Here is a 60,608-nt window from a genome sequence, read left to right as displayed (position 1 = left end):
ATGTAAACTTGTTTTTCTGTGGATCCCGAGCCATGTTGGCATCAAGAGAAATGAAAAAGTTGATAAAGCTGCAAAAAATGGCATTAAACCTAGATCGAACAGACATCAAGCTGCCGTATTCAGATATAAAGCCAATCATTCAGTCAGCCATTCGACACCAATGGCAACAACGATGGTGCACAGAGACAACAAATAAACTTTTTAAACTGCAACCGAAACTTAAGCCAAGTCTGCCCAGTCGGAGAGATCGCAGAGAGGAAGTTGTCCTCTCTCGCCTCCGAACTGGACATACCTACATCACACAAGTGCATCTACTGAAAAGGGGAGATCCGCCTATATGCCACGCATGCGACTCCCCTTTCACAGTGGAGCATTTTTTAATTAATTGCGTAGACTTTAAACATGTCCGGGATAAACATTTCGATGTTCCCGACATGAAAACACTCTTTGATATAGTAAGCGTAGATCGTATCTTTGAATATCTGAAAGAAAAAAATTTAACTCAAAATTTATCATGCTCATTCAACAATACCTCATCCGTTCTTATCGTTCCAAACCATTCATCATAGTTTGAATTTTCATCATTCGTTATCACTTTTAACATGAATTTTACTGAATTTCAGTTTCATTCCTCGATACCTTTTAAATGCATTTTGCTTGTTGATCATCTTTTTAAATAAACAAATCTCTGTTTTATCTGTCCACCTTTATTTCATGAAGTGACCGCTCCATCGTAGAAATAGCTAAACCGACTGGCCCTAAATGACCATAGTTGTCGATGGGCCGTTAAACTCAAACAAACAAACAAACATATATATCCTCCGCTATACAAGGGTCAGTATAGGTCAGCCATCTTTGGTTGAAATCATTATATCAGTAAACAAGATTCAGGAAGTAGGTGATGTACAGAGAAGTCATATATAATGCGTAATCCGTCGGAGTTTTTTAATGAATTCTTATTAACAGGATTAATTTCGGGTATCTCTGTTCAGATATTGCCGGAAAAATGCCCCGTATATCAGCTGATTGCTTGCTATCGGTCTTTGTATAGAGGAGAGAATCACTTTGCAGCGAGTAGCAAAACCGTGAAAAAGTCTAGTTCTGTGACGTCATTTTCTTAACTTTCAATGTAGAAAGTATGACGTCATCTGATGCAATCATATTAACTTCATTGTTTATATATCTTACTATGCGCAGTAACTATAATTAGTATAACGTCATCCAATTGTGTTTTTACAGTTCGTATGGTGACGTTATCCGATAAGATTTTACTGTAGGTATTGTGACGTCATCTTATAAGTTTTTATTGTGAGCATTGTGACGTCATTCTATACTTAACCGTACGTATACTTTGGCCTCATCCTATAAACTTTTATTGTATGCGTTGTGACTGCTCCCTATACTATTTTACTATTCGTATGCTGTGACGTATATTCTGTACACTAATTAACGTAGTGTTACGTAATGAATGTCTGTACACTTATGATGTTATTAAATAGGTGGTGAAGAAGCAAACATACTTGACAGACTACAGCTTTTACTAATGACATTACTATCAACCATTCTCTTTCCGTTTACAGTCTCTCCATCTCTGTAAAATCTTAAAATGTCTAGTATAAACAATATTTCACAATTCACCAGAGAAATGCTTGTTCGTGAGTTTTTCCATTATAGTGAGAATCTGTTGAGACTTCTACGTTAATTTACCGCCAATCTCTCTCATAATGGTCTAACTGTTGCCAGAGACATATATACATGTACATATCTGTATATACATACATAACTTTATATGTCTCTGCTGTTGCATTAAAAATTGGAGCTCTCCTCTCACGGATGCCAATAAAAACCTATACAGAAATGGAACTCTCTCCATTAAATTCTTTTTTACTAATTAAATGTCGATATGTAAGTTATTCCTGTTTTGTTTTTGTCACTAACATGATAACTAACAAAGCCCGCGTGATTCCAGCTGGATTAATCACAAGAAGAAACAGCTAGAAAACAATCCAGTATTTTTGATGGTCGATCGCGGTACCTGTACACGGTGAGGGGCATCACGTGACTTGGTGTTAAGACCACAATGCTTCCTGTAATCCTGAGTGGTCATCTGTTCATTGATCTTTTGGCCTGGCGGTCAGCGGAGACACGTCAAACGTCGTACTAATGAATTGACTGGAACTGCCTTGGATCGGGACGGCGAATTAACGTTGACCCCGCGTTCTTTAGGAATTTTGTGTTTTATAGATTCCAAGTCCGCATAAAAACAACCATGTCCAGAGGTCGTTCAAATGTGACATGTACATGACAGATTGTATCAAACCAAATATAGACGGCATGTCCTTGTGTAGCGGGAACCCGCCAGGTGACTACCGTTGACCAGGTAGCTCAATTCATTTTGGCGGATTGTTACATTCCACTCTTAAAAACTTACACAATTTCATTACTTCCAATCTTGTTTTTCAATTGAGTTTCATTCGGGCAATGCTCAACACGATTTTAGAAAAATCAAATTGAGAGAAAATTTCATCCAAATCTACGAAAGCCTATTAGTGTCAATAAGATAAGATATTACTAATTGATTCACGTTATAACGCGAACAAAAACACGTTATTACGGGAATAAAGCCGCTTAGTTGCGTATAACGCAAAAAAAACACTTAATAACGTAAATCAAAACACATAATAACGCGAAAAAACACGTAATGACGTTAATAGAAACACGTAATAACGCGAAATACACGTAATAATGCAAATCGAAAAACTAAGAAAGAAAAGAGATTTCTTCAATAACAATATCTTAAACACTTGTCATTCGTTTGATACATTGTCCATTGACACCCTGAATATTTCAAAATGATCTGTTTGATTTATGATGATCAACGAAGCTTTTTCTCTCTATTTTTTTAAAACACACACAATCTATCCCATATACATTATTACTCATATCTACCCACGTCAAAACACATACACAATCTACCTCATATTGTAGCGAATCAAAGCTATACATGTTAGAAGGCTCAGATAGCCTTACCTTTATTGCTGTAACTGTAAATACTTCCGTGTTTGTCAATGTCAATTCGGAGCTTGATTTACTGTGATTTTTGTACCCTATTGTTACAAACGCTATTGGAACCACGATGGCGATTAATTAGAACGAGGCGTCTCGTTTAGAGCGAGACTTCCTGTTCTGACAGGGTATAAAAGGCCGAAAAAATTCTCATTCACGAGCCAGTTCTGAAGACGTGTTCCATAAGACCGGTTGGTACTACTAACAGCGGAGGCTTGGAGTGATACGTGCTAGTATCAGTCTTGGCTCGTGCGTCGCTCTTTTCGACCTGTGCAGGGTTTGGCGAGTGGCGCATGAGCGTACACAAGACGTACGTGTAGTAGGCTATACACGTGTGTGTATCCGTAGGGGTCTTGGCTAGTTAACATCAGCGTACACAGGACGCGGTGCACAGTTACACAATTGTCTCCGGGGCAATTAGTACCACCTGCTCGTGCGTAGTTAGTGTTAGGGTACACACTACTGTGCGGAAAATAACGCACAAGCAATAAAGCATACTCTCTATATATGTTGTTAGGGCTCATGCGTCAGGCTAGACGCATGCATTGTATATAAACGAATCATATAAGCATTGTATATATTACTAATTAAGTATTGTAAATTGAGATAGTGTTGTCAGCTGCTAGGAAAGCAGCTCGCGCTCTATTTAGTTATTTGTTAACACGCCTTATCCCGGAATTAACCAGGTACGACACCCCGTAAACGTTACAATATACCAAGAGAGATTGTGTCGTTGGAGGTTTTGTACATGTCTTGTCTTTATTGACTAATTGACATTTTAACGTGGCGTGAACATTCACGTTGATATGAAATAAAATGTAAAACAGGGTGCTGCCAGTAGTTCGTCATCGTTTACCTGGACGGTAGGTGTGTCGGCGGGGATTGATTGCCGGGATTAGTGTATAGAGGTACTGACTTGGCCAGGGATTAGTAACTGTATTGGGGAGGGGTGAACTGTACTTAGTCTACCTGAGGAGACAAAGTAAGAGTTACCTCCTACATACTTACCTTGGAATTAAATAAAATTTAAGATATTCCAGTACTTTACATAAAAACCTCTTGAAACAAAATTAATATGTAAATGATTAGAATACCCGAAAACATTTTTTAATCAAATTTGTTGAACATGAAATATTTGCAGTGACATAAGACATGAGTGTAAGAAATATGCACACCTTGAAACATCAATTTTCTTTGGTATAAAATGGTAGGTTTATATACGTGCAATCAGAGCATATTAATTGACGTCACACTACGTGCAATGAGGGCGTACAGAGTGACGTCACACTACGTACAATCCGAGCGTATAGAGTGACGTCACACTATGTACAATCTACCTGATATACAGTATATAGAATATATTGAATGGTTCCCCGATTAATATAACATATATTTTACGAGTATGACAGAATATCGACATTTTCACGATTGCGACTGGACAAAGACAAATTTAATGAAGCGCGCTAGCGCTTCATTTTGAATTTGCCTTTGTCAAGTTGGCATTCATCAGCCCATAACTTCCAAATGAAAGCAGTTCAATGCTTATATTTACATTTGACAACGATTTTTAAAGACTATATTCAGGAATTTTGCTCCGACGATGAATGAACAAATTATTATCGTCAAAGACGGAACAGCCTTTTCTACAGCCATCTTTCGTTATCGTCGGCGTGACAATTATGACGTCACTATAATAATGACGTCATAATAAAGATTTGGAAGTTATGGACTCATAACTTCCAAGTGAGCTTGGTAAAGTTATATAGTGGGGCTGCAGTGTAAATGTAGATATTTTGAAATGACTGCGTTTTCTGCTGTTATCGGAGAATCTGTGCATGAATAGCTAACGTCAAGTGAGTTTTTAATTGATTTAAACATATTTTTATTTGTAACTGAACTTGACAATGGGATTGGGCACAAGTTATACAACTTATATAGATAAGAGCCAATCGTCACCGACGCCGACAACAGAAGTATACACAAAGCACATTCCAAAGCTATAATGGGTGTGGAAGAAAAATCAGACCTATTTGAGTTAGCGATGTATATCTGAGTGACTTGACAAATTCTTAAATTTCAATCTTGCAACAAATCATTTCCTCCATGTAAGTGAGTATTTTGTCAAAAACTAATCAGTATATTTCAGAAATACAGCAAAGTAACCAATTTATTTTTCTCCACTTCGACTGGAAAAATCAGTAATTTTCAACGAGGTGAATACAAAGGTCCGCTCTGATTGGTCAAAAACAGAAAAAACTTTAATTTTCACTGGAAACTATTATTTTCACTGCAAAATCTTATTTTTTAATGCAAAATCTTATATTTTCACTGCGCATAGCTGCAGTGAAAATATAAGTTTTATTAATTTGATCAATTTCTATATTTCACTGGCAAAAATGCATTAACGCTCTTATCCACCCATGTCAAAACACAAACACAATCAATCCCACATACAGTATAACTCATATCCACCCATGTCAAAACACATACACAATCTACCTCATATATATTATAACTCATATCACCCATGTCAAAACACATACACAATCTATCTCATATACATTATAACTCGTATCCACCCATGTCAAAACACATACACAATCTACCTCATATATATTATAGCTCATATCCACCCATGACAAAACACATGCACAATCTATCCCATATAATTTTATAATATATTAATTCGATTCATTCATATTCTTAATGCGAATACTTAGAGATAATAACAATTTGAACATTTGTATTTCTAGATCGTCCCGGTATTCAAATCAATTATCACTTATAGTATTACGATTAAATGATGTCAATATATTGATTAATGATGTCAATATTGTTTTTGTGATGGAAGCGGTCGCAAGGCCTCGACTAGTGACAAGACTTTGTTTTTAGAATAGAAAAGTAAAATGTTATTACCGTGTTTTACAACTTTTGTATTTGAAATGAGCATTGAACTGGTCCATTTAGTCCAGTTAAGATTCCGACGCAGTGGTAGGCTAAACAGCACTATGTAAAGTTTCACAATTGATCTTAAGATTTCCTCAATCTTCAGGAGGCAAATGGACACAAAATACATGTGAATAGAATGTTAACTTGAATTTGAATTAATACCTTAATTATAAAGCATTGTTGTTGAAATGAATCGGTTTTAAGGAGAAGTACTAAACATTGCCTTCTTAAACTTAGAGACATTTTATCAGATTTGTTGTGTAACCGAGCTCTGATTCAAATTCAATCAAATATATTTGTCTTGAAGCATATTCTTATGCATATCATTATAAAGATGTCATTTACTGTGTCTGATGTAGGAAATTGTCTCTGGTACTCCGGTCCCTTCCACGACTCAAACTGGTTCCTTGTTCCGTATAACTTGAACGGAACTGGAATTGGATGCTATTATAATACACTTTAAACGGAAGTCGGAACTACAAACAATATTTTCTTGAACTTATTTTAATCCAGACTCGGGGTTTATATAGAGATGACGTACATACAACATTTTCTTAAAAAGACTGGGAACGTTATCCTTATCCCTTGAAGCTTAAACGGAACAGGGAACTACATCCAATTCGTAAACGGACCTCGGAACTGATTCATAGATATGATGTTTTAAACGGACTTCGGAACTGATTCATGGCATGGCGATAATACATCACACACGCCTTTTAAGGCTTACGTCGATGTCATACTGTGATTACTGTGATTACTGTGAATGATAGAATATTTTAAATGATACTCGGTACTCGTTCTTAGTACCGTTTTTCTTAAACGGAATTCGGAACTTGGACAAAGTCTCGTAAAGCTTATACATAGAAATTCCGTTTTGTCTTAAACAGAATTAGGAACTGGTTACTAGTTTCGTTTTTCTTAAACGGAACCGAAAACTAGGACCAAGTCCCGTAAAATGTATACTGACTTTGCACCCATTGACACATATAGTTTTTCTTCTTCAGATTCGGGTCTCATATTGAGATAAAGTACATAGAATATTTTCTTAAACGGAACTCGGAACTGGGTCCCAGTTACTCGGAACTCGGAACCAATTCAGGCTCCCTGTTCGGGACTTTCGAAAAACTCCAAAGACAATAGGCGTAGTAATTTGTTTTCATGCTCTTTAAAGCATTATTAATTCAAATCAGATTTCTTATGATGTATCATTATCACCTGATTATCATTGTCACCTGATTATCATTGTCACCTGATCATCATTGTCACCTGGTCATTATTGTAACATGATTATCATTGTGACCTGATTATTATTGTCACCTGATCATTATTGTAACATGATTATCATTGTGACCTGATTATCATTGTGACCTGATTATCATTGTCACTTGATCATCATTGTGACCTGAGCATTATTGTAACATGATTATCATTGTGACCTGATTGTTATTGTCACCTGATCATCATTGTCACCTGATTATCATTGTAACCTGATCATTATTGTCAACTAATTATTGTCATCTGATTATTATCATGTATTATTTGTACAAAAACAAAAAAGATTTTTATAGATATGTATTTATTCTAATAAAATAATACATTATAAAACAATTTGTAAAGTAGTTCCTGTAATAAATTGTGGTTACCTCCCTTTGATTACCGTAGCCAGCTCCATTATTTTCGTATACAAAACATATTCTACATCTACCGCGGTGTCTCGGTAAGTCATTTTCATATATCAATAACATTTGCTTGAAGACACCGAATACGAAAAATAACGAATGCATCAGTACACATGCATTTATCTCGTGCCTGGCTCTTAAAAATATATTGATATCTATAGACACATATATACTTTCTTTTTACAATACATTGTAAATGGTCACTTTGTTAATTAGATAACGAAATATGATATATGTGGGTACTTTATGAGGCTCCGTGTCTCCATTCAGCTAAACTTGGCTTGAAAGAATATGTCAAATCACAATAGAGTTGTCGCCCCTGCTACTGAATGACTGTGTTTTGAATTCAGCTCAACTTCATTGTGTTTTTTTGGTGAGTTTCCTCTTAATTTACACTGATTTGAACAATTTGAACTGTTTCCGCAGTGATACTATTCTTGTGGTACATATTACCGCATCGAACTGCGTTTGTTATGGATCAACAGGTCAGTACAGACCCTTTGAACAACCAGGCTGCGGCAATGTATGTAAGTGAGGTAATGGCGGTCGGTAACATTACCCCTGTCGCTACGAATTCTGAGAATGTAACCACAGATACGAAGGGTTCAGAAACCCCTGACACAAGAAAACGTAAAGCCAGTGCCGATAACGGACACAATATTGACAATGAGAATAAAAAGCAAAAGAACTGTAATGACTCTGAGTGTTCCCTACCCACCCCCACACAACACTCGAACTCCGATATGGCCGAACTCAGGCACCTGATACAACAATTAACAACACGCCTCAACACCATTCATGGCAGCTTAAGTGATAGAATGGTAGCTTTAGAAGATAATTTGACTGATAAACTTTCACAAATTATTGACACCAAGATCGACAAAAAACTTCAAACAGCTAAACAGAATTTGACCTCCTATGTAAACACAGAAATAAACCAAGTGAAACAGGACATGAACGATAAAATAAAAGATCTACACACCGATGTCAATGGAGTTATCAACAACAGAATTAATTCATCAGGTGACACAGAAAATATCAATAGGAAAACCAACATAGTCATCAGAAACCTAAAGGAGCTCCAACAGGAAAAGGGTGAGGGAGGACCCGAGTTCACAAAACAAAAAGTGAATGCGATGATTAGAGATGGCCTCCGGCTACCAAACATAAACATTGTACAGGCTGAACGTAAACAACGTAGAGGTGACAAACCAGGGGTAGTAATTGCTACTATCGAGACATTAACTCAAAAACAAACAGTAATGAAGAAAAAGAACACTTTGAAACAATCTCGCGATTACTCAAGTGTATATATTGACAATGACATGTCTAAAAGTGAGTTGGATACCCAGCGCTCTTTACACACTGTTTTGCGCGAAATTGGTAAACAACACGACTACAAGGTGTATGGTAACAGACTAGTAAAGGTAAAGGAACCGGAGCGTGACGACACACGTAACATGCATAGCGAGTCGGATGGATGGAGGACCGTACGGCGCAGACACTCGCCCGCTCGTGACGTACCTCGCGATAATCGCAATCATGGTTTTTCTAATGACAGGCGTAATGACCAACGTCAAGGTCGACGTCATCATCAGCGTGATAATCACACTACGCAAGGTCAAAACCGCTTTGAGCGCCGTTAGGCCAGTCTTCGACTAGGTGGTTGGAACGTAAACGGTTGGTCCAGGCATGAAAATGATAACTCTCGGTTTAGAGGTACAGTTATTCAACACTTTAATCTCGACGTTATTGCATTGTGTGAAACGTTTTTAACGAACAACGAACAAATAGCCGTTGATGGGTATAGTTTCTTTGGTCACAACAGAGCTAACATTCATACGCGCGCCAAACGCGGTTCTGGAGGGGTAGGATTCCTTCTGAAAACATCTATACTGAACTATTTCGTTGTATCTGATCTAAATAAAGACAAAGACGATGTTTATTGGATAAAAATGAGATCTAAGTCTGACGATTTTACCATCTGCCTGTGTGTGTGTTACTTCCCCCCTGAAAACTCAACTCATTCACATGATCCCTGCATTGCCTATTCAGAACTTTTACATCAAGTACACATGTACCAAAATGAAGGTCACGTGTTTATTTTTGGAGATTTCAATGCTAGAACTGGTGACCTATCCGATTATATCGAAGGCGTTGACCGTGTTCAACACAGACATTCCATAGATACTACTTTAAACTCTTATGGTGATCATTTTGTTGACTTCTGTATTGATTCAAACATGTGTATTCTGAACGGCCGTTATAATGACGATGATAATAACTTCACATGTATATCCGCCAGGGGAAGATCGGTAGTCGATTATATGATTGTACCGCACGATCAGCTGCAATTCGTTACGGACTTTAAAGTCGGGACTATGTCTGCAGTGATTGAGAGCATTGACGGTATTCCAGCTATGTCATACCCGGATCACTCTCTATTGGAATGCGCTCTGCTACTTCCCGTGAATGTTAATATTTCCAATATGCAGTGTAATCACGAGATTGGTGGTAGCGTGACTTCTGGCACCCGATATAACGCCAAAAAAGGTTCCAAATGACTTCCTACTCGGACACCAATACCTACCCAATATAAACGCAACTATTGAACGCCTGGAAAACCATTTAAGCAATAGAGCAGATGTTAATTCTGCATATGACGATTTTGTTGACTTTTTACATCTTAATATGGACAATGCCGGTATGAGAGTCCACGCGAAAACCAACATCGACTCTTCCGTAAAACCGACTACAAAACCATATTGGAACGATGAGTTGAAGAGTAAATGGAACTCCGTTGCTACCAAGGAGCGTGCTTGGCTTAGATGTATAGATACTAATAAATCTCAAAAACGCCGTTTGAAGCAATTGTTTTGTACAGAACGGAAAGAATTCGATAAGTTACACAGGAAAGTCAAACGTCAGTTTCAGGCAAAACAAGTGAATGATCTACATGATAAATTAGAGCAACCGAACTCAAGGGATTTTTGGAAGGATATCGGGAATATAGGAATCGCTAATCACAGAACTTCACATATACCTCTATTTGTTAAAGATGACGACGGAAACATCATTAGTAACACACACGATGTTCTGGAACGTTGGCGAACAGACTACGAAAGTCTATACGCGCCAAACGACGTAGAAGCTACAACGTACGATGATGATCACCTTGAGATGGTGAAGGGTCGTGTTACAAATAATACAGTGCCATTAAACAACAACCAGGATGTATCAAACCTCAACGCACCTATACAACGACAGGAGGTGCTGGACGCAATTTGTCGTACCAAAGTAGGTAAGGCGGCTGGAGTCGACGGTATTCCGGCGGAAGTGTTAAAAAACGACGCCTGCGTGGATATCATGTTCTCATTGATCAGCTATTGTTTCGACCATGGAATCGTCCCTGATAAATGGAAGCAGGGTATCATCAACCCTCTTGTCAAACCAAATAGTACCGATCCTATGGACCCTTTGTCTTACCGAGGTATAACCCTATTGTCCGTTCCTTGTAAAGTTTATTGCGATATCCTCAACCGTCGTCTTTCTTCCTGGCTAGAGGAAAATAATATCCTACACGACGCGCAGAATGGTTTTAGGAAGGATAGAAGTTGTCAGGACCACGTGTATTCGCTATACAGCGTCGTGAAAAATCGCATCAACGCTAAACAGTCGACCTATTCATGCTTTATAGACCTACGCAAAGCCTTTGATACGGTCGTCAGAGACTGTTTATGGTATAAACTTCTACAGACTGGAATAAAAGGTGAGATTTTCAAGGCTGTTTTTGCTCTTTATGATGGTGTTTCTTGCTGCGTGCGCGTCAACAACCTACACACTGATTGGCTATCTGTGTCACGTGGGGTAAAACAAGGTTGTTTAGCCTCCCCAACACTCTTTGCAATTTACATTAATGACTTGATTGAGGAACTTAACGCTTCAGAATTTGGTATTGACATCGATGGTGTCTTGCTTAGCTGTCTCTTTTACGCCGACGACATTGTGTTAATGACGTCATCAGAAGAGGGTCTCCAATCCCTTCTGAACATTGTCTCATCTTGGTGTTCTCGATGGCGCCTTTCTGTTAACGCTGGAAAGACTAAAGTCATGCATTTTAGACATAAAAGTATACCTGCTACTCAGTTTTCGTTCACCTGTAATGGACACTCTCTTGAACGTAAAGACCGTTATAAATACTTAGGACTCTGGTTCGACGATTACGCCGATATGAACATCGCGGTGAAAGAACTGTCTAAATCCGCAAGCCGAGCCCTCGGTCTCCTCATCTCTAAGTTTTATAGTGCCGGTGGAATGACTTATTCAGTATTCACAAAGTTATATGAGAGTCTTGTTGAGCCTGTCCTTCTTTACTGTTCCGGTATTTGGGGACAGCCCCAAAGAAAAGAGATAAACAATGTCCAAAATCGCGCTATGAGAGTTTTTATGGGTGCATCCAAGAACACCTCTAACGTCGGCATGATTGGAGACATGGGATGGTTATCTACGCAAAGTAAGCAACACATCGAAGTATTTCGTCTATACTGTCGAGTTAACTCTGTTAATAGTGATCGTTTACTCAATAAAATTCATTTGTGGTCCAAGCGGAGAGGAACTTCCTGGGAGTCGCGGGCACTTCGGCTTAGCCGCAAATATGATTCCCAAGACATCGTAGGATCTGGAGCCAAACCCACGAAACAAATCATGAACATGATCAAATCTAAAATTAGACATAAAGACGAAAGTGAGTGGTTTGGCCAGATGTGGAATGACCGTGGCAACCCTAATGGAAATAAATTACGGACTTACAGGATTTATAAGAAAGACCGAATAACCGAGCAATATGTGAACATTTACATGCCTAGAGCTTACCGAAGCGCGCTAACCAAGGTGAGATGTGGTAGTGCACCATTAATGGTAGAGACTGGTCGCTACAATAGACCTCCTACTCCATTAAACGAGAGATATTGTCCGTTCTGTGAGGATGTAGTCGAAAACGAAATGCATTTTTTGTGTGTCTGTAATACATATAGTGACTTAAGAGTTAATCTTTTTAATCAAATGGAACATAGTGATGTAAATTTTAAAAATTGTGATCATATTGGAAAGTTTAATTTATTAATGACAAATTCAGATGTCCAATTTTTACTTGCCAAAACTGTATTTTTAATGTTACGTAGAAGAAGAACGCTTATGCAATTTATTTAATATCTGTTTCTTATTTTCCGTGTCTGTTAATAGCCTTTTAATTCATAAAATTGATATAGTTAAGACGCATTTTATAATTATTTTATGCTGTCTATGTTTTTTTAGTCATAATGATATCCACATATATCTTATGTATAAATTTATAAATTTTATGATGATAGTATTAGCATGTACATAAATGATAGAGATGTTGATATTTATACCATATCTAACCTGTCACTCTGAAAGAGTATTCAGTGATGGGATTTGTGCGACTTGTCGGTAGGGATAGGCTCAACCACTCTCGTGCTTCTCCCATCACTGGCTTTGGTACAAGTGTATTTTCAAACAAGTACTAGTCATAATATAGTTGCTATCATTTTTAATTATTTATACATTCCGTCCATATATGTGCGTATGCAGTTATATTTTAAACCCGATAATGACTCTTTTAAGAACTAGATCTTTGTACTTTTAGTTTGTCTATTATGATTTCTGATTCGTATTGATATATTGTATGATATTATATATTTATTTAATAGTGTATATAGATAATGTTCTAATAGTGTCTCATAAGCCAAAATTGGCTGGATGTCGATATCAATTTTATGCTAAGTCTCAAATGCTGTTTTATTATGATTGTATTGACATGTGACACTTTAATAAAAATATGATTGATTGATTGATTGAGTTACATCCACTTACAGACCCCCAGTTTGATCAAAAATAAACAAATATTCATATCATATTCCTTTATTATCTTTGATACATCTCTTTATGCAATGTAATACCATAGAGACAGTTATTGTAAGATTGATATAAGGAACATGAAATCAACATTCACTTCAATTTTCTGACAATTCTGTGCCTTTTATAGACGATAAAGGGCCGGCATATTGATGTTCAATGATTCACTGTAGCGTCTTATTTCACAGTCTTGTTATATTTATTTATAGTAAAGTCATTTGATATATGTTAAAATATAGTTTTATGTTTTACTCCAACAATATGAGTTGTATATCATATCTGAAAATAATCCGTCGTATTTTTTTTTTTTTTTTTTTTTCATTTCAGTGATGTCCACATTGATACCGCTGAAACACCGTCGGAAGTGGAGATGCTTCCATCCTGATTTAATTCACCATCATCTAAATGGAAATAAAACCTCGTTAGAGATAAGAATTAAAGAATTGAAAATGCCAAGTATTTCAAATTAAACATTAACACGCACACATCGATTTCTTATTTTTGACGTAACGTAACCATGATCCTATATCAAACATCCTAAACTGATATCTAAGACATGATTTAACTGGGGAAATGTCCACATTTATATCGCTGACTAGATTAATTGAATATCTACGAGAAGAATGGCCCATCAAACATTTCTGGAAATGTCATATTACCTAGTACATTGTGAACCAGTGTATTGATAACGTAATTTGTATGTATACCGTTTTTCATAGCATTTATTTACAGGAATAAATCTAATTAAATGACCAGGTCCCTACCAAGCTGGGTCGTGTTTCCTATAAAGAAACAAGGTTGTGACGCCCTCTAGTCCTTGTCCCTGAGAATTGCCCTTTCCTCTTCGTTTCATCGGGACGGGCCTCGTATATTTTCTTTTGTTAGGTAACTTCTTTATCTCAGAATACCCTGGAAACTGCAAGTAAACCGCTCGATAGGATAATTGAGATCTTGCAATGCCCGATCAGCTTCAAATATAAATATCACTCAGTGTTACACGTATTAGTTTAAGCATTTGGATTTTACTTTAAGTCTGACTGATCGCTATTTACTTAATGATATATACCAGAGAGATAAGACAAGATTTCACTTCACGTGTTTTAACATGATGTTGTTTATTCACAGTTAATTTCACATTTTGTTCAACACGTGATTGCGTTTATGGATTTTGTGGACGCTACTTTTTATCTGAAGTAAAGACCAATAAAAAAGCAATCTACGATAGTATTATTCACTCTAAAGAGTTCGTTATAACTAAACAGGGGACAGGGAAATTCTGACGCAAGTTAGTTAAGTATATTGGATATGATTCTGTAAAGATTGCCAATTTGGATGCGACACTTTCAGTTCCCTTTTTAATTTGCCTGCATACAAATAAGTTTCAGCAATCGGATAGTTTCTCAACTTTCTGCTTTTGAGGTGAATTTGGCAATTCTCCATCAATGTTTAAAGATATTTGTGACAAGTAACGAACCGGGTATTCTGTCAAAGCTCTCAGCTTATAAAGACTTCTAACGAGATAGCGATAGGGGAAATCACTCTGTACACATTAACTGGTTAATTTGGTATGCGGGTACTTTCCCTATAATACTAGACAAAGTCATCGTAATTATTAGTATACATGTTTCCCCAAGATCTCTAGAGACACTTCTTAATGGAATATTTAAACCCCTAAAATATACACACTATACATGTCATATACACAAAGCATTGAGCGTAAAACAAATATCCCTGCGATATACAGGTATTCAATTTTTTTTTACGTCAAAAAAAGTTTCCTGATATCTGCAGCGGAATAATAATTCACCTGTACACACAATACGGATAAAAATGCATACCAAATTGCATTGAATAAAGTCTTTTAGAGTGCAGTGTAAACACTTATATTTAAGGTAGGACAACTTTGTTTTGGACCAGCCTTAGCTGGCTTTTGGTTGATTTCCTGTATTTAGATGTTTGCCAAATACGCAAGATTCTTACCTCGTTGCTGTACGACCCGTGCTTGGTATTGTCATGACTTTTTTAATTGTGGTAGTCATCGCCATTCATTTGATCAGTTCTCCTAATCTTAGAAAAAACAAAAACAAAAACAAACCCCAACCCAACGCAGTTCATCAAATTCATATACACTCGCTCACCGTCCCACACTCTCACTAACACGAGACCAACGTTTCTGACACATTACACTGACGTTATGCTGTAAAATTGATGAAAGACAAAAAGCAAAAACAAAGACAAATATTGTACGATTTGGACAGAGACGACACAAAACGAGACAATGACAAAGGTAAACACACGAATGTGTCTGTATACATTTTGTTCTTTAAATAGATGTGTAAAATATGCTGCAAAGATTAATTGTAAATAAAAACACTAGTGCGATCTGAAATAAAACAATATGAATGTGATTATCGATTTCAATAAAATTTGTAATTTCATTATACGATTGCTTCATACGATGATGAAAGCTGTAATTTAAATGAAACAATACTTTGTATAAAAAATGCAGGTAAAATTAATGAAGATTTACCTTTACCTAATTGGTTAATATATTACCAAAATGTCAAATAGATTATAACAATGCTAATCATTATTTAAAGCTAAAGCATACAATCCATTACAATGCATATTTCTTTATATGCTTTTATATTAATACTTACATGTAACGTTGAAATAATACGTAGGTGAGATGAGTTGAATCCCTTTGATGTCCGTAAATTCATTCCTCACGTGACAAAAATACTCCTCTCCGTTGGCTGATTGACGAAGTGGCCAGAGTATAACCGCTGGTGTCGACACCCCGGTATCTACACCACGAGCGACCCATTCAACTCTTGCTGGAGCTGGGAAACCTTCGGTGAAACTACACAGCAGAACTGAGTATTCGTCGACTCCTAGTCGATAGCTGGCGGACAACGGAGTGATCAATGGCTGACTTGGAGGATCTAAAAAAAATGCAATGTTATAAAATATTCTCGGAAGATGAATTGATGGAACTTTAGCAATAACGCTGGATCTTAGTTTAATACGTTTGTTATATTGAATATTCACCATTAAACGATTTATGTCACATGTATATGAACCTAGAAACATATTATTTAGGGCTGTGGAAAACTGATAAGACAAAACAGAGTGTTATCATATTATCAGGCAATTCAATACAAAGGACTTAGCAACAGCATGTGTATCAATTAAACCAAAGCTTAATAAACATTAAACCGATACAACTGGTAACAAATATGTCACTCGACCCTCTACCGTCACAAGAAAAAGAGTTTAGAGGGTTGCTTTTATTAAAACAGTTGCGCCGGCAGTCTTTTGAAGCTGTACACAGATACGCCCAGGTAAATCGTTTCCAATGCCTTTCAGAATAACCAAACAAAATGCACCTTATAATTACAAGTATTCGATGTAATACACTAAGAATTTCTGAAGAGATAAAGTGTTATGGATTTGCTAACGTTATGTACAGACAATAACTGTGATAAACTCTGATGAGTTTGATGGAACTATGCATAGACAATATCCGTTATGATTCAGATTCAGATTTTTCAGATTCAGATATGTTTATTAAAGTGTCACGTATTGATACATAAAATATACATAAAATACAAGCATAATTTCATTAAAAACGTTAAAATGCATCAACACCCAGCCATATTTGGCTTATGAGACACTACTGCAGTAAAATCTTGAGTGTCAATTAATACTAAGACTTATTGATAAAAAGTTTTGTCTTCTTTGGTACATATCAAACAATAACCTGGCGACATCTTTTTGCAAATTATCTTCTTTCATAAGAAATATTAATTTATCTTTGCTGTTTAAAGCATTAAAATTCTGTAAATTAGCTTCTGCTTTATTAAAAACTAAAAGTCTCAAGTCAGAGTAAAAATCGCAATCAATAAAAAAGTGAGTTTCATCCTCAACATGATTTGATGTACAATATATACATTTCCTTTCTTGTAAAGGAATTATTGGCCTGGCGTATCTACCCGTTTCTATAGCTAATGGCAGAGAACCACTTCTAAAATTAGATAAAATTCTTCTGTGTGATCTATTTCTAATATTTTTAACATAAAAACTTGTACTAATTTCATTTTTATATAGGCGGTAGGTACGCAACTTATTACCATTTACACGGTTACTATCATTAAAAAGATCATTTCTCCAATCTATCTGGTCTCGATTATCCAATATCCGCTTAATATCACGAAGTTTACATTTAGTCGAGCGTTGACTGTTCATTACATCAGATAATCCAAAACTGTGTATAATAGTGTCACATTTTCTTCTCCAAGAGTTAGCAATATGTTCTGTAGCATTATATATAGTTTTAGTTAAACGGGGTTCTTCCGCACCGTGTAGTCTTAGACGTAGACGTAGTACTTCAATAATTTGCTTGTGGTGTGTCGACATGAATCCCATATCGCCTCGACTTGCTGTATTTGAAGAGTTTTTCGAAGATCCTAGAAATAATCTACACGCCTTATTCTGTATATTTTTCACATGTGTCCATTTCGATATTCCCCATATTCCAGCACCGTAGTAGAGTACAGGTTCCACGAGGTTACGATATAATTTTTCAAATACATCAAAGGAAAAACCTCCACTTGAAAGGAACTTAGTATATAAAGCAGATAGTGCCCTGCTCGCTGATTTAGTAATATTTTGTACTGTATATTTGAAGTCCATAAATTCATTAAACGTTAATCCTAGATAACGGTACGAGGTTTCGTAATCAATACGTTGATCTCCACACTTAAATATGCAGTTTGATCTGGGTGAATTTTTTCCCCTGAAGTGTAAAACTTTGGTTTTTTCAGTATTTATAGACATCCTCCACTTGCGACACCAGGAGTTAACAACATCCAACATTTTTTGTAGACTTATTTCATCTTCAGCAATTAATGCAATGTCATCTGCATATAGTAATATTGCTAGATTTTGTCCATTTATACTCGTTCCACAATTCAGAGAGTTGATTTCGTCGACAATGTCATTAACATATATAGAAAAAAGTGTTGGAGACAATTTACAGCCTTGTTTCGCTCCGAATTTAATATCGAAAAAGTCAGTTAAAGAATTTCCTAGCTTAATAGCGCTCCTCGTAGATGTATATAACGATTTAATAGCGTTTAAAAAAGGACCAGTAATTCCAAGCTTCATCAGTTTGTACCACAGTAAATCACGATGAATATTATCAAACGCCCGTTTTGCATCAATAAAACATACAAATGTGTCCTTTCTCTGAATTCTCCTGTTCTTAACAATAGAAGTCAATGTATACAAATGGTCCAAACAACTTCTTTTTTCCCTAAACCCGTTTTGTTCCTCAGCTAATATGTTGTTCCGTTCCAGCCATTTATAGAGCCGTTGATTTAAAATATCCGCGTATACCTTACACGGGATCGATATTAAGGAAATAGGTCTGTACGTTAATGGATCCAATTTATCAGTTTTAGGCTTGGGGATCGGTGCAATAATACTAGACTGCCACTCGTCGGGTACTTCACCTTCACTAAAGCAATATTTAATAATTTTATAAAGTAAGTCAATGCTAGTTTGGTTCCTTAAAATCTCACTTGGAAGTTCATCGACACCAACAGACTTATTTAAATTTGCCCTAAACACAGCATTTTTTACTTCCTCGATAGTGATTTCCTCATTCAACACCGAAATGTCAATATTGTTTTCCACCGAATCTTTTAAATACTCTGATTGTTCACGTGCATACACAAGAAATTCATCATCAAATCCATCCATTCCATTTACACCGTTGTATAATCCCTCGAAGTCCGTCTTCCATTTATCGAGTACTTTGGCCTTGTCCGATATTACATTATTATCGGAATCGCGAATCCGGAATGTAGGATCACTTTTACGGTCATTTGCCAATCCAAGAGTTCCAATAGATCTCCAAAATTCTCGAGTATTACCATGTTCACTTAAACTATGAATTTTATCCTGCTTGCTTCGTTGATGTATTCTTTTATACTTTCTATTAGTCCGGTCGAATTCTTTCCGGTTACGTAAAAACATCAAACGAAATATTGTTTTCTCTCGGTTCTTACACCTTTTCCATTTATGTTCCGCTTCACACACGCTATTCCATTTATTCTGTAGTTCCTCATTCCAGTAAGGTTTACGATTACGATTAGTTTGTTTACCATTTTTCGGTTTCATTTCTCTGTATTTTCTTTCCATCCCTTCTATAAGAAGATTTTTAAAATCACAATACGCTGTATTAACGTCTCTACGACTATTAACGATCGTCTCAATTCTATCTATTGCTTCTAAAAGTTTCTTATTCATGGTTTCATCGGCAAAGATATCATCTCTATTTGGCACTGTATCAATTTTAAAACGTCTGGGGGCTTTACTGCCAAAGGCGTTGTCCACTTCGAATTCGTTGGATAAAATTGAGCTAGTATTTGTTGATAAAAAGAATTCCAACAGGGAGTGGTCCGGAATAGATTTGTATCCTTGAAGTTTAAATTTTGACGCAAGATCTGTCATTGTGTGAACTTTAAAATTATTGATGTAACACAATTGTTCATGTGGCACAAGTACATAATCAACCACAGATCTGCCTTTTACAGAAATGTTCGTGAAATCTTGCGTACCTACTCGCCCATTTAACATACACATATTACAATCTATCAAAAATTCAATTAAAAAAGCACCATTCCTATTTGAATGCTCATCAATGATTTCTCTCAGAGGTATGTTATCTACACCCTCAATAAAATCCTGGACATCATTACAACGTGCATTAAAATCTCCAAATACGATAATTTTTCCATCATTTTGATACATATACACTTGTTCCAGTAATTTGGTGTAAAAAACATGCGTATCATGATAAACAGATGTTTCCGGTGGTAAATAGCATACACATAGACAAAATGTTTCTATATCATTACTTAACTTCAACCATAAAATGTCTTGTTGTGTATCATCTAGAATTTCAATATCAAAAATATTCGTTAAGCTAGATTTTACTAAAAAAGCTACACCACCTGATCCTCTTTTGGCATTTTTATGTATCTTATCTCTGTTCCTATAGTAACAATCATAACCATCAATATCTAAAGCATCATGTTCTTTCCAAAATGTTTCACATAAACCAATAACATCTAATTTTAAGGAATTGACAACAGTTTGTCTAAATTTGAAATTGTCCTCTGTTTGTCTGAGTGACCAGCCACTTACATTCCATACGCCAAGCGAGAGTTCCTACCTGAATCCCCTTTTGTCACTGCTTCGCGGTTTGTAGTAGTTTCTACCACAATGTTCTCTATTGTCACCTTGTTCTCTATTGTCACTTTGATCCCGCGGTCCGCGTACGTTTTCACGAAACATACCGCGATCCGTTCCATTTCGTGTCCTAAACTCACTATGCGTGTTCCGTACTCTACGGCTGTTGTCAATCCACTCACAGTCCCTGTCGTTCCGTACTACGCGATTGTCGACACTATAACGCGATCCGTTGTCCGCACTTTCGTCCCTTGTGTAATCTCGTTTGTCCCGCGTTCCGCGTCCGTTTTCATCTCGTAGCCTGTGATATTCATCAGTCCGCCCCCTGTGCTGTGCCGTCTTGTCATTCCGACTTCCGCGTTCCATGTTGTTCCCATAAGATCTGAAACCTCTGTCCTCCCTCGCGAATCTGCTATTCTTGTTTCCATGTGGACCACCAGACATAGAAATGTCCCGTTTATTATAGGACTGGTGTTCCGACGTGTTGCCTGTATTTTCTCTGCGTACAACAGTAGCCACTCCGTTCACGATCCGGGTACCAAGTCTCTCGGACATATCCATTTCTCGTATAAGAATTTGAAGATTATGGAGATGTTTCCTGGTTTCAGCATTGGATTCATCCTGTATAAAGACTTTGTTGTAGTCTCTTGAGTTCTTAAGTTCACGTTTATTTGACAGTACATCATGTTTCTGATCCGAACTACCAAGCGTTACAACAACTATACCTGGTCTATTTTTCACCGTGTCGTTTTGTCTAACCGGTTTCCGTTCCGCTTGCTTGATTTTGACATGCTTGAGGTCGAGTCCATTGCGAAATAGGGCATTAACACTGTTTACTAGATAACCCGAGTCCGATTGCTCCAATTCTGTGACAGGCATGTTTTTAATCACAATGTTCAAATTGTTAGTGTCCTTAGTAACAGGGGTTACTTTCACGGTTTTAACTGCATCTGCGAATGATTTTTTCAAATCTGTTACAGTAGTTTTTACTTTTTCTATTTCTTTGTCCATGTCATGTTTGATATCTTTTACACTTTCCTTTACTTTGGTTTGTACCATACCTGCTAGTTGCTGGGTTACTTTTTTGGTCACCTTATCCTCGAGATTTTTTTCTAGTTGATCCATTCGTTGTGTGATCTGGTGTCCCATAGTTTGAATTTGTGAAGATAGTTTTTTAAATGCCTCGTCGAAGAAGATAGATTTGTCAACAATCTCCGGGATATTAATGTCGTTTTTTTTTATTTTATTCACTTTTGAGTCTGATGTCTGTTCATCTACACATTGTTTACGCGTACTTGACCTCCTACCTTTTGGTTGAGCCTTTGTGAGCGACTTCAGCTTTTTCTTGTTTTGTCCTTGTTCATCTTTTGACTCGCGACGTTTCCTTTTCCCTACTGGAACTTCCTCTGTAGATTTAGGTGGGTCGGGTGACTGGGGGGTGAAATTCGTAGACCCAATGTCAACTATCTCATTTACGATATCCTCTCTATCCACATTTGTTTCATGTATTTCAACTTGTATGGTATTATTATGTGAGGTATCCTCGGTGGCAGTAGTAGCTTCAACATTTGAGTTACCTGTAGTTAACACATCGGCCACATAGGACGCCGCGCCCGCTTGTGACATTGGCTCAAGGTCACACGTAGCAGTACAAAACTCGAGACCCGAATATTTCATATTGGGCAAATGTTTCTCCACAATTTTTACACATCAATGTTCAGAATGTTCCAAAATCAACAATGTGCTATATTTAAATGTTCAAACAATCTCAAATGGCACAATAACTCACCAAATCAATCTTGTTTTCGGAGCAAGGTAGAAATGCGACATGTAAGATCCCACGCATGCGCACAGGTTATGAACTGTTTCTAGTGTGTTTACTTAAGTTATGTACTGACAATATCCGTTATGAACTGTTTTTAGTGTGTTTACTTAAGTTATGTACTGACAATATCCGTTATGAACTGTTTCTAGTGTGTTTACTTAAGTTATGTACAGACAATATCCGTTATGAACTGTTTTTAGTGTGTTTACTTAAGTTATGTACTGACAATATCCGTTATGAACTGTTTTTAGTGTGTTTACTTAAGTTATGTACTGGCAATATCCGTTATGAACTGTTATTAGTTTATTTACTTAAGTTATGTACAGACAATATCCGTGATAAACTGTTATTAGTCTGTTTACTTAAGTTATGTACAGACAATATCCGTGATAAACTGTTATTAGTCTGTTTACTTAAGTTATGTACTGACAATATCCGTGATAAACTGTTATTAGTTTGTTTACTTAAGTTATGTACAGACAATATCCGTGATAAACTGGTATTAGTTTGTTTACTTAAGTTATGTACAGACAATATCCGTTATGAACTGTTATTAGTTTGTTTACTTAAGTTATGTACAGACAATATCCGTTATGAACTGTTATTAGTCTGTTTACTTAAGTTATGTACAGACAATATCCGTTATGAACTGTTATTAGTCTGTTTACTTAAGTTATGTACAGACAATATCCGTTATGAACTGTTATTAGTTGATTTACCTAAGTTATGTACAGACAATATCCGTGATAAACTGTTATTAGTTTGTTTACTTAAGTTATGTACAGACAATATCCGTGATAAACTGTTATTAGTTTGTTTACTTAAGTTATGTACAGACAATATCCGTGATAAACTGTTATTAGTCTGTTAACTTAAGTTATGTACAGACAATATCCGTGATAAACTGTTATTAGTTTGTTTACTTAAGTTATGTACAGACAATATCCGTGATAAACTGTTATTAGTTTGTTTACTTAAGTTATGTACAGACAATATCCGTGATAAACTGTTATTAGTCTGTTTACTTAAGTTATGTACTGACAATATCCGTGATAAACTGTTATTAGTTTGTTTACTTAAGTTATGTACAGACAATATCCGTGATAAACTGTTATTAGTCTGTTTACTTAAGTTATGTACTGACAATATCCGTGATAAACTGTTATTAGTTTGTTTACTTAAGTTATGTACAGACAATATCCGTGATAAACTGGTATTAGTTTGTTTACTTAAGTTATGTACAGACAATATCCGTTATGAACTGTTATTAGTTTGTTTACTTAAGTTATGTACAGACAATATCCGTTATGAACTGTTATTAGTTTGTTTACTTAAGTTATGTACAGACAATATCCGTTATGAACTGTTATTAGTCTGTTTACTTAAGTTATGTACAGACAATATCCGTTATGAACTGTTATTAGTTTGTTTACTTAAGTTGTGTATAGACAATATCTGTGATAAACTTATCTGTTTGCTGAGGTTATACAAAGATAATATCCTTGGAAACTGTTATACAGTGTATATAGATTCTATCTGTGTTAAGCTTCGAGACCTTCCCGGGAGTAACACGTTTACTCTGTAAAAGTAGCAGTCACTTTGGCATGAACGGCATTCATAAATTGATATCCCGTGCTCTATATGTATATATATATAAGTTCTCACACCTCTTTGATATATATATACTAAGTATATCATATGTAAATGTTGTTCGTATACAGTTATCGTGATATTGTTACTGATGCAATCAAATACTTACTGGTCGGGAAAGAATTTTTTCGCGTATCTCAGTCTTAAATTACCTTACATATGCAGGTGTCGGTGATGTTTAACTATTCTGGTTATGCATTTAACCGTGACATGCCACATCTTCCAAACCAGGCATTTTACAATTGTTGTTGTCATCTTTATCGTTTTGGAGTAAATTAATAGAAAATATATGCATGTGCATATGTTGTTCAAATAACACTTCCGAGTGTTGATACAATTTGTTTAAAGTCCTTCAATATGAAAACGCGAGTTTATTCCTGCTCGGCTATTGTCTATTACAAGTTACACGTGTAGTTGGGATAAACAACCGTATGTGGCTATCTGAGAATGAAGATAGTAAAGTTTGTCGAAAATACTATGAGTAATAATGCATATTGTATTGATAACGGTATTAGTATGTAGTAATTGTATTGTAGCAATCCTGAATCGCGAAACACGTTTGTTTGGCGTGTTCTCCTTTCTCCAACAAACATATAGGGACAGGTATGTTGTGACAGTAATTATAGTCTGGTTCATATATACCTTACCTGGATCTTACCTGTTTTCTCCCACATTACCTGGAATTTACCTGTAATCTCCCACATTACATGTTTTTTACCTCTATTTTACACAAACTTTGAATTCATCTCAGTTCGTTACTATTGTATCAATTTTTACATACCATATACCATTTTCATCAACTAGATTTGCAGGAGACAGCTATAGTACAACGACTTTATATATTATAGATATTTCACTGTTTGAAATGATTAAAAATGCGAAACAAAATCACATGAGGCCATTTACTACTATCCGATAACCCTTATCAACAAGTATCGCTGAAATTTTTCTTGGTACTAATTAACTTTACTGATTGCAAATCATATAAACATATAGGATAGGAAAACAAAGCTAAAAGCTTATACTACTTCATTTCCTAAAATACGATCACGGCGTTAAATCATGGACTTTTACACACAATAATCAGATCGACAAGTTAACGTCTCAACAAAATACTTCACTTAATTACATAATTAATACTTAAAATTCTTGAAAAAATGATATAGCCTCAATGGTGTTTGAAAACTAATCAAGATGTGGACAATATTAAAATCTTTTACTGTTACAAATGAAATTATGAACAGAAATTAATATTTCTTCATTTTCCTTAGTATTTAGCAATTGATCACCCCATAAAAGAATAGTTTTTATTAATATCATACTTCGTCATTACATTTGATAAATCTTTTTGTTGGATTAAACTATTGAGATCAGTGTTTAAGCTGTGGGATTGGTAAGTATACATGCATAAATGCAGATTCAGATGAAATTTCTTGGCCTACAATGAATAATACAGAACCCCGGGGCAAAATAACTACTATTTCATAAGTTGTTTATGCATGTTTAAATTTTATGAATAATCTATCATTCATTCTCCATTGCTAAGTGTATATGCCAACTATTCCTCGTATGCATGTAAACAATTACTATTAACTGCTAATTGCTATTAGATAATTGTGTGTTTCATTTAATTTCTAATCAGCCAATGTCTAGTGTTAACTATTCTAAGTTTGCTTTTTAATTTAGCATCAATGATGTAAATGTTCTGTACTACTGTATTCTCCGTATACATGCAAGTATTGTAATGTACTATCTTTCTTTCTCCTAACATTAATTGCCACATGCTTCAGAATTTCTGTATTATGCATTATGCTCTGAAATTGAACTTGGTTAGTGGAATCTGTAAAATATCATAACTGCAAAAATAAATAAATAGAAAACAGAAATAATAAAAATAAATGATACAAATATAAAAAGTAAACTAAAAACTATACACAATTCCGAAACATTGACAGCCGCCTTTAATATAATAAATAGATATAATATCATTGTGATCTATAAAGTGCATGTAGTAAGACTTGATAATGTGACAATACAGGTAAATATCTACCTGTATATATGCACATTCCCAGAAAAGACTATAGTTGGCGTGCCTTTGTTCTCAATTGTTTATATAATTCTTTTGATCCCCAAAAAGTTGGAGAAAGGAGACCAAACCGTTTGTTTACCAAGCTATATTACCCCGGCCCCCACCCCTTGTACCCCCTTGTACCCCCTTTGCCCCCCCCCCCCCCCCCCCGCCCCCTTTACCAGATAAATTTATATTCCTAAAAATAACAGTTGTACTGTTTTAGCTCAATTGATTAAGAAAGAATACTTACAGCGTACATAGAGACTGTATGTTTTGTTTGACTCGCCAATATCATTTCGAGCAGTACAGACGTATGCTCCTCGTTCTGATCTGTCCAGTTGTCCAAGTGACAACACAGGTGAGACAGTAAAGTTGGTGTTGTCCGGTCGTGTCCAGACAAAGGTACAGTCAGGTCTACAGTCCGCTGTACAGGTGATGTCCGGTAACGTGTCCCCCTCATTTCCCGTGAAGGTATCCCCAGTCGCAGACAGAGACACGGATGTGGCAGGACCGTCTACAGAAAATGTATTGAAATAAATGCATAAAATTGTATGAATTATGAAGAAGTTTTTAAAGTGAACCTTTATTTAAGTCTCTTGTGTTGTAACATAAATCTAGCTGATGACGTATCGACTAATCCCATTATAAAATATTGAAATATCACCTACTCCTCGAAATTAGTTTTATTGATTTTTATTTGTATACAAAAATATCTGACCAGTTGGTTTATTGAACTATAGTTTTGTTACATTAATTATCATCCATGTACTTACACCGTACATCCAAGGCAGACTGCTGTGTGTCCGAGACAATGCTGGCATCCGTATTGTAAGCAGAACAAACAACATATTGTCCGTCCATAGCTCTGGTCAGTGTCAGGGTCAGCCTACTCACTGTTACGTAGGACAGGAACGCAGGAGATACAGAAGATGTACTGGATGATGTGAAGTTTACCCCTCCAACTGACCACACCACACTGGCGGCTGGTCGACATGGACTGGTTACACACACAAAGAGAACGGTCTGGTGTTCTGGTGTAGGTTGGGACTGGAGCTGGTGACTAATGCTGGTCACTTGTTCTGTGCAATTGTAATTAAGGAAAGATGTAGCTATGATGCTAATCAGAGAAACATGCTTTTTCAAGATCGACATATAATTGAAAATCATGTTTGATGATATAACATATTCAGATATATTTAATTATTTAGAACGCAGTGTTCTTTAATCGCATGTCAGTAGACTTTTTTCGATACGTCGTTGATATCAGCCACCATTCGTTTAAACAATCGACACAACAACGAAAGAATAATACCATTTTTACAAGAAATTTGACTGGTGGCGCTCAGGTAGCGTTATTTTATTTAGCACTCTTATGAACTTGTTTCGTGTATCATTTTCCTGTGGAATGTGTGATATATCACTTAAGAAAGATCTCATTATTGTAAGCTTTTTTTGACATATACATGTATTAATCATCTTGAAAACCCGCTGCTGCTATGGAATCGTGACAAAACAGACAACGGTCGTTCATTGTCTATGATAATCTGTTACAAGTGCGCCCACTACGACTAACATAGAAAGCAATGGATCGATCAACCCTGCCGAGACTAGTCTGTCTGTACTCTGATACAGTATTAGGTCGAGACCAATGGACTGGTCAGCCCTCCCAAGACTTTATTATGTCGAAAACAATGGATTGGTTATTACAGTGAGACTGTTGTTTGTGGAAAACAATGGATCACCAGTCCTTTTGAGGGGTCTCGTATGTCGAAACCATGGATTGGTCAGTACTACTTAAACTCTAGTATGTCTTAAACAATTGATTGGTCAGTCCCTCTGAGTCTCTGGTATGTCTAAAACAATGGATTGGTCAGTCCTTCTGAGTCTCTGGTATGTCTAAAACAATGGATTGGTCAGTCCCTCTGAGTATCTGGTATGTCTAAAACAATGGATTGGTCAGTCCTTCTGGGTCTCTGGTATGTCTAAAACAATGGATTGGTCAGTCCCTCTGAGTCTCTGGTATGTCTAAAACAATGGATTGGGCAGTCCTTCTGAGTCTCTGGTATGTCTAAAACAATGGATTGGTCAGTCCTTCTGAGTCTCTGGTATGTCTAAAACATTGGATTGGTCAGTCCCTCTGAGTTTCTGGTATGTCTAAAACAATAGATTGGTCAGTCCTTCTGAGTCTCTTGTATGTCTAAAAAAGTTGATTGGTCAGTCCCTCTGAGTCTCTGGTATGTCTTAAACAATGGATTGGTCAGTCCCTCTGAGTATCTGGTATGTCTAAAACAATGGATTGGTCAGTCCTTCTGGGTCTCTGGTATGTCTAAAACAATTGATTGGTCAGTCCCTCTGAGTCTCTGGTATGTCTAAAACAATGGATTGGTAAGTCCTTCTGAGTCTCTGGTATGTCTAAAACATTGGATTGGTCAGTCATTCTGAGTCTCTGGTATGTCTAAAACAATGGATTGGTCAGCCCTTCTGGGTCTCTGGTATGTCTAAAACAATGGATTGATCAGTCCTTCTGAGTCTCTGGTATGTCTAAAACAATAGATTGGTCAGTCCCTCTGAGTCTCTGGTATGTCTAAAACAATAGATTGTTCAGTCCTTCTGAGTGTCTGGTATGTCTAAAACATTGGATTGGTCAGTCCCTCTTAGTCTCCGGTATGTCTAAAACAATGGATTGGTCAGTCCTTCTGAGTATCTGGTATGTCTAAAACAATGGATTGGTCAGTCCCTCTGAGTCTCTGGTATGTCTTAAACAATGGATTGGTCAGTCCTTCTAAAACTCTAGTATGTTTAGTTTGTTTTTTTGATAGATATAAATTAGCTACATTCTCCAACGAGTACATTATTTCCCATACATTCCATGCTGACTGAATTCAACTGCAGAAGTATGGCATACTATAATCATCACTCACCTAAAACAAGCAGCTGATAGTCAGGACTGTCCTCAAATTCATTCGTCAGATTAGCATTCTGACGTCTACAGAACCAGATTGAGTGATGGTCTCCAGGGATAGGATTTATCACCAACCGAAAAACACTGGCGTACTGAAAGGATGACGATTGACACGAACATACATCCGGGGTACAGAGCACTGGATTTCCATTGACCGTTTTGTAACATTGATCTCCTATAACTTGTACTTCCTGTGGGGATTGAGTCTGCAAGGGACGGCGATAAAAACTGGCGCTGGTGGCCTCATCCGGTACGTCACACGTTAGGGTAAAATCTGTCCCAGGAATGGCGTATTTTGACGATCCATTCAGTGTTACCGCCTCTGGATTTTAATTTACAAATTTAAGTTAAATGATAATGTGCGTTGGAAACTCCACGCATCTTCACAAGTCTATCGTACTCAGCTGCTTGTTAGAAAGTAGAAATTGAAGATTTTTTTAATGTTCAGGCAAACCAATATACAGTAAATACAAATTGCTACAAATCTGTAAATTATGTCAAATACATGAAGCAGTTTTATTAGTATTGCTTAATTTCAAATATTTTGTTTCTAATTTTACTTAATTCTAAAAGAAATACAAAAAAATACTTACCAGTTGATATCATTATTTGGAAAAGTAGTATAAACAATTTAATCATGATTGACGCTGAGAGTTCCTCACTGCACGAAGTAGTGTTCTAGACGTTAATGCTTCAATAGTCGGCCTAGACAGCAGTTAAAACTACAGATTACTTCCTTGTTGAATCGACCTTCAGTGTCTTGCTTCACTTAAATAATTTTATCATGATTGACGCTCAGTGTTCCTCACTGCACGAAGTAGTGTTCTAGACGTTAATGCTACAATAGTCGGCCCAGACAGCAGTTAAAACTACAGATTACTTCCTTGTTGAATCGACCTTCAGTGTCTTGCTTCACATGAATAATAAGTCTGTATATAATCAAGATTTACATATGTGCAAAAAAGAAGCAACCATGTCCAGGTTGACATATCTCAGATCTTATTTTGCATGATTAGAGTATCATGATATAGCTTATTTGCGGTATGTAGGAAACTAAATATTGCAGTATTACTGTTGTACTTACCTCGCAAGTCAGACTGCCCAGGATATATATGTTACTCCCAACCCAATCATTATATAGTATTGTGTTAATAGATTAGTTTTATTCATTTGGTGTTATTGCTGACAAATCTCAGTTCACTGTGTATACTACGGATTCAAACAAAACAAACAGAACAATGCACATCTATACCCATTGTTTAAGGAGATAATATCATATATGTGGTACAGTATACATTTTAGCTATCCTAAATAGCTCGACAACCCGGTGTGTGTATTACGCACATATTATTCAGACCGGCTGGCCAGAATAATGTTTACATAGACGTATTTAATAACGAAAAAGCTGCTAAAATATTGCAAATAACATGACAACTTCAAGTGAATCTTATATCGCCATAAACAGCTATACATACAGTGTATAGCCAGACAAACTGATGATATGTGTTTTTACTGCTATTTATGGATTTACCTTAATCCTTTGTTACATAGATTGATATGCATACTACATGTATGTGTGTGTGTATAAACATGTGTCGACTTATCATGTTTGTAACATATTATCTTAACAAATTACACCACAATCTAGTGGGCTTACTAAACTAAAACTTATTTAGCAAGCCAGGTTGAAATTGAAAATGATATGATAACCATTTGTTCCGTGTGGAAACAAAAAGGACATTAAAGTTGACAGTGACAGTTAAAAGGTTTCCAGTTGAGATTTTTTTTTTAAAGTAAAATTTGTGCTCTGTTTGCCAAAATAAAATATTCCGGCGACGACCCTATTATATTTAATTTACAATATGCAAATTGCCGAATAAACATAGATAAAAATTTGAAAAGTCATTTTCGGGAAATGGTTGTAATATATAAAGAAAAAATATTTGAAAATTATAGCAAATACGACAAATGCTCCTGACTAGGTCTTTTAATCACTTAACCCGTGCGCAGCCGAGATACAATTGTATGTCTTCGTTCGGGAAAAGATACACTATATTAATGTATACATTATTTTCAGCTGCATTTTGGTCCAAAATTTATTTTGCGAGAAATTTGGTGGATAGAGAAGAGGTATTGACCAGATTAACTACTATTTTATGACTTTAGATAATTGACTAAATATATATATTTACGTAATCGATCGGGTTATACGACATAGAGTATTTATAACAGGTGTGTTTGTGTGGACGGTCGTTGTTGGAGAGCAAGCAAGTGTGACGATTTCAAAGGCTTTCATATAGGGTATGATCTGTGTAATCATCTCTAAGCAGAGCACACATTAAATGCTGGCACTTCCTAAAATAGGATAACTGGTCATTATATGTTTTGGTTAAAAAGCAAGAGGTCTGTGCCACTTCTTTATGTTATTGAAGTCGCATGAAAAATACTGACGGTAATATTACGCAAATAACCTTGAGATTGTTTGAAATGTCATATTTTAGTTATTTATCTCCAAGGTCAATGCTAGTAATCGGTGCAATTTACCAAACATTTGAGGATACTATGTACATAATAAGCGTCAATTATAAAGACCAATTTGACACGAGTTATGTTCCAGTGGTTAATGTGTGACGTAAATTGTATGTGTCGTAAATTTAAGACTTGCATCAAAAATTCATGCAAATGATACATGCATACCTTTTGACCATATTCCTTAACAAATGTTCAGTTGTCAGTAATTAAATTCAATTTCAGAATACCTGTTTATCACTGCTAATTTATGAACCGTACGTAATTGTCCTAATTTGATATGATAACAAATGTATCTTTCAAGGGTTGTACCATCGACGTAAGTTAAAGCCTTCAAAAATAATCATAAATAAAAATTGTGCCATATTGTCATCAAATAGAGCACTTTCGGAGAAGGTTGAATTCAAATAAAGAAGAAAGGTTTTACATATCACTTGTCTATCAGAGGGATAGATATATGCTATTGATGCATCTAGTGTTACCCCTGATAAACATTTGCCTTTCCACCATTAGAAAACAACATTTTCCCCGCTACATTTTGTTCCTCTATTCCCTTAAATCCTTTACTACTCTATGTCGAATCTTCAACATCCACGCATGAACCATCTTAACAGGAAGTGTTTAGTCTACCAGACGAGCAATTATTTATTGATTTTTTTGTGATTTTTTGCTTTTTTTTAGATGGTATATTTTGATAAAAAGGTATACTTATGGTTTTAATTCAACGTCCTTTTATTGCCAAATATGTGTTTTTGTATTCTTTTTAATGACAAATAACACACCTGCAGGTTGGACAAGCATACTGTATTTTTATAGAAAGCCTGTGATATTCTTATTTACCTGTACCTTATCGGTTTATTGCTGATACACGCAATTACTGAATACATATATATATACTTAATTCCACCATTTTTAAAACAGACACCTGCGATGACGGCTGACAGGTGTGAATACCAGCATGAAGACGTTACAAGAGTTGCCCCCCCCCCCCCCCCCCTTTAAATTTAGATTACTGCACGCGCGTAAAATACTATATAAGATGGATTTATCTTGCCATCCAATACAGCGAGATACGACAGAAAATTGTGTAGGCATATTTCTTTTTTCTCTTTCCCATATTCAGATGCGTATTTGTCCCGTAAAATTAAATATTAATGGCATATTTTCATATCCTAAATGATGATCTCATTCTATTCTGTTAAAGAACTGAGACTTTCTATTTTACAATTAGTGCACAGGACTTGTTAGCAGTTACCGTCAATGGCAAATCTCATAACAGGCAATCACTGCTATAATACAGTTGATACCAATACCAAATTGAGTGACAGATAGATACAATGCCGCCTGTTATAATTTTTTTCAAAATATTAAACAAAGTGGACGCGTAATTTTTTCGCTTTTCCCAACACGTTAGCAAGTTGACATTATCGACAAATTATACTTCCGAGTTTTATCAACACGTATATAAAATGGTATGAAGACAGTTTAACTTTGTTATCAATTAGTTTAAAAAATTCTTTCTCTATTGTAGAATTATAGAGAATTATGATATTTACTATTCTGGTTGTTCGGGCATCGATATACTAGTAAAACGTGATGCGGCGTTGTAATGGATTACAAAAAGAAACCTCGATTGCTTTCTCGAAAAATGTTGAGAATGCTCATGTACCAGGTTCTGTTGTGACAATATATTCACGTTATATCTCACTGATTCGTCAAGTTGCAGTTTTTACTGTTGCACATATAACTCCAGGCTAACAAGCTAGGGAAGTTCTGTATATTGATACTGATTGTAACCGGCGGCCATTTTGTTTACCTTGGACATGTATTGTTGTTTGATGACTTATAGGTGTCACAAAGAGTGCACATAGCCAGACGATATATCATGTCAATTCGCATATTTTTCTGTGCGCATGCGATTTACTACCATGTTTGATATATGACTTCGTACTGTAACCTGTGCATAACTATAATGCTTGTACACAGTGTTATTAGAGCTTATTGCAAAAAAAAAATCTCTGGTTAAAGGCACAATAATTACACTAGGTGTATTCATCCGTTTTCGTGGGAAATAATATTTTGAACAGTCCCTCACTTTGGCCTTCCTTTATTATCTAGTAAATCAAATAAATAATACCTTTATATACATGTAGCTCTAAAAGCTATTTGATATTTCTTATTGCGATAATTCCACTTGAAAGTAAAAACTTCTTAAAACAAACTTACTATTTTATACTATGATCTGTAACTGTTGTGACATCTTATTTTCCATGTCGCTGTGCTATGTTTGGAGTTTTACATATCTTTGTTGAGATTTTTTTCACGTCGGTTTGTCAACGCAAGACTGTCCACATAACGGCCAGGGTTATTTATGTTATCTTTCACAGTCGGCACTGACAATGACACCGAAAAAATATATATCAGAGGCACCAGAGGGGTAATGTTTACAGTGAAAAAAGACAATAGTTCAATGTAATTGTCAGCTATATTGTGTTTTACATATGCAGATCTTTTGGAAAACAAATAATTTTAAAACCCTTTTCAAAAGTCTGTCGTGAAATCGATCAAAATATTAGACATACTTGTTTTGTGTGTGTTTGTTTGTTTTGTTTTGTTATGAGAGCAATGTAATTTGTTGCCCTCAGGAGATCCTCATGTGACGGGAAAATTCATGGTCCTGATTTATACCATGGTTATGATATACGGGTCAATATATGTGTTATTGTTTACTTACGTAGGTAAGGTCAGGTAAAAAAAACAATCTGTGTAGTTAGGTCGTCATCTACAGCCAGACCTGTATCAAGTTAGTAATGGACTCTTTTTATATTACGGTCATTGTAATTATTTTGGTATTACCGACATGTGAGTATTAAGTTTGAGAATCGTTTTGCCCATTATCCGGTTTATAGAATATATAAATTTATTTTTTAAACATAAAACGTCTCCGGTGTAAGTGAGTAATTATTGTATAATGCGTTTCCTTTGTATGCAATCTTGTATAGATTATATCTCTGTACCGGCGGTCGTTATTCTGAACTGTTAAATGACATTTTGTATCATGATACACTGACGTTAGGTTTTCTCTTTATTTAACTCACTCTACTAAAGAAGGAATATACCACGTGTTTTTGATGACGCAAAGCATTCTGCCGTGTATACTATTAATGAGCTCGATGAGTGTAGTCGTTCACTATTATAAAAGATAGTTAACGGGAATGAAACATAAGCTTTATCATTTAATTATGACGGTCTCACAGTGTGAAAATGTTCATAAGTTGTGATGATCATTTTGTTTATTCATTTTGACTTTACATTAACAGGTTTCCAAGCGTCAGTCGGGGCTACAACAAAGGCCGCTCCTACAGAGGAAACCACGTGTCCACGATTCCAGACCCGGACTGAGAACGGCTCCCTTATCGTTTTGTACCAAGCGTCAAACGAGAACTGTGAAATGTACGTTCATAACAGTCTTTACTTAAGTCGAATCATTTTCAAATTCTAGCATAAGTAATGTGGCAATTCTGTATGTTATGGAAGTCACATGACACTGCTAAAGTTATATATAGAAATACACTTTTGAGATGACAATCGATTTCCCAATAGTCAATGCTAATATTCAGTATAATTTACCACACATTTGAGGATAATATCTACATACTAAGCGTCGATTCTAGAGGGTAATTTGACAAGATTATGAAGTTATGTTTCAGTAGTGAATTTATTTGAGGAACAATATATGTGTCGTATAATGATAAATGTAAGTCTGACATCAAGACATTCATGAAAACGATATGTATACGACTTAACAGTATTACTTTACAAATATTCAATTGTCATTATCAAAATTCCGTTTCTGAATACCTATATATCACATGTTACTTTTGAACCGTACGTAACTGACCTGATTTGATATAATAACACCTGTCTCATTTAAGGGTTGTAACAACAGCAACAACACAACTGCGTCCATCCACAGAAGTCAAAGCCTTCAAGAATAAGCACAAGTAAGAATTATTATATAAATAGTGCCCTTGTCTGAGGGGAATATGGAGGATTGTTTCCCCTCGAGAACATTATCTTCCCTCGCCTATCGGCTCGGGAAGATAATGTTCCCTCGGGGAAACAATCCTCCATATTCCCCTCAGACAAGGGCACTATTTATTTTATTATACCGAATAGATATCAATTTATCGATATCCTCCTCAAATATTGAGGCAAACCTCTTGGACGTCTGTTCCATGTTTACAAGTTGTCTGTGCCACTGTTGCGTTTGTAAGAATTGTCTCCCTTCTCAATGTTCGGAATTTTCCGTAAGAAACAATCGTGCGTTTTCGGGCGGAGCGGGGAACATTGCAATATCCCACGGCAATGTTGACCGCTGTTTCTGACACTACATATTGTTTCAGGTCATGTGATAAGGAATTGACCAATAATAAGGCGAGAATCTTACATAAACTATATTGTCATCAAATGAGCACTTTCGGAGAAGGTTGTATTAAGATAAAGGAGAACAGTTGTATGTAATAATAGTGACCACGTCGTTATCAGATGGATAGAGATATGATATTGATTCATACATTGTTACACTTGATAAATATTTGCCTTTCTACCGGTGATTGCGTGAAATTATTTTTTCGACCGGTGTAAAGGCAAACGTTTATCAAGTGAAACAATGTATATATCAATTCTATACTTTGTTCCTAAATTCCATTATTGCTCTATGTCGAACCTAAATATTTAGCAGGTGTGTAGTGTACCAGACGAGCGTTTTTTTTTTTTTGTTTTTTTTTTAATTATTATTATTTATTTATTCTTATGTTTATTTACCCTTTTTACGCACTCGGAAAAGCAATTAGTGAAACTTGGAAGACTGTCAAATACCCAACTTGATAAACTTAATGGGAATACAATATAATTAGCATAAGAAGAGGTACGAATTACCTATATGAATAAATGTCGCTTTCTATTGCCATCATACAAAGTTTATAATGCAAACTGCTTTAATCAGCTTAGAATTACATGACCCTGACATTTAAACGCACTGTGTTATTACCATCTAATCAAACATGCATATTTATACATACTCTAATTATCTTGCCAACTCATTCTGGTATATACAATGTACATGTATTACTATTGTGTATTTCAGAAACACTTGACTGTGTATACATTTCAGCTTCATATTAGTTTAATTTCCTTTGTTTTAGTGGATAATTTAGGATTTTAAGGAGTTAAAGTAATGGGTTACACATACTCTATCTACAAATTAAGAGGGACTATGTGTTTCATGCTTGAGAAAATATTGTTATGATTAAAAGTTAGTCATATGAAGCCGTTTTCATTGTTTGTTTTCACAGAACTATCCGCCGTCCTTCAGTCAGCTTCAGAAATACCAGTAGCCTGGATGGAGAGTTTCCCTGCGACTCACTCACACATAGCAGTTTAGGACCGTTTGTGTTCGTCAACACAGTGCCGAACCAGTGTCAGATGTAAGTGACCATGAACGTCTATAAATATTTTGTATTCTCTTCTTAATACGTATGTATTACAGGTGACATTGTTAATTGGTAAGTCAAAAGTTGTTTTAATCTCCTTACCTAACGACATAGTAAATTATCTATCTGATATTGCGTTATAATTTCAAAATATCATGTGTTTAGTATCTACCGAAAGTTTCAGTGATGTAATACTATGAAGTTGGCGTTAGTTCCATGCGATCACAGGGAGACATTACAAGAACATACCACAACCTCCCAAAACAGACACGCTCTCAATTAAGTGACCATAGCTGTTAATGTCAAACAATACATAACAAAACTAACCCAAATCTTTAAATTATGTAAAACAGTAAATGTCAGTATTATATATGATTAGTTTTCATTTTTGACACCGCCAACAATAGAAGAATAACAGAAAAATTAAAACACATGCTCAAGGAAAACTACACTGATATATGTTCAGCATCAAAATCATAATTCTGCATGTTCTAGTGTTTCTCTTCCACCGATACTGTTTGAATTCTATGCACTGATGACTTTACTAACACGGATTATGTCAATTCGATAAGATTTTTCTGACATCAAAATTTTGAATTCATTCGTGACGCTGACGTCACTGTCTCCGTATAAATATGGTATAATGAAAACAACAAGTGTTAGAAACATATGTGATTATTTATATTGTAGTACCCGTTATGCATATACAGTTACCATAGTTATTCCACTGTTTGTCAGAAGAAATTGACCGTGCTGATTTTGGTATTTACTATATACAATCACCATGTTGTGCAATGTTTCCAATAGAAATTGACCATGCCGTATATGATGTTTGCCATAGATGTATATTGATATCAACGATCATACTTCAATTCCACAGCCTTTTTAGGATACACAAAACCAAGAACCACAATCACGAGAAGAAGAAGCCAAAAGCACAGAAAACAAAAAGCAATGGAGGAAGAAAAGGAAAGAAAAGGGGAGGAAAGAAAGAGAAGCTGAAGAGAATTCCAAAGTGAGTAAGACATGTTTAAAATGGACTGAACGGGGGAATAATCAGTATGATTTAATCTGAAAGATCTTAAAATCAAACCATACAATAACAGGGTCATTCCAATATAGATCTACAGGACATATATTGAAAAGCCTGAAAAATATACTACTTAGAAAGAAAATATTGATTAAAAGTTTGTGTCATGTTTTAGCAATCTGAATGATCAAAGTAAACTTTTCTCGAAACTGTTCTGAACTACTTAAGGCAGTTTTCCTTATATCATCTTGTATAGCTTTGAATATATGTCTTAGGTAAATGATGTTCAGATTCATAATTATCAGTGTGTAAGTAACCTTTACTTCAATACATATTTTCTGTTATAGGTTTCATTTCATTCCTGTGTTCGAATACATCGATGAAATTCTCTACTAAACTACGCCGCGTTTGCCCCGGTATACGGTAATCAAGTTGTTGGTTGTTGTGATTATTCAATAAAATAAATTACTAACGTTGATTTGTTTATGTCTCATTTTAATGTAGAGTCTGATATGATATAATATATAATAATATGAAATATATTAGAATGTTTTCTTTCTGATTTGGTCGTATAAATTATCTAACACGTTAGCTTTTGATAGTTGTATATAAATGTATATATAATATAAATAAAGATTTTGATCTTTATGACGTGGTCTAATAGATCTTTTACCAATCATTAAAAATGTCTGTCTAATACAGATGAGCGTACTTATTACGACCCCAGGGCCCCACAGCCCTTTGTTGCATGTTTGTCAATTTTGAATTACGGTATTCTATAAATGAGACTTGTAGTTATGTACCTACCCCGAACACTCAACAAAGACACTATCTTTCAACAAACACTACTTTATTAGAAATATATCCATGAACGATCGACCCGTCAAAAACTCATTTTTTTATTACCTTACTTTAACATCATAATATTTCTATAACACTGATAGAAATTGCAAGGCATACATATCAGAATGCTACTAAGTGAGGGTTCTTGTCAATGTACTACTATGTAAGTTAATTGATGGCTATGGAGAGTTACGAGCTTGTTTCTGTTGTTTTATGTGCATGACAGACTGCATGACAGACTCCATGAGGTACTAAACATGAAGTAGGTTTATTCAACACTTCGGATACAGAAGAGTTCCAATGCGGGTAGTACTTAGTGCAGTCCCAGACAGTAAAAGCAACTGGCAGTAACTAGCAAAGAATACATTACACTGTAGCGGGTCTTGTAGCTTTCCTCTCCTGTAACACTTCTTTGGAGCTGTCGTCGAAACTTCAGCACTAAACAATTATTTTTCGATACATATATATATATATATATATATTACATAAATGTTTTGTTTCGAGAGGATATTTTGAATACGAACACAAATACTTTTTTTTGAATAATTGTTTAAGTGATACTATCTTATTCAAGATATTTATGTTATAATTTCACCTGTACTGATTTTCTGAGTAACGACGGATTTATAGGTCTTTATTACCAAAGGTAATATTTCCTATCAATATGCAAACTAAGCAATACTCACAATTTGTATCCAACGAGCTCAAATGTCAATGACAATCAACATATAAACCAGTAAATTGGCAATATCAATCGATTAAAACTATCACCAATACCATATACAGACGGAATTAACAGTACAGGTATAACATCGAGCTAGTACAGCTGTCACCAATAACAAGCACAGACGGAATTAACAGTACAGATATAACATCGACTTAGTACAACTGTCACCAATAACATGTACAGACGGAATTAACAGTACAGATATAACACCGACTAAGTACACCTGTCACCAATTACATATACAGACAGAATTAACAGTACAGAATTAACATTGACCTTGCTTTGCAAACATGCAACAATTGCAGTAAAATTACGTTGTTCTTAATAAGTATCTAAAGATCAATTATGAATTATTTGCAAAATTAAGTAATAAACATTGAATACATGTATATAAATGTAATAGTATAAATGAGTAAATGAAAGTGCACATGCATACAAAGCAGATGATGTATGAATATTTTTATGGAATTAACCAAACGATATATGTGAACACTTTTCATTGATTCACATAGCTGTAAATACTGTGACAAAGTCCAACACACTTCTTCGCAATACGAATTTAATTAAACCATTGTCACAATTTAGAGACTGACTTGCTATAACAAATGGGACTGTGCAGTGTGGTAGTAGTTTGTTTTAGACATGTAGAAAGAAAACTTAAGGTTTGGAAAGCAGCTTGATTGTGATACAAATTTAGAGGAATTATTTTTTGGAAATATTCAAAATAGAATTAATGTGGCCATAAACAACAATGAACAGATGTACGAAAAGATGGTATCAGGCGATACAGAGAAGTACGTCACTGAAACAGGATCCGAAATAACTGATTCGTCAATATCAGCATCACGGTAAATAAATGTTCAAAGGCATACACATAGCTAAAAAAAAAAGAGAGAAGAGAAAAAATACATAAGGCCCAGAAAAAAGTAACTTAAAAAAAAAGATATCACTGACCAGACAACAAAAAAATGGACTACCTTTACAGAAGATACAATGATTATATCAACTAGTTTTCTTTGCAGTATGGGTTTAAAGCATATATGCATCACGGTTAAACTTATGAATTTAAAATAATAAACAAATATGTAGTTTCCAGTAAAGTGGGGTATATAATAATATACGATTAAAATATTGATGATAAATTGATGAACAAAAGCAAGCAGATCCCGATAATGTAAGATATTTATTCATGACATAATGGAAATATTTATAATAAAATAATAAACAAACATGTTCCCACTAGAGTATTGGTAACATAACGAGCACATGTTAACATGTAACAAATTCAATGAATCACATGTTGTTCATAACAATCTTAATTTGATCAATATGTTATATCTATCCTGTACTCTTTTCAATATTGGTTTTTGATAAGATATATTTTCCACGGTCGTTCAGCCTGTGTAGCTTCAGTCCAAATTGGTCCCTTGTCTAGTTTGTACATATGACCCCAGCATCCTCATGATGACCACAGTTGTGTTTTTTCCATCCTCCATATGGACAATCAGTGAGTGCATCCTCAGCTCCTGAACAGTTTAGGTCATCCATACCTATATCTAGCACACCTCTAGTGTAGTATGATCCAGGGTTATCAACAGCAGTTCCTTCTCTATAAAATATATGTACACATGCAACAAGAAATATCCTAATAAAACAGAAAGTATGCAATAATTTGATAGTTTAAGAAGGCAGAAATCACAAAACATTTTTATTAATGCATGCAAAGCTCATTTAACCACAATCAAATCATAATGGTCAAACTTAATCAATTATATTTTAATTGTATTTTGAATGTTGATAGCAGTTGTTTTTGCATAACCTGTAGAAAATTGAAATTTAGAAAGCAAAAAATTTCGTGTAATACTCATCCATTATGCTGTCTTGCTTATAGTTACATAATATTTAAATGTGTTATTTATATAGTTTTCTACCACAATACCCTGTGTTATTCAACTCTCAGACCATCAGTTAATCATTACAGCTGTTGATTAACAATCTGTTTATACCACACGTGGTATAAACTCTGTACGCATTTTGATTGGCTAACACGGTGAACTTTGACCCAAGCTGCAATTGTTATCGACGTCATCAATAATCTAATGACGTCACATCACCGGGTCCCGGACGTCACCGGTACACTTTATTTGCATACGCGAAATTATGCTTGGCCACGTTTCCCTTTGATTCAAGCCGATATTATTGTGGTAGAAACAGGTCACACGACTCGAAATTGTTGGATATGGTATTTATTTTACACTCGTAAGTTATTTAAAAGTTGCAAAAAACACTCGCTAAAGCTCGTGCCTTTTGTAACTTTTAAAAAATAACTTACTCGTGTGAAATAAATTCCATATCCAACAACCATTCGTTGTGTAACCTCTATATATAATATTTAAATGTGTTATTTATATAGCTCGGGGACTCAACGAAAACAATATAGTATCTCCATAAGAAAAACATACTCATGGCCTAGTTGTCTGCACACTACTCGAGCCTCGAGGTCATCCCAGGCATCATTACAAACCGTCCCCCATTCACCGTGTTTGTATACCTCAACTCTTCCTTGTAACGGCATCGAGCCATTCACAATACGAACTGTTAAACGAATGCAAATTATGAAATTTGAATACTTCAACATATGGATAGGAAATACATTCTGAACAATTAACCTCTGTTGTTTTTTGAGGGTACACCTGTTAAATCAAATACTTATTCAACTATCTAAATAATTGTTACGCAAATCTCAAGCTAGCTTACTACTACTAAAGTCACAAGTTAGCTAACTAAAACTCAAGTCATAAGTCAGCTAACTGATACTCAATTATCAATTTAGCTAGCTAATAATCAAGACACAAGTAAGCTAGCTATTACTCAAGTCACAAGTTACTCACTGATAATCAAGACACAAGTTAGGTAACTTATACTCAAGTCACAAGTTAGCTACTTAATGGTCAAGTCTCCTGTTAGCTAACTAATAATCGAGACACCGTGAATGGTAGCCACGGCGATGACTAACTCGTGAATAGAGCGTTGTCCTGATGGAATAACACAGCTTTCGTGAGCTTTCTGCGGCGCTTAAGTTACATACTGTCCCGTAACTGCCTCAGAATTGAAGCATGGTATGTGGCATTGGGAGGCCATAACCTTCCCAGCTGATGGAACAGTTTTTGCCGTCTTTGGCGGGAGAGAGCCAGAATGCTTCCATTGTTTCATTTGTTGTTTGGCTTCTGGGGTAAAATGATGGACCCATAGTTGGCAGGATCTTTCTCAAAAAGGTTAAGATTAGCACGCGATCATGTGCATCTGGGATACTTATGATCACCTGTCAGAAGTCTTGGTACCCATCGGGCCGAAAGCTTTCTCATTGCAAGATCGTCGGCCAGAATGGAATGCAATCTTGCGTGTGAAATGCCAACTCTACTGGCTATATATCTTTCTGTGACCCGTTTGTCAGTCATAACAATATCATAAACAGCATTGACCATTTCTGGGATTGCAAAATTGACAGGCTTTCCAGGATGGGAGTCATTATCAAGGCTCTGTCGGCAACGCTTAAATTCCGCCTTTCACCATTTAACTGTAGCATATCAAGAGGCTTTTCCCTCTTGTTTATGCAAATATTGAATCTCGAATGAGACCAGTCCTTGGGTACACGGCCCTATATTGTCAGAGAATAGTATGGCTTCAAAAAATATCCTTGAGTACTTGCTTCAATACGAGGCTCACAACATATTAATCATCTCTCGTATGTTTCGTGAGATTTATTATACGAATAAAATATTTTTTCATGTGACCAATGAAATAAATTTTAAAAATTGACTTTTGTTGAGGTGTACACGAGACTATATAAACTTGGTCAAGAGTTTGTTCATCGGGCCGAAGGCTAAGGTAAACAAAATTTTGACCAGGTCCATATATTCTCGTGTACACCGAAACCAAAAGGCAATAACTGTTTTATGATATGGCCAACAAAAATAAATGAATACAAATGTCCAAGGCTCCAAATCATTTTTATTAAAGTTTTCAATGTTCGCAGACTGACTTTTTTTGCGCTAAAATTTTGCCGAACATTTTTTTTGTTGCACCCGAAGTATTCTTCTGAGCGTTCAACGAGTATTTTTTCTTCGAAATATTTTGTAATCCTTCTTCGTTTACTGAAGCGAAACGTTGTTCGGATATCTCGTCTGCCATATTGTAAACAAAGTGATGCCGAACACTTTTTATTTGTTTCCAGTATTCCGATCGGATGTCGTCTCAAGGAATGATTTGCTAAGATTGCTGACCTTCTTCCTGCTAACAAAACATCACAGACAGGTCCACAATGTTTCGGAGATTTACCAGCTAAGTTATGTTTAGCACGAACAGGTCTAATCACTGACAGGTGCTGGCGAGGAAAGGGGCAATTTGGCGAATCAATATCTAGCAGACATTGCAGCCATATTGCAAAAGATCAGGTTTATGACTCTGTTTATCATATAACTCATACTTGTGAGAAAAAAAAATAAAAATGTCAAATTGATTTTAAACGCATTTCGACTCGGTCGGTATGTTATTCGTTATAGAAACAATCGAGTCACGTCATAAAATTGGTGTGACGCCATGAATTAATGATGACGTCACAATGGTATAATAGAGACGTGTCCTTTGATATTAGTATCATAGTTAATATGACAAGTTACAACATACCAGTCATATGATAAATAGAGCATATCTGATAATATCTTCATTAATAATAGATATATTTCACGAGTGTGGCTAATATTTTGATATTTTTTTTCACGAGAGGGTAGCACGAGTGAAAAAATATTAAACTATTAGTCACAGTCGTGAAATATATTTGGCATTACTGAAGATACTGTTAGATATTCTCACATTTGTTGAACAGAATATACTAAGGCAGCTCAATCTTTCCCGAAATTCATTGCAGTCCCCTGTCAACTGCTTACAAATGTACGCCAAATCGTGACGTTATTTATTCCCTCTTACAATATGACGCCATATAGCATGACGGAGAGCATACTATATGCAAATCCGTATATGAGATGGTCAAAACAGACCTAGTGCCATCGCATTAAGACAGCTGGATCAACACATCAGCCAAACATTAATGATATCACCCATTCATGATTGCATCCGATTTCAACAAAATGTCTTTCAACGAAATTAGGATTTCAATCAGAAATAAAGAGAAGGTATCCATGGCCATGTTCATCGTTGTTAGTGTTGTTCTTACCGTTCGTGCAGATGACACCAGCATCTTGGTCGTGGCTACAATCGTTCTGTCCCCAACCTGCGAAGGGGCAGTCTATCAGACTGTTCTCTATGCCTGAACAGTTCACATCGTTCATTACAATGTCCAACGTTCCCTCGCCATACAGTTCCCCTGGGCGATGAATAGCGATGCCATTTCTGTTACAATAACACAAACAGTGATTACGTAGTGGAGGAGATCGGTATATAATTACACAAACAACGATGACGTAGTGTAGGAGAACGCTTTATAATTACACAAACAATGATGACGTAGTGTAGCTATAGGAGATCGGTTTATAATTACACAAACAATGATTACCTAGTGTAGGAGAACGCTTTATAATAACACAAACAATGATTACGTAGTGTGTAGGAGATCGGTTTATAATTACACAAACAATGATGACGTAGTATCCGAGAACGGTTTATAATTACACAAACAGTGATGACGTAGTTTAGGAGATTGGTTTATAATTACACAAACAATGATGACGTGGTGTAGGAGATCGGTTTATAATTACACAAGCAATGATGACGTAGTGTAGGAGATTGGTTTATAATTACACAAACAATGATGACGTAGTGTAAGATATTGGTTTCTAATTACACAAACAATGATGACGTAGTGTAAGAGATTGGTTTCTAATTACACAAACAATGATGACGTAGTGTAAAAGATCGGTTTATAATTACACAAACAATGATGACGTAGTGTAGGAGATTGGTTTATAATTACACAAACAATGATGACGTAGTGTAGGAGATCGGTTTATAATTACACAAACAATGATGACGTAGTGTAGGAGATTGGTTTATAATTACACAAACAGTGATGACGTAGTGTAGGAGATCGGTTTATAATTACACAAACAATGATGACGTAGTGTAAGAAATCGGTTTATAATTACGCAAACAATGATGACGTAGTGTAGGAAATCGGTTTATAATTACGCAAACAATGTTGACGTAGTGTAGGAGATCGGTTTATAATTACACAAACAATGATGACGTAGTATAGGAGATCGGTTTATAATTACACAAACAATGATAACGTAGTGTAGAAGATTGGTTTATAATTACACAAACAATGATGACGTAGTGTAGGAGATCGGTGGTTTGTAATTACACAAACAATGATGACGTAGTGTAGGAGATCGGGTTTATAATTACACAAACAATGATAACGTAGTGTAGGAGATCGGTTTATAATTACACAAACAATGATGACGTAGTGTAGGAGATCGGTGGTTTGTAATCACACAAATAATGATGACGTAGTGTAGGAGATCGGTTTATAATTACACAAACAATGATAACGTATTGTAGGAGATCGGGTTATAATTACACAAACAATGATGACGTAGTGTAGGAGATCGGTGGTTTGTAATTACACAAACAATTATGACGTAGTGAAGGAGATCGGTTTATAATTACGCAAACAATGATGACGTAGTGTAGGAGATCGGTTTATAATTACACAAATAATGATGACGTAGTGTAGGAGATCGGTTTATAATTACACAAACAGTAATGACGTAGTGTAAGAGATTGGTTTATAATTACACAACCAATGATAACGTAGTGTAAGAGAACGGTATGCTACACTTACGGGTATCCCAGGGACCTACAGACTACACTGGCGTCTGTGTCATCCCAGGTATCGTTACATACTGTTCCCCATTCCTTATTGTTGTAGACCTCCACTCTGCCCAGGGAACGGATGCTGCCACTCTTAATTCGTACTGTAACAGGCTTTAAGACTTTGAAGAAACAAAATGATTTATTTACACTCTGAGTGTTGATTCTTTACATGATTATAGCAAGTGAAAACATCAAAGATTTTACCACGAAAACACCGTGAACACAGTAGGAACACAGTATTCCATGTTTGTTTTCCACAAAATACATCAATTAAATATTGATACGACAGACAAAAATAGTCCCCATTTCATTCCCGTAATTTTTTTCTTTGCATTCTACATTTTTGTATTCACGTGAAATAATCATAATTTAACACGAATTATTCATTCTATCTTATATGATTTTTTTAATAAAATGCAAAAAACAACAGAGAGAGAGAGAGAGAGAGAGAGGGAGAGAGAGAGCACTCGCAATACCATGCCTAAGGGGAATATAAGTAGACATTTGACCAACATTGTGGGGAATAATCGGTTTTATGGGGATTCCTCTGATTCCCCATAAATCCAAGCACTATTTGAAAAGAATCCGGATGCGAAAATGTGTAAGTTGCCGCCAAAAGTTGAAAATGTGCTATTTTTAGAATATCTAGCAAATTTCATTCTCTCACACTGCCGTAGAAGTGGGCTTGAATAATTATGGGTAATATTCCCCACAAGACGACTTTATAGAGAGATAATTACGACTTCCCCGCAAACCTAAGAGCAGTGATAATTATTCTCCATAACTAGGCACATTAAGAGAGAAACCTAAGTATACATCAAACCTAAGTATACATCCCTATTCAAGCAAAGAATGAGAATATTTCTCATTTTGTCATATCAGTGTGTTCGTAGCGTCTTTAAAGCGACTATAACTGTAAAAATCAGTGGTGGAAAATACCATCGGGCGTTTTATTTTTGAAATACATATCATAAAATGAAGAATTTCCGTTCATTACGAAAATTAAAAGAATCCATATTGCTCATATGTACGTGACGTTGCGAATGCTCCTGCACTATCAGGACAATGGCTGTTATGGGACCGGAGGAACAAAATGTATAAAGGTTCATTTTAGTTGATTTATTTTTTATCTAGTTTATTTTTCACCAGGATAGTAGCAGAACAAATGTCTTATTGTGCACACTGATAATCTAACTATAATATCCTTTTTATGAAACAAACGGGAATAAAAACAAAAAACGCATTATTTTACATTTGTAGTTATTTAGTTTTGAAAAATCGTTAAAATTAATCTCCCAATACAAAAGTAAAAGATTAATGAGCTTCGTACAAGGAGTTACTTCCCTTGCCTCGGCGACACGGTGTTGTACTTTTCAAGTCTAGAATATTTGACACGAGGTACATGGTGTCAACTATTTGGCGTCGTGCAATAGAACAGCGGTCGATTACCAGTACCTCGTGTCAAATATTCTGGACTAGTCCACAGACACCCACGGTATATTTGTATAATAGCTTCCTGCTGTCAATTAGTTTAATTTAGACACTTGTATAAATGATGATCTTGGTGACTTAATCAAAATATGAATACAAAAAAAAAATAAAGCAATTGAACTAACTAAGTCTCCATTGTTTTATTTCCGTAGTTGGTCACTCACGTCCGCAATGTGGCCTTTTGCAATATTGCTACAGGCCTGTCCCTGGCAATAAACAGTAAACACTGTTATGAATTTGTTTTATGATGTTACTGTTGACTTCAGATCAACATAATTTGCGTACAGCAAAAACAAGCATGGATTAGGATTAGCACCAATATCCATATCTATGTATTGTATCAGTCCTTCGATGTATCAAGGGGATGTGCTATGCGTATTTAAATAAGTGATTCTAAAAAAAATATCAATGTAAACATTATGTGTCATTTTTATCGTCGTAGACTGGTGAATAGATATATCTTTATACAAATTTAATAATGAATTGCCAAGATGTTGGTCTGTTATCAATGTTTCCAGTCGGACATAAAATACTTCTTGTTTTACCCTGTTATGTTTCATTAATTACATATTTTAATACAAAAGTAAAACTAATTGTTTCATCAAAATATTCGCAAATATTTTATATAAAGTCATGAAGTAATTTTCATATTTAGAATATATGAAAAATAAAGAAAAGGAAGTCGTGATGAAACAGACAAAATGAGAGAAAGACTAATTGACAGACAAATCAACAAACTCTTAGACAAACTGACACACAGATCGACTGACAGACAGACAAACTTATAATCTTATTAGATTAAGTTATCAGAGATGACTTTCCTCCTTATTGGGACCACAGAACCAAATCAAAAATAGATTGTGGGTTTTCCCCGAAGATTTAATAGGAAGGTGAATGCATCGGGGCCTACTGATTGGATATTTAGGTTTTAGGTATTTAGGTATTTAGGTATTTTAATATGTGGGCTGGGCAATACATGCAGATGTACAATATATAGAAAAAAAAGTTATTTTTTTGCTAGCCTGTTTTTGTCAGGGGGAGTTAAGTAAGTGTGTATTTTGTTGTAAATCTAGATGATATTTTTGGTGCTGAATTCAATACAAGATGGTGGCCCCCATATAAAAAAAAGTTCAAATTGGTAGAATTTTTTATTATTCTATTTAGAGGTTTCCGAGATGACATACTTCAAAATTATGGCTACTGGACCAGTGTTGAAAATTCCATTTAAGCAGTACAGTGATAAACGTTAACATTACCGTCTATGGGAAATCATTTGGTTCCGTGGTCCCTATTAGGGTCTTCAGCAACCAGGTTCCACTTCGCCTGATCAACTTACCAGTGTAGTTTGAGATGAGGACATGTGATCCACTCTTAAGAGAAACACATATATTGGAACCGGAAACAAAAACCCCGGTACATGGGCCGAGTCTGTCCTGTAAAGACAATAACATAACATTGTATTAGGTATAGTACCGTCAGACCGTTATACACCAAGGGATGATCCACGAGATTATTACAATGTAGCATTATTAAATGAGTATTATGAAATTAATTCTTGTTTAAATATCAACATAATTATATACAAAAATGTTAATGAGAAACGTGAGTATTGTATCGCATACAGTAAAACAGAACTCTGTCGAACACGCTTTAATCGAATCTAATACATCAGATGAGTCGAATGTTTTCTTTTCTGCCCTAATTATTCCCTTCTTTATCTTAGTTGCGGTTGTGTCGCATACATCTTGTGTTACGCCCCTTCTAACTTACACCAAAACTTCCTTGTCTGTGTCTAACATTTTGTTTGTCAATAAGCATTTGGAAATAAATACAAAACATGAAGTTTGGAATAAACGAACACAAACTAGGTATATCAACAGATGGTCGTCTTGTCTGTAATAATAGCCGATTACCTTTTCGGGTTAACGCAATACAGCTATTCATAATTTTATTTTAAATGTTTAAAACAATTTTATAATCAACATTGAATCAAAACAACACATATAGTCATATAATGCTGATTATGTCTAGTCATAGAAAATGTTCATGACATTTTCAGTTTTTTAAGATTTAGAAGAAATTATCTTTATTTGTATTATTTTCAAGCTTACCACGCTTGGGTGTGTTTTTGTCGCGTTTCAGCTTTTATTTGTTATTAAAAAATGAAATATCTGTTTGACTCTGACAATCTTGCATTTTATTTATTTATTATGTTTTTGGGCTACTTTTATTATCACAAATGCATTTTTGAAAAAAACAACAAAACACAGTTTCTGTTTTAATTTTAATGTATGCATTAATTGTTTGTGTGTGATTTGGATAGTAATATAGCGAAAGCATATTTCCGAGTGATAAGAACTCCCAAATGAGAAAAGCGTTCATATACACTGCTGTCAATTGAAAGAAATCATAACAGAACGATGTTCGCCTCTAATTTAAAGTCAGCCGTGTTTTAATGTTATCACAAATAGACAATGACATACGTGATGGCAAGATTCTGTTTTTTGTTAAATAGTCTGTGTGTCAATCCCTAATGAACTGTTTGAATAAATTATTCATTGTCAGGGGCCGCGGTGGCCGAGTGGTTAAGGTGTCCCGACACTTTATCACTAGCCCTCCACCTCTGGGTTTCGAGTTCGAAACCTACGTGGGGCAGTTGCCAGGTACTGACTGTAGGCCGGTGGTTTTTCTCCGGGTACTCCGGCTTTTCTCCACCTCCAAAACCTGGCACGTCCTTAAATGACCCTGGCTGTTAAGAGGACGTTAAACAAAAACAAACCAAATATTCATTGTCAAGGAAACATTTACCTTTACATTACATATAGGATGGAATATTACGGCTGTGCTTTGTACATTTATATTCATGTTAGAGACACGACCAGAGCTAATCGGACGACGTTTGTATTTTATCTGAATTATTTGCATATGAAATGCTTAATTCATTGAAATTCATTGGTTTATTGATGTAAAATGTTTGGTTTCATATATTGCTTTGTCGCACCATGTGATAGGACATGTGTTTCGTAGACAACCGATAAGTTGGGGTCGGTTACGTCGAAACACTGACATGTCGAATAATTAACTTGGTCCATCAACTTTGACTTATCAATGTTTTACTGAACATATATATGGAAAACCAATATAAGTACAAAAAACATAATATTCATGCATTATATTACATACCTGTATTCAAAGAAGAGAAAGTTTTTTTTAAGAAATATTATTAAACTATACAAAATTCGTTTATAATTATCATCTTTTAACTGACCTTTAAGTTTAGTTTGGTTTGGTTTGTTTTTGTTCAACGTCCTATTAACAGCCAGGGTCATTTAAGGACGTGCCAGGTTTTGGAGGTGGAGGAAAGCCGGAGTACCCGGAGAAAAAACACCGGCCTACGGTCAGTACTTGGCACAGCGGCCCCTTCCTAGAGGTGAGGTGGTCGAGATATGACAAGAAAAATAAGGTCGGGTCGGAGGCTATTAAGAGTAATGAATGGTGAAATGTGTGGCTCATTTTTGTCGAAATTTGATGATATTTTTTGGGATCTTTCTTTATATTTACTATACGGTGATATGTCGAAAATATTACCAATTGAAAAAATAATCCTAAGTCAAAAATAGGTCAAAGTAACCCAATTTTTTAAATGCCAGATTTTGTCAAATGGATATTCATTTTTTTTGCCTTAATACACACAATAATAATTATCTGGGCGATAGTTGTCAAACTATTTCTACTTTCTGAACATCGACAAATTCAACAGCTGCCTTGGCCAGTATCAGAATTGCCTGGACTGTGAAATAGAGCGATGACAAAATACATGTATATATCTGTTATGGTGTGTTTACTGGTAAACACTGGACGTAATAAAAGAATTTCGAATAAATAATAGATAGAATAAATTGTCATTGTTCAGCCGATTCTGAAGTATGTTTGTGTTTTTTCCCTTTAAAGAAACATCATAGGTGCCTCAAGTCCTTCTCCATTTAAATAACATCCCCAAAACATCAACTCTGCCATTAGACTTTTTAGTTGGTACCATCACGTATCTGACAGTGAGTTTAAAGTCAGATGCAGACGCCCTACAAACAGTCCTAGACAAGTTGGCACTGTTAGAAAATCGTTGGGGTATGCCATTCCATCCCGATAAATGTTCCATCAGATCCATACTTAAAAAATGACATAAACAATAAACAGCTCTAGTGTTGGAGATATGATAAACATCCTAGTGTGGCGCTCTTTAGCAAATGGAAGAAAAGAAGCAAGGCTAGCGTCATTTTTCCAAATCATGCATGACCTAATGACCACAAAGAAATTCATCGAACCAGTTCTCTCGAAACTCCCATTCCAATTTTTATCAATTTCGATCACATAGAACACATACTGGAAAATCCTTATTCTTTCCGACAATGATCATCCACTTGAATGCCTTTACTCTAGGTTCTTTCAAATCAGCTCTTCCTCAGGCCTGTTAGTAAAGCAAAATTATTTAATCCTTTTTTAACAAGCGTTTTAACTTTCCTTTTTGCCAACTTTCTTCAATGTGTTGAAGTTGGGCAATATCCTACAGATAAAGACATCTGAAAACTATCAAAGGAGATAAAGGCATGGTTCCACATGGATACTAGTATCGATGGTGCTGGTACTCAATGGACTTTAGCAATGACGTCACAATTACTATCAACATGACGGCAAACTAATGATAAAAGCTCTCTCACGCTTGTTTAAGACAGAAACAAATATATCATCAAAAGTGCGAAATAAATTACAAATAACCAGTACATTGATATTACCTATTAATGCTTTCTACTACATATATTGCCGTAAAGACACCAAAAACAGAATCATACAGCATATAACAGTACTTGTGAGATAAATCAATATATATGCAAGCCTACAAAACACATTAACAAGTTCAGTGTCGAAACCCTAATGCTTTTCTTAACCGTTACCCTAGTACACAGATTGATTTTTCGCAATTAAATTAACATTTAACTGCTTAAAAGTGACATTACCATCAAACCATTATATGGATTATGTCGTGCAACTCTTAATTACTTCATGAGATGCAGAAACCTTATTCTACAAACATGTAATACAGATATATTAGACGAAAATGCTCCCATGCATAGCGAATAGGTATTGACACTGTCCGCAAGTAAATGAAGCATTCCCTCAATCCATGAACATCATTTTAAATCAAATAGATTTGGTTAGAAACAGATATGGGCAATGTTGCTTGGCTTGCTGGTCACCGTTCCCCTTCGGTGCCGACTCCCCATATCCCACAATACCGCATCCCCAATTGTGAGACTGCTCACGGTGGCTCTTTAGTTTAACGCACTCATAGTTGAACACTGATAAATGGCGCCACCACATTATTTGCATATTAAAACAATAAACATTATTAGGTACAATCACAATTAAGCAAATTAACAGATACATGTATATACTCGATAGCCCCTTGCCACAGTCTTCCCGAGGGGACGCGACCTGCTACCCCCGGGAGCAGCAAGTTTCCCGAAGTAACATGCATGCTCGACACATTAGGAGGTGGCAGAGTTGGTTGAAAGTTTTTCAAGCATGATGTGGCAATGTGTCCGAATTGACTACACAACTGACAGCAGGTCTCAGGGTGAGGCACATCCTGTCCTGTCCACAGGCAATGGAATTGTCTATGTCCCTGGCCACCACACTTATAACATGCATATGCTGTAACGCGTGTCTCCTGACGATGATTACCAGGGTCCTTAGTATGAAGTAAAGTGGTAACTAGATCTGTTAACTTATCCACCTTAGCCGAGAGATCTTCCGTCCGAGACCGTGTAGGTACAGGTTCCGGCTGGAGCTGTGACACTGAGGGGGTGGGTGTCCGATAGCCGTACACTTCGCCCATCTTCGCTGATGATAGAGCCGTGGTACTATCAACAGGATTCCCAGCTCTCACGAAGAAGGCAAGTCGGTCAGGCAGCGAAGAAATAAATTTAGTTAAAATTTCAATGTCACTTTTACCAATTCGTCTGCCTCTCTCAACAAGTCTAGCATGATAATCCTCCAACGGTTCATGAGGGCTAAGGGTCATGGTCAAGAAATTGTTTGTTTCCAATAACAAGGATGGACTGGATGCAGAGAACTCTATGTACTTTTTTGCAAAGGATTTTCGGACGACTTCCCAGGGTTTTGTACTCAAATTGTTTGTGGAAAACCATGTCCTTGCAGGTCCTTGTAAAAGAAGGCTGAACAAGGGCACTCTCTTGTCATTTAAGTGATTATCCAATGAATATAGTTCAACAAAAGACAGAAATTCCATGAGAAAAGTTTCTGCATTTTCATGGCTGAGCCCTGTAAACTTCCTGGCATTTTGAGATGTCCATGTTGAACGGAGTCTGAGGTGGTTGTTGTGTAAACTGTTAAACAATCTGATACCTTCAAAGCATTGTCTCTTATAAAATTATCATGTAACAGCTCGTTAGGATCAAATTGAATGTCATCAACTTCTGATGTAATATCATTATCACTGTGTAATAGAAAACTGTCACATAAAAAAACTATCCATGAGGGAGGGAGAGAGGTTAGTCAATGGCGCCAAAAAAAAATGGTCACGTGATCAGTCACTGATTGAAGAACTCGTGCATCGTAAACAATGTTCGGTAAAATTTCAGGCACAAGTCATTAATGTATAGTAATACACACCGAAATCTTCTTACAGAAACAGATTCTCCACCATGTCGCATCAACGTTTGAGGGGGAATGGTTTAACTCGCTTGGCAGTGAGTGGAACGTTAATGGTTGTTTTAAAATCAGAGGCAGAGCAGACAAACAAGTTCATCCTTCATCATTTTTATTCTTCACCGGAAGTAACAACAATAACTATAACGTATGTACAGAAGAATCCGGAATCCGGTAGGGAGTTCCGGAATTACTAACATATATATTGAAAATTACAATAAATTTGACTCTGCATGACCAGTATTATTATGTGTATACACAACACAATACAGCATTGGGTATGACATATTTGATAACGCAAATGATTTCGCTGACCAATAACGTGTCATCATCAGTTAAAATACATCACACTGAACCTCGGTATAGTAACACAGCTAGCACTTGGATTTACGTGTTACTTCTACAATACTCATGTCATGATATATTATTGTATAGAGAATATTTGCAATTTTCTTTTTCTTTACCAATATTTTACCTTCAATTTTATTTTATTTACTTTTATTTAACTATAAAGTTTTTAGAAGATTATATACATGTACAATTGCGTTTATGATTTATTTAAATTAGCTATTATAGTGTGGACAACATAAGTAATGGATTTCGATATCTAATATACATTGAAGCATATTTGTGAGATATAACTGTTGCAAATAGCTTAAGATCATGTATAAAATAATGCAGTTGCCTTGTAATAAACAAAATTAGAAAATATATTGGTATATAGAATAAAAATCAATGACAACCATTGGTTATTGGTAATTATGCATTGAACATGTTTGACACGCTGACAACGTAATTGATCGATTTTTGAAAAAGTTTCTCAAATTTAATCTGTAAAAAGTATTTATGTAGGGAAAGCTTTTAAATAAAGTATAAAATTGAAATATAGACTATGATTACACATATACTAATTCAAGTTGTCATTGTTCGAAGCTCAGTTGTCATTTTGGAGCCCTGCTGTCTTTTCTCATTAGCTAAGCCAAACTTATTTATATGAATCGTGACCGCCAGTGATGTTTCAGACCAAATTTGGTTGAAATGTTTGACATTAAGTAGGAGTAAAACTTTGAAAGTAAACATTCACGCGCAGTGAACGACGAACAGGGCACAACGACGTACCAAAAATAACGGCTACAAGTCATTCTGACCTACTACCTAAAGATCAGTGGAATCGGCAACTATATAATATTGATATTCTGTTATAGCTGCAGTATAAAAAGCAGTAAAAACAAAAACAAAAATAAAAACTTCGCCATGCAGCTGTCTCGTCCTTCTAGGACGAACTAGTGCTAGAACACAAACATGTGAAAGTCCAGAAGAGATGTAGGGAAATCTAAATCAGCCAATACAGATTTTAAAATCAGCCATTTAAAAAGGTCACGTGATGCGTGTGAGTTTTATTATTTTAAGTACTGTGAATTGTAATTGATTGACGCTTTAAATAAAATGGATTAGTGCCGTGGTTCTATATCATTACCTTGACGGATGAGAAATCTGTCATTGTGACCCATCCATTTGTCTCCGGTGCTGAACTGTTTGATGAGGCCAATTCACATACAAGACTCTGTCTATTGAAATTGATTGATTTGCAATTCCCATCTCTTGCACAAAGTTTTGCACATCCCAGCACCCCGATTCCAGATAAAGTGTTATAAACGCCCGATTTCCGACCCGGTGAAACATCCCTGGAACAGTTTCCGTATACCTGTACTGGTAGTATAGCACATATAAACAGAAATCTGAAATGTAAAATCACGATGTATTATTGAGATTATTATACTTGAATATTTAATAGGAGATATACATAACACGTTGATGATTTTAAGTATAAGTTATTCCAGCATCGCCGAGTAAGAAATTCATGTAACACAGAAGGTTGGCCGACATACATACTGAATTAGTCCACTGGAAATTAAATATAAATCGTATCACTATATTATGGATTTTCTTTTTAAAATATTTACCCTGATAAATTCATGTTTGTCTTCTTATAAATTAAACAATGGTATAGCATCCTTTCCCTAGCTATGCCATAGGCTGAGTAATTCAGAATGTCTCTGAACCTACAATTTTTACTGATCTATGAAATATTAATGTTTTCGTGTTCATTATAATACTGTTATGCACGAATGAAGTACTATTACAAAGAGCATGCCGAAATTCGTGAAATCACACCTATACTAATTATAAAAAACGTGGTTATTTTCTAAGGGGATAATTAATAAACACATAAATGAATCGTTGCTTTATGATCAAAGCCATACAATACACAGTTAATATAACGGATAATGTTTCCCTTGCTTCAAATCGTATATGGACGTATGATGCTTCAGCTACCAAGCGTGGCGATAGGTTCATCAATTCCCATAATACAGATACGTATACATATGTAGATGCTCTATGATCATGCTATTAATACCAGCAATTAAGATAGGAGACACGGCTGGTTTATACAGGTTATTTGGTTCTGAATGAATACGTCTGTGTATACTAAAACATTCATTTTTATCTAACGAGTGTCGATATACCCAATAGGACTATCTACATTTGTAATTATATTTCTGGGATTGCCAGATTCAGGGTGATGCGTGAATGCATATCGTTTATCAACCATATATATAAATGCTATATCGGTATCAGTGTAAGTGTGATGCTACACACCCGTATTTTATGATAAAATTATTTATATGAAGACATCAAAACTCATTATTTCAATTAGAGAACCACACAATTAAAAGCTAATTTCATAATTAATTATTAAGTAACAGTCCCAGGTTGTATTTTAGTGTCACACACTATGTTAGACAAAGGGACGCTGGAGTAGCCATGGTGTGTGGAGTAACACACGACCCAGTTGCTATCAACAGATACCAATTTGTCATTCCTCCTAATCCACAGATGTACTCTTCATATTTTACCCTGCATAACCCTCACTCTTCACTCCAGAACTAATACCTGACTAACTCCCTTCTAGTCTATAACCCTCACTCTTCACTCCAGAACTAATACCTGATAGAGACTAACTCCCTTCCAGTCTATAACCCTCACTCTTCACTCCAGAACTAATACCTGATAGAGACTAACTCCCTTCTAGTCTATAACCCTCACTCTTCACTCCAGAACTAATACCTGACTAACTCCCTTCTAGTCTATAACCCTCACTCTTCACTCCAGAACTAATACCTGATAGAGACTAACTCCCTTCTAGTATATAACCCTCACTCTTCACTCCAGAACTAATACCTGACTAACTCCCTTCTAGTCTATAACCCTCACTCTTCACTCCAGAACTAATACCTGATAAAGACTAACTCCCTTCTAGTCTATAACCCTCACTCTTCACTCCAGAACTAATACCTGACTAACTCCCTTCTAGTCAATAACCCTCACTCTTCACTCCAGAACTAATACCTGATAGAGACTAACTCCCTTCCAGTCTATAACCCTCACTCTTCACTCCATAACTAATACCTGATAAAAACTAACTCCCTTCTAGTCTATAACCCTCACTCTTCACTCCATAACTAATACCTGACTAACTCCCTTCTAGTCAATAACCCTCACTCTTCACTCCAGAACTAATACCTGATAGAGACTAACTCCCTTCTAGTCTATAACACTCAATCTTCACTCCAGAACTAATACCTGATAAAGACTAACTCCCTTCTAGTCTATAACCCTCACTCTTCACTCCAGAACTAATACCTGACTAACTCCCTTCTAGTCTATAACCCTCACTCTTCACTCCAGAACTAATACCTGATAAAGACTAACTCCCTTCTAGTCTATAACCCTCACTCTTCACTCCAGAACTAATACCTGATAAAGACTAACTCCCTTCTAGTCTATAACCCTCACTCTTCACTCCAGAACTAATACCTGACTAACTCCCTTCTAGTCTATAACCCTCACTCTTCACTCCAGAACTAATACCTGACTAACTCCCTTCTGAGTCTATCTTCCTCTTCTAAATCCCGCCTCACTTTCTACTGTTATTAAGCCTGTCGTTCATGTACACACACTGTCATTTTAACATGATAATCTATGGTTTATTTCCCCTAATTTGCATAGAGCAGACCATCGACAGAAGATTCGTATCGTTAAATGTTAAAAGTTAAAACCGTCCGTTTGCCATCACGAGTCATAATAGTCAGTCAATGCGTTACGTCAGGGACATAGAATAATTTGTATATGTATATCTATATATACATTGTCACATTTCTGATAAGACTTGGAGGTTATTGTACTTCTATTCACAGAATATTTCCTGGTAGTTATTTTGAAACGATAATTATGTTTTATTTTAATTATGATAAAAAGATGAAAATCAATAAGATCAAATATATAGAATGATCGTAGCGGTGTATGAAAGGTACATTTATAATTACAAAAAGCGTGATGATCGGAATTCAAATATGAAATTTTGATTGAAACATCTTTAAAACACATTTTAAATAAACATATCGATTCCAAAATATTTATAACAATGAATGGAAGAATGGACAGGTAAACTCTGTGATTGTTATATACGAACCGCGTACGTCCCCAGTACGACTGTTGTTGTATAAGTTACTGATAACGTGACGGCCAGATTTTTGTATTCAGAATGAAACGGAATTTCAAAGCGTGTGTTGCCATAAATCACTGAAACGTGTCACTTAATAATTAAAACATTTTATGACTTCCACTGATCACACTTGACAGGTTAATTAATACAGGTGCCTTAATTACTTCGCAACATACAAGTGTCTACATTACATGTACGATTACAAAGAAAAAAACAATTGATGTTGTTTAGATAAACTACTGGTATGATGAAAGCAACATAAGGACTTGTGTAGCGTGATGTGGTCGATATCAAATGCAAATTCATTAAAATACTCCCTCGCCCCATTATGATGATAAGATACCCCCTCGCCCCATTATGGTGATAAGATACTCCCTCGCCCCATTATGATGATCACATATTCCCTCGACCCATTATGTTGATAACATACTCCCTCGCCCCATTATGGTGATAACATATTCACTCGCCCCATTATGGTGATAACATACTCCCTCGCCCCATTATGGTGATAACATACTCCCTCGCCCCATTGTGATGATAAGATACTCCCTCGCCCCATTATGGTGATAAGATACTCCCTCCCCCCATTATGGTGATAACATACTCCCTCGCCCCATTGTGATGATAAGATACTCCCTCGCCCCATTATGGTGATAACATACTCCCTCGCCCCATTATGATGATAACATACTCCCTCGCCCCATTATGATGATAAGATACTCCCTCGCCCCATTATGATGATAAGATACTCCCTCGCCCCATTATGATGATAACATACTCCCTCGCCCCATTATGGTGATAAGATACTCCATCGCCCCATTATGGTGATAAGATACTCCCTCGCCCCATTATGATGATAAGATACTCCCTCGCCCCATTATGATGATAAGATACTCCCTCGCCCCATTAT

General features: G+C 35.7%; 3 protein-coding genes across 5 annotated transcripts; 1 reads left to right on the top strand and 2 right to left on the bottom strand.

Moving 5' to 3' along the window:
* Positions 1–13,618: 13,618 nt before the first annotated feature.
* LOC117318724 lies at positions 13,619–30,372 on the bottom strand. 3 transcript variants are annotated; one of them, XR_004530440.1, is made up of 7 exons: positions 29,990–30,372; positions 29,356–29,800; positions 27,208–27,513; positions 26,685–26,948; positions 15,609–16,573; positions 14,393–14,544; positions 13,619–14,029 (listed from the first exon to the last, which is right to left on the bottom strand). XR_004530440.1 is itself a non-coding variant. In XM_033873681.1 (7 exons), exons 1-5 carry the CDS (start codon positions 30,033–30,035, stop codon positions 16,278–16,280), a joined length of 1,275 nt encoding a protein of 424 aa, XP_033729572.1. In that variant the 5' UTR covers positions 30,036–30,344; the 3' UTR covers positions 13,619–14,029; positions 14,393–14,596; positions 15,609–16,277. The 3 variants fall into 3 exon arrangements, 2 of the variants coding, with proteins under 2 accessions (XP_033729572.1, XP_033729571.1); XM_033873681.1 differs by having other exon boundaries at positions 14,393–14,596; positions 29,356–29,718; positions 29,990–30,344; XM_033873680.1 differs by having other exon boundaries at positions 29,356–29,718; positions 29,990–30,344.
* A 4,262-nt stretch (positions 30,373–34,634) lies between these two features.
* Positions 34,635–38,928, top strand: LOC117318727. The gene is made up of 6 exons (XM_033873683.1): positions 34,635–34,787; positions 35,246–35,378; positions 35,861–35,929; positions 37,283–37,414; positions 38,301–38,435; positions 38,798–38,928. The coding sequence occupies exons 1-6, from the start codon at positions 34,736–34,738 to the stop codon at positions 38,844–38,846; spliced, it is 570 nt and encodes a 189-aa protein (XP_033729574.1). The 5' UTR covers positions 34,635–34,735; the 3' UTR covers positions 38,847–38,928.
* A 2,046-nt stretch (positions 38,929–40,974) lies between these two features.
* LOC117318726 (deleted in malignant brain tumors 1 protein-like) lies at positions 40,975–45,510 on the bottom strand. Its single transcript, XM_033873682.1, has 3 exons — positions 45,254–45,510; positions 42,483–42,615; positions 40,975–41,629 (listed from the first exon to the last, which is right to left on the bottom strand). Exons 1-3 carry the CDS (start codon positions 45,366–45,368, stop codon positions 41,452–41,454), a joined length of 426 nt encoding a protein of 141 aa, XP_033729573.1. The 5' UTR covers positions 45,369–45,510; the 3' UTR covers positions 40,975–41,451.
* Between the last annotated feature and the right edge of the window lie 15,098 nt (positions 45,511–60,608).

The sequence above is a fragment of the Pecten maximus genome, unplaced genomic scaffold (assembly GCF_902652985.1).
Source record: "Pecten maximus unplaced genomic scaffold, xPecMax1.1, whole genome shotgun sequence".
NCBI classification, from domain to species: Eukaryota; Metazoa; Mollusca; class Bivalvia; order Pectinida; family Pectinidae; genus Pecten; species Pecten maximus.
The sequence above is the reverse complement of the archived record's forward strand: the minus strand, read 5'-3'. Positions and strand labels throughout refer to the sequence as shown.

Bases quoted from the DNA above. Each gene is read 5' to 3' on its own strand.
- LOC117318724 (XM_033873681.1), bottom strand. From the start codon at position 30,035: ATGATTAAATTGTTTATACTACTTTTCCAAATAATGATATCAACTG. The intron at 29,719-29,989 runs GTAAGTATTTTT...ATTAAAATCCAG, and splicing joins CCAAATAATGATATCAACTG to AGGCGGTAACACTGAATGGA. The intron at 26,949-27,207 runs GTAAGTACATGG...CATTTTCTGTAG, and splicing joins GTCTGCCTTGGATGTACGGT to ACGGTCCTGCCACATCCGTG.
- LOC117318727 (XM_033873683.1), top strand. From the start codon at position 34,736: ATGGACTCTTTTTATATTACGGTCATTGTAATTATTTTGGTATTACCG. The intron at 35,379-35,860 runs GTACGTTCATAA...GTCTCATTTAAG, and splicing joins TCAAACGAGAACTGTGAAAT to GGTTGTAACAACAGCAACAA. The intron at 38,436-38,797 runs GTGAGTAAGACA...TTTCTGTTATAG, and splicing joins AAGCTGAAGAGAATTCCAAA to GTTTCATTTCATTCCTGTGT.
- LOC117318726 (XM_033873682.1), bottom strand. From the start codon at position 45,368: ATGAACGATGTGAACTGTTCAGGCATAGAGAACAGTCTGATAGACTGC. The intron at 42,616-45,253 runs GTAAGAACAACA...TTCGTTTAACAG, and splicing joins TGGTGTCATCTGCACGAACG to TTCGTATTGTGAATGGCTCG. The intron at 41,630-42,482 runs GTATGTTTTTCT...TATATTTTATAG, and splicing joins TGCAGACAACTAGGCCATGA to AGAAGGAACTGCTGTTGATA.